At 41.4% G+C, this 72089-nt stretch overlaps 2 protein-coding genes across 2 annotated transcripts; one reads left to right on the top strand and one right to left on the bottom strand.

Annotated features, from left to right (window-relative positions):
* The first annotated feature begins 2934 nt into the window (after positions 1 to 2934).
* HGD (homogentisate 1,2-dioxygenase) lies at positions 2935 to 42833 on the top strand. Its single transcript, XM_036242861.1, has 14 exons — positions 2935 to 3105; positions 7582 to 7653; positions 8582 to 8670; positions 12498 to 12603; positions 23080 to 23139; positions 24555 to 24646; positions 26080 to 26114; positions 26895 to 26974; positions 27524 to 27623; positions 30075 to 30199; positions 32654 to 32758; positions 35023 to 35149; positions 39468 to 39649; positions 42478 to 42833. The coding sequence occupies exons 1-14, from the start codon at positions 3091 to 3093 to the stop codon at positions 42625 to 42627; spliced, it is 1338 nt and encodes a 445-aa protein (XP_036098754.1). The 5' UTR covers positions 2935 to 3090; the 3' UTR covers positions 42628 to 42833.
* Positions 42834 to 54950: 12117 nt separating this feature from the next.
* On the bottom strand, positions 54951 to 60952 carry NDUFB4 (NADH:ubiquinone oxidoreductase subunit B4). The gene is made up of 3 exons (XM_036243338.1): positions 60702 to 60952; positions 56532 to 56678; positions 54951 to 55066 (listed from the first exon to the last, which is right to left on the bottom strand). Exons 1-3 carry the CDS (start codon positions 60879 to 60881, stop codon positions 55004 to 55006), a joined length of 390 nt encoding a protein of 129 aa, XP_036099231.1. The 5' UTR covers positions 60882 to 60952; the 3' UTR covers positions 54951 to 55003.
* Positions 60953 to 72089: the final 11137 nt, after the last annotated feature.

Here is a 72089-nt window from a genome sequence, read left to right on the forward strand (position 1 = left end):
GTACCCCACATCTCACAGCGTCTGGCACCTCACAGGTCCTCAATAACTGTAAAATAAAGAAATGATTGTGTGATTACATCAGAAATGCAAAGCCAGCCCTGGCTGGTTTGGCTCAGCGGTTAGAGCGTCGGCCTGCAGTCCAGGGAGACCCGGGTTCGGTTCCCACTATGGGCGTGTACCTCGGTTGCAGTTTGTCACTGGCCCTGGTTGGGTCGGGCAGGTAGCAGCCACTCGATGTGTCCCTTTCATGTTGATGTTTCTCTCTCTCTCTCTCTCTCTCTCTCTCTCTCTCTCTCTCTCTCTCTCTCTCTTCCTCTCTCTCCCTTCCACTCTATCTGAACAGAAAATGGAAAAATGTCCTCAGGTGAAGATAAAAAAAAAAAAAATTAAAAAAAAAAGCAAAGCCAGTCAGAACTATCTGTCCTTGTTTTATTTATTCTTACTTCCCCTATGTGTATATAGCATGGTGCCTGGCACTAGCAGTTACAAAGTAAATACTTGTTTTAGTGAATCATTGCTATAAAAACGGGAAAAGACAAGAAATAGTTAACCCACTTTGGAGAAATCCCAAAGTTTGATGATAGGTTTATTCAACTTTAAGTGTTTTCAGGCTCCTCAAAGTAATTTTCATCCAGTCAAGGATCTGTTACCACTCTCTTTAGGAAATCTCTCACACCTTAGAAAGAGCTGAAACACCTCTTAAATCCGCCTTCAAAGCTAATTCAATGGAAAGAGCATAGGAAGTTTATGGGAAAATAAAGCAGTAAAGCTTTTTCCTTTGTCTTTTATTGGCTCCCATTTATTTATTTTATTTTTCTAACCACCAAAGACTAACTTTTAGGATCAATGGAGATTCAAGATCCAATAAACTCAGTTGCAAAAAATATTTTTCTTGAATTCATTTTTTATTTTTCTTTCATTTACTTTTGAATCTGCATACTACAGGAATTATAAAAACCCCGCTTAGTAAAGCTGGGTCTATACCGCCCCTTCCTCCCAGGTTTTTATGTAAATTCCAGGGAAGCTTATATAATACCACAGTGTCATCTGTCTGTGTGCTGAGATACCCTATAAGCTGCCTGGTCCACATTATCAATCCACACAGTTTGCTACCAACCTGTCACTTACGTCTATCAGCATGGCCCCTTTGGTCTGGCCTTCTCTGTACTAATACCTTATACACAGGCAAATCATTCTGCTGCTACCACAGTATGCTAGAGCCTGGGGACCTCCTCTGGAGGTTGCTTAGACCCATTCATTCCTCTAAAGCAGAGGGTTTAAACTGGCAGCCCTTAGCCATTTCAAACCTGCATGCATAGTTTTTGATATAATTGTATCAGTTATCTATCACTGCTTATCAAGCCACCCCAAAACTTAGTAGAGTAAAATATACCATTCTGTTCGTTCACATTTCTGTGGGTCAGCGATCTGAACTAGGTTTAGCTGGTGGTTCTCCTGCTGGTCTCACCTGGGACACTCATGTGACTGCAGTCATCTGGCAAACAGATTGCCTCATTCGCATGGCTGGGCTATTGCCTGAACTTCTCTCTCCTTGTGGTCTCTCATCAAGGAGGCTAGCCCAGCTTTGCATGCTGGTCTCAAGTAGGAAGAAATGGACAAATTCTAAGGCACAGCACTTTTCAAGCCTCTGCTTGTGTCATGTTTGCTAGTAGCCAAAGTAAGAGAGAGAAAGAAGACCCCATCTCCTGATGAGTGGAGCAGCAAAGTCACATTGCAAAGGAGCATGCACACAAGGATGGGAGGGAATTGGGGGCATTTCTGCAATCTCCCACAGTGGTTTCATTCATTCATTTGTTTAGTTCTCAGGAAACATCACTTAGTCTATTTAACCCATTTACATTTCCTGCCTGATCTACTGAGCTTGAGTTTGTAATAATAAAGCCTGGTTTACAAGATTGTTTTTCTGAAATTAAATGAAGTAATGTCTATGGAAAAATCTGGCAAGAGCACGCATTTGATCGATGTATGGTTTCTTCCTTCCTGGATACAATTAGCCACGAAGCTGATACCTGACCATGGCTAAGGAGAATAGCCAAGATGAAGGACAAGGGAGTCATCGAAAAAGTGGCTGGAAAGTAATCCCTTGGTCTGTTTTCAAAGAAATAAAGGCATTAGGAGACAAAATTCTTAAAGGATGTATAAGAATTTAAGGAATTGAGAGGAGCAATAATAGTAAACATCTTAGTCTGCTTTCAATGAGTGCTTCAAGCTCTGAACAGTTAGTTCTCCCAGCTCATCCTTGGGAAGCACCTGTGAAGAGCTGGCTAGACCCTGGCTCTGTCTCAGGCAGCCCTGTGCACATACCTGCGCCAGGGCACAGTTCATTTTCTCACTGCTCCCCAGAGAGTGAAGACTCTTCCCTGAGTGAGGGCTGAGTGGAGAAGTCTCTGCCACACCCGGCGGCGGGCGCTAACTACCACAGTTCCTTTCCTAGGGAACTTTAAATGCTCTGCCTTTAGGCCCTGGCTGGGTGGCTCAGTTGCTTGGAGCATTGTCTGCACCCCGAAAGGTCATAGGTTCAATTCCCAGTCAGGGCACGCATCCAGGCTGTGGGCTCGATTCCAGGTCGATGTGCGTGTGGACAACCTATGGATGTTTCACTCTCACATAGATGTTTCTCTCCCTATCTCTTTATAAAATCAATCTTTTAAAAAGTTAAAGCCCTTGAAATGGGCCAAATCTTAAACAAATAAATAAAAGCATATCTTTGGGTGAGAATTTTTTTTTTTTTTAATTCTCTGCCTTAGTAATAAGTCTTGTTTTTACTGGAACAAATAATTAGCCAATCTTTACCTGAAGTGAAGAGGAGACAGGCCTCTGAAGACTCTTCCAGAAACAGTCTGGGGTCAGTAAACAAAGGCAGTTGTGTAAGCAGTTCATTGAAAGTGAGCGTGCTGGACTTTCTCCCTGCTTTATCAGTTAGGCAATTCTTGTGGCTAGCGAGTCCAGTGGAGTGGTGGGAATACGGACATTCAGAGAGTGGTTTGAAGAAGAAACAGAAGCATTTTGGTTTCATACCCTCTCTGGGCTTGGGTTTCCTGAAGTCACCAGGCCAGCAGGGGAAGGAAAATGGCTACCCTGAAGGTAAGAAACTATCTGGCAATTTTGCTGTGACTTCTTCAGCCAGAACTGACAGAAGCTTCTGAGAATTCCATAGCGTCAGCATTAGAAAGGACTCCGGCCCCGGCCCAAGCTCCTGTCTTTAGAGGCTTCACTGTGGTGTCCGTAGGCATGCCTGGGGCTGGGGGCGAGGAAGGAGAGATGAGTTTCAAAAAGGAGAATTGAAGCTTTTTCTGTTCATCTCTTGCTTTTGTTCATTTCAAATAGTGTCTTGGGAATCAGTAGATATCAAAAGAGCTCCCTCCCACCACGGGCAAACACATTTCTCACTGTGTATTTTTCAGCCCCCGATTCCCCAACACCTTCCTGGTATTGCAGCTTGCTGGACTGCCTCTAGCTGACCAATTAGACATGTTTAATCTACTCGGTTATTTTGAGGCCCACAAGCAGCCCTTGGCCAGTAGAAGTCCTAGCACTTCCTCTAGGAAATCATCCCTTTTTATTGTTTAATGTGCAGTTGACAAATATGTGGGGGTTATGCACAAAGGCTCAGCGCATGCAGAGAGCCCTGCTTGTTTTGGGGTCCAAGAGTGTTTCAGCTACATTTGAGTTGCTGCAGGGACAGCCAAGTTGAAATCCCCAGAAGGTCTCAGGAGAGTGGGTGAGGCTAGGAGAATAAATATGGAAGATCATCATATCAAAGGTGTAGTTGAAGGCTTAGAAGAGGGAGAATGCATAAAAACTGTGTTTCCTGATGAAAATCCTGTGGGGGAGTTCAGCAGGGGTTGGAAACATCCATACCATTTATAAATAAATTATATTAAAAATCCTATCCTGCTGAAAATTTTAAGCAACTTATTATGCACAGAGCCAGCACACCAATGTAAATTACATGCTGGTCTTTGTTCTCAGTTTCAAAGGCATTCATCCCAGCCTGCTGTCTAAAGGTTAGCTCTAAAGATCAGAGATCCAAGCACAGAAAGCAAGATTGCATCATTCTAATCAATAAGCATTATATGTTAAAAAAAATATTTCTCAGCTTTTAGTTCATTTTAATGGATATGTCAACACAAAGCCTCAGATGAAATCATGTTTACATAAAAGCACAACTGGGGGGAAAAATTCAAAAGATAAAGTAGCAAAATTAAATTTAGACTAAACCACCCTATGCTCTTAAATTGCTTCACTTCTGCAAGTCTTGATTTCCTCATTTCTAAAATGAAGATCTCTTTAACATGCAGACTGTGGGCCCCACCAAGTATTTTGATTCACTAGGTCAGGGTCTGCATTTAACAAACTACTGGGGTGATTCTGACCATTAGCTGAAGATAGATCCCATTGGTCTACATAATTATTGTTCCTGCTGTAACAAATTACCATAAATTTAGTGGCTTAAAACTACACATTTATTCTTATACAGTTCTCCAGTCAAAACTCAGGAATGAGTTTCATTGGGCTAATATCAAGGTGTTGGCAAGGCTGCTTCCTTTTGGAGACTCTGTTCCCTGCCTTTTCCAGCTTCTCAAGGCTTCTTACATTCCTTAACTTGTGGCCTCTTTTTCCATCTTCAAAGTGCATCACTCCAATCTCTGCTTCTATCACATCACCTCTTCCTTTTCTGTAGTCAAATCTCCTTCTACCTCCTTCCAGTAAGGACACATGTGATTACATTTAGGGCACACCCCCAAAATCTAGGCTTTCCCCCCAATCTTAAGATCTTTGACTTAATCACATCTGCAATACAAGATCTGCAAAAGTTACATCACTTTTACTATATAAGGTAACACGAGTTCCAGGGATACTAAGGTATAAATATCTTTGAGGTTCATTTTCAGCCTACCGCAATTATCTATAAATTCCCCTAACAACCTATAGTCCAGTTTCCATACAAGGTGAGTTAGAAATTTCCTCTTTACAGAGGAAAAATGGTAGCTGTCACTTCATCTCTACCCTGACTTCTCTTGCTTTGCTTCGTGCCCAGTACATGGAAGGGAGGTGCACCATCTGCTCGTCCCATCAGGGTGTTACCCAGATCAGAGTCGGTAGAAAACACCTCATAAAACTACTCTTGACAAATAAATCATATCCTGGGAACCAGGTGAGAATTAAAAAACTGTATACTAGGGAGCTGGCAAAGAACTGATGCTACTGAAGTTACACAGATTTCAGTAATTTGTTCTTTAGTTTAGAAAGGATGCATATAACTCTCTTGGAAAGAAATGAAATCATATTTTCATGTTAGATGAAATTATTCAGAAATCTGGACTGAAGAAAACATATAAACACACTTGCTAAATGTTAGACTTTTTTTTGTATAAGGTGTATTTGTACACAGTCACTGAATCAGCTGGAGTTGAAGGCTTGGATTTTCACAGCAAATATAAGAGTTCAGATTCCGTTCTTGATCTCCAAGCCTTGGGAAAGCAGCTGCAGAAAACTGCTTTCTTAATGCAGATACCTTCAGCAGTGAGGGGCATGCAATTTTAAAGCCCTAAAACACTCATCTGTAATTTTTCTCTCAGAGGATTAGGAAAACCAACTGATCTGATAGTGACTCAGCAGTTTCCACGCTCCTCTTCAGCCAATGCACCACAGCTAAGGTTGAGAAAGTGACTCAGAACTCACACCTTCCTGGGAGCTGAGTGGCTCCCTTCCAAACCTAACTGTGCTTTCTGCTTTCTTTTCCATTTTTAAAAGCAGTCGGAAGCAAATGCTTCAGAACTCCATATACTAAGTCTCTTTTCCCTTGTTCTGAACATATGTAACCATGGACTCTGTTCTGAGGCCGGCAGTTAGTTGCAGTGCATGGGGAAGGCTCATGAGTAAACCTCCCATGCCGGCCGGATGGATAGATGGACTACATTCCTCAGCACTCACACCTTCCTGCCTGGCTTGTGGAGAGAAACAATAAGGCAGATGAACAAAGTGAAGGCACTGTGACATTCTGGCTTCAGTCACAGATTGGTCTAAAGTTTCATTTCACAGAATTTGGGGTCATTATGATTTCTCAGCTGCTCAAATTCCATCCTGTTGATGGTGAGCATGAGGTTCATTTACAGAGAAGAAAGCTCTGTTTGGTGGAGAGTCTGAATGCTGGATGGTCTCTGCCATTTCCCCAAAGAAATCATTCCAAACTGCATGCCGCTGCTGTTAACCAATCTGTATATAATGGAACTCGATGTTTTTCGTGCTGATAGATTTTCAAATATACCAAAAAAAAATGTGTCTGGAGGCAAAAAGAAAAATTTCACTTCCATTGCTTTCTAGGTCATAACATTTCACATTTGATATTCCTTTCCAAATATAGACAGCTGTTGGCCTGCTCATCGCTCACACATGCTAGCGCATTGCTTCAACTCATCCTTCTCCATGCTGCTGAGAACTCTGGAGGGCTTACCCTCCACCCACCTACATCCTTCTTATATTTCTTAAAGACATGTGCTCAGATGGTGGCATTTTACTCCCTGAGCAAGGCTGTACTTTCATCCTGGGCTAAAATTAAGTACATTTATTAGAAACAGCTATGGGGTAGGGAAGGGGGAATGGCCATTTGTTTTGATGTTTAAGTTAGGGGATTATAACCTCACAACAACATACATGTACTCGTATTAGGATAGGATCTAAGTGACATATAAATTAAACAATAGATATCTATTGAACACCTTCTATAAACCAGGCACAGGGCATATGGAGGTACACAGACTCCCATAATCTCAGACTTCATGGAGCTTATGAACTAACAGAGGAGTCAGACAGTGAACAAGAATTCATAGGTGTTCTGTGTTGTAACAATGAGTTTCATGGGCTTCACATACTTTACTTTGTTGAGAAACCCTCAACTTTATTTTCTCTGGGTGTAAACAAATGGCGATCAGAATAGACTCCATTTTGCCATGGTGGATAGATTCTGGTCTGGCCATTCTCCTGAAAGCCACCCATCTCTTAAAACTTCAGAGTGTGTGTGTGTGTGCGCGCACGCGCGCCAGATTATGTAGTCTTCTACCTGCAGTGAGGCTAATTTGGAGAGCTTTCTCTCAAGAGTTTTGCTGTCAGAATGGATTCAAACACCTCTTCACAGTTGTTTGTTTCAGAGTAAGGATGGGGAGCAGAGCTCTCCAAATCCAAGGAGGTTGTAATCTTAGCCCAGCAAGATCCTACTAATCTGTATGAGGTGATGTGTGAGCCATCTCCCCTGTCAGGAAATCCTTCATGGAACCACAATTACAGAACCTGTTCTTAGAGTAGGATAATTAAGAACAAGCCCATAAATTGACTAAGTATAGCAAAGGGTGAAGAGTCTATGTAATATCCAGCATTCTTCTCCCAACTAATTGGTAGTCTTTATTATCTTTCCTAACTGGTTCACATGCCAAGACATAGCAAAGATATTATGTATGGGAAAAAGTCCATATAGAAGCTCTTGCCTTTGTAGACTGTCAGTGTTGTGAAATGCTCTTTAAATCCCATTAACAGTGGTCTTTGTGTCTTTGTCACATACAGTACATTTCGGGATTCGGAAACGAATGTGCCTCAGAGGACCCTCGCTGCCCTGGTGCCTTGCCAGAAGGACAGGTATGAGTAAATAGAATATTAGCCTAGAGAGCTCTGAACTATAGGAATGAATAGCCAGCCTTCAGATGAAGTACCTCTACCAACCATAGCTTTTGTAATTTAGCCTGTTAAGTGTCTAGGAGTTTTATAAATCTTTAAAACAATTAAGGTGCAGAACAATGACAATATAAAGATTAAAGTTAGATGGTGATTATTTTATGGCAAAGCACCCAAATTAAAATAGTAAGACTAACTGCAGGACTTTCAGAAGGATCTTCTAGGTCCAAGGCTAAGGGAACTTTTTTGTAGTTCCCTTGAACAGCATAAGATATGACAATGACAAAATAATCAATCCTAAAAATGTATGCACAAAGATGTTCACACTAGTTTTGGTTACAATTGTAAAAATATGGCAAACATATTTTTTCAAAAAAATTTGAAGAATATTTTATGCCATGAGAAAATGCTCATGATATAGTGTTTCCTATTTTTAAAAGTCCTGATTATTACAGAACTGTACATATCATAAGGTCCTCATTTTGGAGGATAAGAATGGAAGGAGTCCTGTGGTGTGGCTCATCTAGTTGGTTGGGTGTCATCCTGTGCACTGAGGCAGCCAATCAATGTTGCTCTCACATCAATGTTTCTCTCTCTATCTCTCTGTCTCGCTCTCTCTCCCCCCTCTCCCTTCCTCTCTCTCTAAAAAAAAAAAAAAAAAAAAAAAAATATTCATTACTTTTCTAATCAGGGGGGAAAGTCACCTAAAAATCTGTTATAAGAAGTATACATGGGTTGGGGATGGTCATATGCAGTGGCCTAGAACATCCCCATTCAGAACAGAATTCTCTCACAAGTTGCTTGGTGGGAGGGTAGGATGCATTTCAGATTGGAGCGATGTTATTTATTGCCTCCTTGTTCTTCTTCTTCTTCTTTTTTTTTTTTTTTTTAGAACAATCCTCAAGTTTGTCCTTACAATCTGTATGCTGAGCAGCTCTCAGGATCAGCTTTTACTTGTCCACGGAGCACCAATAAGAGAAGGTACGAGGATTAGGTTATTTCTGACCTATAGATTGTGGGAGCTATGACTGCTATTTACAGCTGCCTCCTACACCTGGACCACAGCCTCACAAGCCTGCCCAAATTCCTACTTCTCACAGGCTATGCTCTGGATCATAGTCAGAGGAGGACAGGCCTTGTCTCCAGACAGAATCAAGTGAGCAGTGGATGAAGCTGAGAAGCAGCTACACAGAGTCTGAAAACACATCCAGTTCCATTTACAAATTCTCATTTGCACTCAGAAGAAAATGTTCTCAAAAGTTTGGCCTTCTCCAAGGATTGTCCAATTGAGTTTTGTATTTTTGTTTACTTGTTTGTTTATTTTTTATAATGATTAGCTTAAAATTATAGAAGAGTCCACACAATATCTTCCTCAGCTGATCGTTCTTTGCATGAAAAGGTTGGATAATCCAAGCTTGAGTAGTTGAAAGATCATATATTACAGCCCCTCATGGTTTGAATTAGTACGGTGTTTACTCTTTGGAATTTGCCTTTGCTGGAAACCAACACATTCATTAGCACAATGTGTCATATTCTATGTATGCTCTAATCCTACAAGCCAGGTCAATGAACTCACTCCCTTGATTAACTCCTACGGAGCAGGTGAATGCAATAGTTGTTGTGGTTTGAGGAAGCAATAAATGTTTTGATTTAAACATGTTGTGTTTAATTGTAGGAATTTCAGGCCAGGGCACCTGTGAGGTCTGCTACTGATACTGAAGATTTGGGGAGGTGGGCAGGTAGTCTTGTACTGCTTAGTGGAAGGGACTGGGTTTATCTCCACAAAGTCCTCCTGAGAAGCAAATATGATAGAATACAGCCCAGCTGGTGTGGCTCAGTGGTTGAGCGTCAACCCATGCACCAAAAGGATGCCAGTTTGATTCCCGGTCAGGGCACAAACCCAGGTTGTGGGACAAATCCCCAGTAGGGAGCATGCAGGAGGTGGCCAATTGATGTGCTCTCTCATAGATGTTTCTATCTCTCTCTCCCTCTCCTTTTCTCTCTAAAATCAATAAAGAAGAAAAACATTAAAAAAAAAAAAAAAAAAGACAGTGAGTAATCATGATGGACCACACAAATGATAGATTTTTAGATTTTTTCCCCTTAGTGGTTTATCATGCCTACTCTGGAGTCAGGCCCCCTGAGTTTCAATCCTGGCTCCTTCTCTTTCCAGCTAAGTGAACTTGGTCAAGTCATCTACCCTCCTAGAGCCTCAGGCTCCTCATTTGTCAAAAACATAATAGTAATACCTATTTCATAGTTGTCATGAGGATTAAAGGAAAGAATGTAAAGTGCTTAGCACATTTCCTGGCACATGACTGGTGCTCAATTAACATTAATTATGATAATCATCATTATTGCTACCGTAGCAGAGTTTCTTCCTCCAATACAGACTGTCAGAGAACTGAGTGTGAGATGTGGCAGGTGCTAGGTTGCCATGTCAATATCAATATGGCTTCTCTCTTGATAGATGTGTGCATCGAGGGAGGAAGAGATTGTTTCCCATACTTGTCAAAAATCAGGTGTTAATTCTATTGCTATTTAATTACCTCCTCTCTTTGAAAGCCCAAATAGTTAAGGTAAGGTAAACATAGACAATTCCTGTCCAATCTAATATATAACAACCTGGCTTCCATGACTATGTTTTTGACTTTATGTCCCATTCACTAATGGGACACCTGGACTCCAGATTCTGCTGCCTGCCCCCTTTATTCAGCAATGTCTTCAGCCAGCAGGAGCTAAGCTCTGATTCAGGAGACTGAAAATGAGCTGTTGGCATTTCATTAAGAAGCTGGCACCATTCCCTGAATCAGAAATAAATCTCTGTCCAGGGCAATGTAGTGCTGCCTGGGGATTTTTATAAACTCAGCTGAAAAAATAAGGGACACTAGGCATGGCTCACCCATCTGTTCAGAACTCTTCAAAGGTATCCACAGGAATTTTGTGGAAATGATCAAAATCCCCAGTGGGAAGATGGAATCAGTCCCATTCATATGTGAGCATGCCTAAAATTCTTACAGTTAGTCACTACTCATTTAAACCACAGAATGCAGAGCCCCCACAAAACTATCTGAGATTATATCTATTAAGTGTTGATTTTTAGCATATTAGTTAACTGACTCCTTAAGTCCTGAGAAAGTAAGAGTTGGGACAGGGAGTGTGGAAAAATTGGACCACCATAAAAACCCAGATGATTAGGGGTTGACAAGTGATTCTATATGAACCAGCACCTACACTGTGCCAGGCATTCCAGGTACATAAACTCTGCATCCTCACAATAATCCTAGGAGATAAGGATAAGAAACATAAGGTCAGAAAAGTTTTCTAACTTGTCTGCGATCACATAGTTGGTTCTAAGATACACTCACACTTTCAACTCCATAGACTGCTGGAAGCTGGAGAGGTTTAGTTTTTCGTGGCCTAAAGTCCAAGGTCTGAGGTCACATCATCTAGGGCTGGAGAAATCAAATGGAAACTGGAAAAATCTAGCCTTTTTATCTCTCAAATGGCTCAGTGTGCAGTCAGGCCAACTCCACCCCCTGAAGTGGACTGTATTGGGGCTTGAAGGGCCAGAGCCTGTTCAAGCTTCTCTGGTCTCTCCTTGTCAGAAGTAGTGCTCTTCTTCCTTCTGTATTCTGTCAGGGTAACAGCCTCTGAAAGGACTTGCGTCCATTTTAGTCAGTTTCAGTGTTCCTCTCAACTTCTGGAGGGTGGTCCTCCTGGTATCCTTCAAGCTTTCTTCATCAGGGTCTTCTTTTCCTCCTGAAACCTTAGATCTGGGTCCTGTCAGAAAGATTTTTGGCTCAGGTCTTGACATATACAGATAGTAAAAATTGAAAGAAGGTAGGAAGGAAAGAAGGAGGGAAGGAAAGATATACTATAAGAAAATAAGGGCAGATAGTCTTATAATTTTGGAGTACAGAAGTGTTAATTTCTTAAACCTCTTACAAATTAATATAAAAAAGACAAAAAACCCAATAGAAATATTGTCAATGACTTGTACAAGTAATTCATAGAAAATTACAAAGATCCGATAAACATGTAGACTCTCAACCTTACTGAATGAGTTTTGTTCAGTGAAATATTATTTTTAAGGTCAAAATTATTAATAATACGTATTTGTGAAGATGTGAATGATTAGGCACTTTCACATATATTTGTTGTGTTGTTGTTGGTAATTTTGCTCATATATTCATTGGACATATCTGAGAGAATATATAAGAAAAATGTTGAGCTCTGATTTCTCTGAGGATTGGCCCTGAAGAAACTGGAGGGGAAAGCCATTTACCTTTCAGGACTTTTTGAATTACTTGAATTATTATTACCACTGGCAGGTATTACTTTTATAATTTTAAAGAAGAAAAATGATTTATATTTCAAAAATAATAAAGAAACCACCTACATCTTCTAATCTATGAAGGATTCATTGTCCTCACTTTCCAGAGAAAGGATTGGTATTCAATGACATCTATAAGCTAATGTTTTTCTATGGATTTTCCTGCACAGTTATCCTTCAAGGTCTTTCCTTTTCTTTATAGTTGTCATTAGGAAAGACATTTCTTCATTTTTTGTCAGTGTGGGAATAACCAAACAGAGCCTTAACATGAAGAGTGATGGGTAGAGTGGAAAGGTGAGAAGAGGCCGGGGTTATGGGCAGCAGTGGCCTTTAAGAATTGATGCTGTGTCACTGCTTTTCACATTAAAGCCCACAGATCATTGTTGACCTGAGCATCTTCCTGATGGTACTTCCTGAGCCAGTCTGTATACCATAACATCCCCATAAGACATGTGTCCTTCTTTCATTCCAGTTGGCTGTATAGGATTCTACCTTCAGTTTCTCACAAGCCCTTTGAATCCATTGACCAAGGCCGTGTCACTCACAACTGGGATGAAGTTGATCCTGATCCTAACCAGGTAACTGGGTTCTGTGAATTGGAAAATACCATGTATCCAAAGCCTTGAATATAAATATTTATGTCAAGCCTGAGTCTTTGAGAAATTAGACAGCTTAAAAAAAATTAAAGTGTATCTGTAGTTTTGCTCAAACATGGGTAGGAATTTTGGATTTAGTTGATTGCATATGTGTGTGTGTAAGTTTGTGTTTTTCTAGCCTAATAACAACTACGTAGGCACAGAAATGGTTCTGACTCTCCAGGAGTGCCAAGATAAGTTGGATGAATGAAAATTATATAGCCTAGAGAAAATATTTACATGCCCAAAGGTTGGTTGGTTGGTTTTATTCTACACTTACCACAGAATATAGAGAATACATTAAATACTTATCTGAAATAAGGTATCTGATATAGGATGGAAGACTTGTTGACTGAGATGAATTCTATAAGTTCATTGTGGTGACAGATTGCTGTCACATTCTCTGCAACGCTAGAACTTTCATTTATTGCCTCAGTTTCTTTCTTTTGTTTGAGTGACCAGTGGGCTTTCCACCTGGGTATCAGTATTTATATACTCTGCTATCAGTAATGAGACAGATCTAATGCCATAATGGACTGAGCTCTATTATTTTTTTACCTTCTGAGAACGCCAGTGTATTCCCTTTGTCCCTGAGCCTAGATACATGTCACTGATAACAGGTGTATGGTGCAGGAAGAAAAACAGACCTGGGTTTGCTTCCCTGACCCTCTACTACCCGCTGTGTCTTTGAGCCATGGTATTTTACCTGTAAATTGGTATGAATATCTGCTGTGCAGCGCTGTTGTGAAGATTACATAACAGAACAGGTGTGAAAGTGCTTCAAACAGTGCTTGGCACACAGAAAGGAGGTGAGAACCATGACTCTGATACAGCCATTAGATAGATTCACTTAAAGGCAGTGGCAGTACATATAAATTGCAGAATTTTTATTCAGATAAATTTGTTTTTTGTTCATTTTATATTATTTTTTATTCTGAGTCTTTGTCTGCCAAACTGGCAGAAAACAATTTCATCTCTGTCTTAGCTGGGAACTGCTGCTCTTAAAGGATGCCAAAGTAAGAGTGGGGGTTGGGCCTTGCTGGTTGGTCCCTCTCACTGGGTAGTGTTGAGATGCCCATTGTTCTGCTGCTGTCATGCCAGGTTTGGGCATAAAATCATCTGCAAGGCTACTTCTGGTCCTGTTGTCTTGGAGATGCTACACAGCCATTCCCTCCTTCTGGGAGTTGCCAGGTCACAGTTTCAAGAACCCACCTTTGTATCCAAAGTCCATACAAAACAAACAGTGTCTCTCCCTCTCCCTTCCTCCTCCCCTTTTCAAAGCCCAAGAAAATCTGCTGCCTCTTCTTGGTTTACTGTGATAATTTTGTCTATACCTACAAATCCGCTTCCTCTAAATGCTTAGATTTTTTGGTAGAATCAGAATAATTCATAGTCACTTTTGGTTTCCTGCTCTGCTCCATCTCTTCCCTAATTATGGAAATCTCAGAGAGTTAGGACTGAATGCTACTCACTCCCTTCCAACAAGGACAGAAAAGAAGGCATTCAGAGTGGGTGAAAATGTGAGTTAACAACTTCAAATATTATCCACCTCATAGCCATTTTGAAACCAGGATATTTTGTATAAACTTCCACTTGTGTGAAGTTTAATGCATAAAACAGATACCCTTCCCAGTTTACCAGTAGCCTGTATATTGCCTTTGAGCATATTGAAAAAGTCAACCCTTGCTCCAACCCCCAACGACACAGACACAGTCCTCTTCCAAGACACAGGGCTGCACTTTCAACTCCTGCCCCTTTCCTTTTCTGCTGGTCAGGACCCTTGTGTGGGACATAGTTTGTACAACGAAGCTGGGGACCCTGTCTTCACTTCACCCTTGAGTCTCACCTGGGTTCCTAATCCAATAGTATCTTGTGGCCTTCTCTACCACACTCTGAGGTTAGGAATGCATCTGGAAGACCATCCTCATTTAACCATTTATCTCATTCCATTTAACCATTTACTTTATTCATTTAACCATTTACCTCATTCATTCAACCATTTACTTCTTCACTCATCTCATAAACCATTCTAGACAAAGTCACTGCTCATTCTCTGAGAATTTGGTTGACTCCTCAATGGATTACATCTCAAATTTTAGAACTTCTCTGTTAGTGTTACAATGGCCACATTTGTTCGTTTTTGATTAGTAAATAAACCCGACTGCTTGATATTGTGACTCCATCTTTCATTAGAAAATATAAAGGATGGATAACTGTACTTTGTAGAATTCCTGGTCTGGTAAAATATATTAAGCATTTATTGTAGGCTAGTTCAGGAAGGTTGAGAAGGTATTTGGACTACAATAAGGTTTTTATTTTTTTCTTCAGGCAGCATAGAGAATCCCCAATCGAGTTCTCTCTGATAGTTCTCTTGAGTAGAGCCAAATTGCATGTTATGCAAAGGAACAAGGGTTTTAAAATGAGCAAGTAAGACAAAAATTAAGTATAAACAAAATTATCACTGAAAAAAATTTCTTAAATTATCCATAAAGTATAGGATACATGATTTTGTGTGTGCCACCTTGAATGGTAATTCTTATGTGCGCTAAATTGGAGAACCATTGAGCTAGACTAAAGGAAGTATTACAGGAAGAGTCCATAAGCAGATATTTGGGAATTCAAGTCATGAGCCTTTTAAGATAACTATGTAAAAACTAGTGGTTATTTCATAACTAGGGATGGAGTGGGGGGTTTCATTGCCCCTGCCTGCTCATATCATCCATACCAGTCAGGCAAGCCTCTGTCACCTTAATGCATCTCTCAGATTTTATTGTGATTTTGTGGACAACAGTGGAGCCCGCTTATTTTAAATTTTATTAAGGTAAGGGTGTTAGATTTTAAATCTAGCCTTTAAGGAAAATGACACTCTGCTATGAGTGCGATAAGTAATATGTGGAATATTATCTTTTTATTATATATTTTTATTTCTATGACTACTATTGTTACATTTTATTTAACATAAATACCCTTTAGAATGATTATTTTGGAGTACAGGTGGCTTATCACTGGAAATTTACTTTATCCTGATAGAATTTTTCTGGTTTTGTCTTATAAATGTCATAGACACTTATAAAAACTCAAATGATGTAAAATTAACAAAATAGGAAATAGAAGTCTTTTGCAACAGGTGAGAGTCAAGTATGTCATGTGGGCATGTTGATGCATTATTTCATAAATTGCTAACATAAATCTTGAGAGGGACGTTTGAGGCAACTGCATTAAAAACATGGATTAATATGGAGGCATCCAAATAGCTGTAGCAAAGGTTTCTGCTTATTTTCTAGTATATCCTCAACACATATTTATTTCCTGCCCCCTACCCCTCATGTCCCATTTTAACCTTTCTTCGCATTTCTCCTTAAACTTGTTACCTTTCCCCATTTTAAATTCCTTCAAACACTTTCAATATGGTGGCCACCAGATTAATTTCTTCTCCAATATTTCCCCTGCTCATTTTTGACCTGCGCTTGCACACTTTGGGGTAGATGTTTCCCAGAACTCAAGAGTGCCTCTATGAACACCAGCCCCATGGAGGCAGTAGTTTATCATCTCCCTCCTCTGTGATCTAGCACCTGCCAGCCCACTTCCCTTGCCATGATGCATACTCCTGGCTGTTCTTGCCACATCTATGCTTTTGTCTTTTCATTTACATCTCTTGACAAGTGAACATCTCTTTCCAATTTGATGCTTCATTAGTAACCACAGCAATGGTTATTCATCTTTTTCTTTGTACATATATGTAAATAAATAAGGTCCAGGGTCCCATGCAGCCAGAGACCAAAAATAATGGAAAATAATTTCAATCTGCATTTGTTTCTCCTGAAAACATTCAAGAAGATCCAATATATGACCCACAACATTACTTTTTAAAATCCCCTTCCTCCCAAATATGTATTCCAGACTCTCACCAAGAAAGTCTGAGAAAAGTATGTTTAGGGACCTATCTGACAATCCTTCCTAGCTGAAGCCTGAATGGTAGGTATGTCTTCACCTGTCACAGGTCAAATCATTGATTCAGCTTCACCAGCTCCCCATGTTAGTCATCTCTGGGAATTTGAAGATCTGAGAACTGCCTAATGTTTCCTCCTTGAGAACATCATGGGATATTCTATCATCACTGTCATCTTTTTGATACCTTCCCAGGAAAATTGGGGACTATAGTCACAAAATGTTCATTTTCTGTTACTGTATATTTAATGAATCATCTAAAAAGTAATGCAAATTCTTTTTGAGTGTATTTAGTTTTAGCCTGTGGATATAACACGTTCATTCCATTAATATCTTACATAAGAAATATACCTAATTTTGTTCATCATTCACTTTCCGCTAACTTCTAGAATCTCAGAATTTAGTAAACAAGTCTGCATCCAATTTAATTGATTTTACAGATTTCAATTAGCATTCCTGAATCTGTAGTCCTCTTAAAGGTCACAGTTCTTTAAAGTTTATCTTTTTTATTACTACATCTCCAATATCTTGATTGCTGGAAAGTCAGACTCTTGACCCAGTTAAGCCTCGGCTGAGGCAATTACCTTTTAGTTCTTACTATAATTTGGACCAAGTGATAAACACCTCAAAGCTAATTAAAGCCTACATTATAAAGTTACCTCTGCCTCCAGGACATGCAAATTACCAAAAATGTTTCAAACAGTACACTTTTACAGAATGTTTGCTGTGTAATTTGTCAAATTATTCAGGTCTCACAATCCTAAAAGCCCCTTCCCTCCAAAAGTGTCTTGGGTTTTCCACCTCTTTAAGTTTTTAACCCTGTGTAGTTCAGCCTGCCCCAACCACTCTATTGAAACTATTCATACCTTCTTTAAACAACAATAATGCACCCTCACCATTAATACATGTTTTTATTTAAAACTTATATAAAAGTGTCAATGCTCAATAATCCCACCAATGCAGAATTAACTTCTAATGTTTTGATTTCTTCCTTTCCAGTCTTTTTCTTTGTACATATATGTAAATAAATAAGATCCAGGGTCCCATGCAGCCAGAGACCAAAAATAATGGAAAATAATTTCAATCTGCATTTGTTTCTCCTGAAAACATTCAAGAAGATCCAATATATGACCCACAACATTACTTTTTAAAATCCCCTTCCCCCAATTTTTCCCAGACTCCAACCCTCTCACCTGCCCCCATCATCTTTGTATGACGTGCGGTGTCCAGTATATGCCTTCTTTCAAATAGAATAATCACTAGTATTTGTTGACTATACTCCCTGATAGTTTGGATCCCATCCGCCTGTAAATGGACTAGATTTAATTTCCCTAAATGCACTCACTGGTGTTTGCCAACACTGCAGTGCACGTTGCCCTGTTCAGCCCTTTTTGACAGCTTGCTGGCTCTCTTTACAGTACATCTTCATCAACTTGTATTTTACTCCTCAGAAAGATGTTGGAGTTGTCTGCAAACCAGGTTATCTCATTGTGTCTGCCTCTTATGTTCCATGTGTAAGAATATTAAATAGGCCCTGTGTCAGGACTTATTCCTGAGGGATATTCCTATTTATGTTTATCTTCTAAAGTCATTTCTACTTATCCATTTCCTTGTTTTCCTATCAGAAAGAGTCCACACTCCCAGGGTCTTCTGTGATAGGTTTCTGAGGGCAGAGACTGTCATGTTCATCTCCAACACCTAACATAAAACATGTCACACAGAGAGGTTCAATAATTTATTTGAATGAATTAATATAAACAAAGATTGGACAAGAATGCTCACACTAAAGAACCTTAGCAGGATTCAGGTCCCAGGAGTCCGACTGGGACAGGGCAACTCAGCGCAGGAAGAGCAGTAAATAAGGTCAGATTGAAAGATCAAGCAGAAGACCATTAAAAGGAGGCAAAGCCTGTGTTCAGGAGCCAAAGAGAGGATCAGTAGTTTGGGAAGCATGTTAAGATAACCTAAGAGTAAAGGGATAAGAGTGTGAGTTACTAAGAGATTCTGGGATATTGACATCAGTTTTTAGTAGAAAAATATTACCTGCTCTAAACCATCTGTGTTCTCACTTTTAAAATAGAGATGATAATAATCATAGGAGTCATGGGGAGTTGTTGTGATAATTAAATTTCATCCAACAAATATTTATTGAGTGACTACGATTATTTCATGCTCTATGCTAGGTGCTGAGTAATGGACTTAATGCCCTTAGCTTTATAGTCAAGGGCAAGGCCAAATGAGAATCCAGGTAATTTTTATGAAAAAAAAATGTCATCCAAATCCATGAAAGCTCACCTCTTTTATAGCCTTATGAAAGACTTTTGAAAATCTAAATAAATTACGGTGATTTGAATTCTTCTTACCTGTGGTCTTGTCTGTTACCTCAAAGAACTCCAAGCCTGATTTTCCTTCCACATCAGTCATGTTGCCTTTTCCCTCAAACTGCTAGATTGCTGAGGCATTCAGTGAGTTGCCATTTTGTTGTATTCACTCCCCCACCTCCAGCCCGTCTGGACTGAAACTCACAGTACTAGATTGCCCTGGGCTTCTCCTAGCCATAGCTGGGCTAATAAATACTAACACCATGTAATCATTTCTATATCTACAAGTTACTTCCAAATTCTTGAGTAGATGATACCGACTTCTAACAATATGTCTACATCTAATCAGCGAATGGTGTAAAGAGTATCTAACTCACCTAATCTAGTGGAGTCTAGGGCAATTTTGTAGGGAATCACAGTAAATCAAAGAATCTCAGTGTTGAAAAGTATACTTGAATCATACAGTCCAACTCCTGATCTTCTGACTCTGAAAATAACTGAAGTCAATTCTCCTATTTCCTTTTTGTCCCTGGGCATGAATATCAAATCTTGATCATTAAATGTTGCCACTGGTTCCTGTCTTTTTCCTTTGGTAAACTTAAAGATTTTAAAATTCTAACTTTGGATTCCCTTGAAGGTACTTTTCAAATTATTTTTGACCACCTCATTTCTAGTAAGTAGAAGTTTATTTGCCAATAGAATTTGTAGACTACAGCTGCAAAATATGTGAAGCAATGATAGAATTGAAAGGAGAATTAGACGAATCCTGAATTATAGTTGGAGACATCAACACCTCTCTCCCAACAGTTGATAGAACAACTGGCAAAAAAAATGAGAAAGGATATGGAAGAATGGAAAGGTTTTCACATATATAAAGAACTCACATTTTAGAAATAATCTTTGGACTTTTAGAAACATTTTCAATTTACTATTGCCCGAATGACATTATGACTTCCAAAAAAATCTCACCAATTTGCTTTAGTCTTGTTCTTTGAGATATTAGCAATGTTCTCAGTACTTTCATTCAATCATTCAATACAAGTGTATTAAAATCCACTTGAGTCAAGACATTGCATTAGATACTACAATAGACTTCATTGTTTTTGAAATGTTCAATAATTAAATTCTGTGGGAGGCTATTTATCAAGAATATATAGTATGAATAAAATAAATGGTTAAAAAGTTATAGGGCTAAATCAGTTAACAAGTCCTCTTTATTACTTACAGAAGCTCTTCTCTGAAGGGAATTATGGAATTATAGTTTTCTCCAGTACCCCCTTGTTACATGTAAGATAAAACACAATCCAGGAAGAGAAAATTACTAGCCTGGGTTCACAGAGTAAATGGGAACAGAGGCAGTAGCAGAATTCAGGTCTCCTGGCTCAGCCCAATGCACAGCCCCCTTGTGCTGGCTTTGGATCAGAGGTAACTGCTCCACAGCATGCAATTAAGCTGAACATCTGGATTTAGCAGATGATTCTACCCTCACTCCCTAGACTCTTTCTGTTTATCCTTTCCCCAGATCTCCCTCCTTACATTCAGACACTATCATACCAAAGCTCCTAACCAGAATCTCTTGCTTGAAGATACAAAGCTTGTTTCTTTTGGGTACTGGGTTTGTCAGAACCACCTTGCAGTCTTTATCATCCTTCATGATATGCTGCATATGGGCCCTGTACAATCTGCTGCCATCAGATCCAGCAGATAAACTTCTTCTTTCCCTATACCATCTCTCTTATGTGAAGGGCATCACTTTTTGCATTAGGAAAGGTTCTTCAGGGCCACTGCCTCAACCAGGATGTGAGCCCTGTTGAAGGCATGCTCCCTACATCATCGTGTAGATGCCTTTCCACCTGTCAACGCAGGCTCTCTCTCTCCTCATGTCTTAAAGGCTGATGTGCTCCAGAAGACTTTGAAAAATTGGAAAAAACCTAATCAAACTAGCTCATCAGCCTCTCTGGTTCAGTCTTTCCTAGTCACAGAAGATAAACTTATTGTCTAGAGGCCAGGACTTTATTTCTACCCACAACAGGTATTTTAATTTCAGGAAGATCTACAAAGGAGTTGGGTCAGTGCAACAAACCAGGCAGGTTGTTCTATTACTGGGATGACACTGACTCTTTCTCCTTCTCCTCCTCCTCCTTTTCTTCCTCCTCCTCTTTCTCCTCCTCTTCTTCCTTCTGCTTCTTTTCCTCCTCCTCCTCTTTCTTCTACTTCTTCTTTTCTCTCTTTCTCTTTCTTTTCTTGCTCTTTTATTTTAGGTTGGTAATTGGCATGCTGCTGCCATATCTGGCCCAAGATACCACAATTTAATTGATTGATTGATTGTTTGTTTGATTGATTGGTTGGTTGGTTGACTGAGTGAACTTTTCTGAATATGGTCAGAAATACAAGAATCACAGAATCTCTGGGTTGGGTATGCTGATTCTTAAACTATAGGTGCACATTAGAAAAGCTTTTATAAAACACTGATGCCTGGGTGCCACCTTCACAGATTGTGATTTAATTTGGTCTTGGGTCTCAAAGATTGCTCAGGGGATTCCCATGGGTAAATAGGTTTCAGATCTATAAGACTGTTCAGACAACCCTGATCTGATACTTAAATCCCTTCCATTGGGGAATCTGGAATGTTACCCTTCCTAGAACCAAGATTATAGGTAGTACTATCTTCCAGACACTCTTACGGGCACACAGACGTGTGCTGCTGCTGGAGAGAGAAGTAGCAGGTAATGGTTAGTAATAGACCAGACCCTCCCCTCAAAACGCCAGCAGTGCTGAGCTGTGGCCCTTTCTGATGTCAGAGGTATGTCCTTTTAGGTCAGTGGTTCTCTACCAGGGGAATTTTGTCCCCCAGGTGACATTGACAATGGGAACATTTCGGGTTGTTACAACTTGAGAGAGTGCTACTGGAATCTGGTAGAAGTCAGGGACGCTGCTAAACCTTCCACAATGTGCAGGACAGCCCCCCCGCAGCAAAGAATTATTTGATGCAGAATGTCAATAGTGCCAAGGTTGAGAAACCCTTTTCTAGATTCTTGCTCTCTGGTTCCCTCTCCTTTCCCAGGAAATATCATCTTGAATGAATTAATCCTAAACCTTTTCCTTTTTCCTGAAGCATGATTTCAACGTTTTTCAAGTCAACATTTTACATTCCTTTTTAGTCCCAGAATGTGATAATCTGTGTTACTATTAAGAAATAAAGGCTGCTGTCTGACTGTACATCAGAGAGGCAGAATTATCCCAGCACTGCCCTTCTGTTTGCTGCTTGCTTTCCCCTCCCCCCACCCCACCTCCAGCTGCCTCTGAAACAAGGAATGAGCTGAGCCCCTACCTAGCCTGCCTCGAGCAGGCAGCCAGTGGAGCCATTCGTTGGGGTGTAGGTCACCCCATGAGATGTCCTAAGGCTGCCAGGTTTATCAGCTGCCAGCCTGGCTGGGTCAGGCCTGCTGCCAAGTTGATTAATAAGTACCGGCTGACTCTTTGAATAGGGCCTGGACCTGCTGATTTGTCTCCCCACTTCCTTAAATCATTTCATTATTAAATTAAAGATTGTCGTGATTTAAACAGAATCATCAGGCAGCCTGAGGACAAATGTGGGGTTTGGTGAAAAAAATTGAACCTGGTGCTGCATTTACCAAATTCAATCTCAGCTGGGTGCTTTTCCTTTCTCTTCAAGAAATAATGCAAAACTCCAAGGGCTGGAAGTAGAAGTGGAACCATCCCCTGCAGTGTCGGGGGCCCACACAGACAGGCTGGCATGTCAGCAAAGAGAGCTGATTATAAATAGCATTAAAAGCAGCATCAGTCAAAACTCACTGATGTGCCTGAGCAAAATGTTAAAAGAAATAAACAGTTTCTGAAATAAGAAGCAATAATCTTTTTTTAACTTTTGTAACTTAAGGCGAACAAAGACAATATATATGCATGTGAGTTACACACACACACACACACACACACACATAACCCGAATGAGCCCCTTTAAGGAAATGATGGGTAATCATTAAATTGAAAATAACAAAAATCACAAGTAGTCAGAGCCTCACAGGGAGCAGCTGTCCTTTTTCCGTGTAATTGATGCTTTTTATTTAGAAAGTCTATGATTTCTCCTTGTGAAATCATTTTCCTGTATGTGTACTTTTTTTTTTTCCAGCTTAGATGGAAACCATTTGAGATTCCAAAAGCATCTCAGAAGAAGGTGGACTTTGTGAGTGTAAGTCAATGCTCCCCACACCTTCCCACTGCTCCTTCTCCTCTCTTCCACGGGGAGTGATCCATTTGCAGGCGGAGTGCCAAGCAGACGCAGCCTCAGAGGCAGAGACAGCCCCATCTGCCTCTGCTTTCAGCGCTGCCCATTGATGTCTTCCAAGCACCATCTCACCCCTGACACTCGAGGGCTATTTACAACATCCCAATACGAATGGAAATTGAGCTTTTACCTTCCCAGCCGCCTTTGTTTTGGGAACAAAGACTCCTTTGGTAGTCTGGTGAAGCCTGTGTTCCTAAATGCACAAAACAAATCACATAAAATTACAAGAAGCCAATTATATTGAAATACAATGATGCAAATATTAAAATAAATTTGGTTTGGTTTATAGTCATATGTATGCCTCCTTATTAATGTACTAAATCACAAAATCTATGAGAAGATCTAATAACTCTGGTTATTAGAAGTATGAGCGTAAATGATATTTTGGGATATCTGTAGCAACTCTAATGTGATATAAAAATATCCGTGATTTCTATCAGTGTCAAGGTTACAGGCACCTCTAATACTGCTGTAGTTTGTTGCTTGTATTCACATTAATTGAAGGAAATGATTAATTTCAGTCAGAGATTAGTGAAAACAAATATATGATTTTTTTCCATCCAAATTCAGGAACTCTCCAAAATGGATCCTTGGGCTAGAATAGGATTGACTCAGGCCAGCACCTCTAGTTAGGACAAGGCTGATAAGAAATTCTGCTTGGTAGTGATAGGTGCTGAGAGTATAGGAACCCCTGTGCCCAGAGCAAGGTGCAATGTAGGGAAGGAGGAGCTACAAGGAGGTGGGGCTCAGAGAAGGGAGTAGAAGATTTTGCAGACCAACCTCAGTTCGTGGTTTACTTAGGGAGAGTCCAGGTGTCCAGCCATTGGCCAGATTGTTTGGATCATGTTGACCTCCTTATCCACATTAAGTGCTCCAACCCTGTATAGACCTATCTAAATAGACTCAAACTTGGAAATGGGGTTAAAATACAAGAAGAAGTACCCCCACCCTGTGTGCATTATGGATGTCTGGAGGAGCAAAGCTCTACTTTGGGGCTCTCAGTGTGCAGGTTTGGGGCTAAGGGCTATTTTAAATGGCCTGTGTGCTATGGTTTCTTGGACTGTGGATGATCAGCAGAGGATCACAACTGGTCAGAGTGCTTTCCATTGCCTTGTTCTGGAGAGATTAGGGCTGACCCTAGTCATAAGCAGAGGGCTGCCCACATAGTCTGGTGTATTTGAGGGGCCTTAACTGGTCCCTAATGCTGCAACCTCCCTCCCCAAGCCTCCTTGTCTCATGGCCCTCAGGGACCAGGAAGAGGGATGGCTTCTTAGGCACTATTCACGTTCACCCTTCCCTCTCCTGTGGGTCTTTCCCAGGGCCTGCACACCTTGTGTGGAGCTGGAGACATCAGGTCTAACAATGGGCTTGCTGTCCACATTTTCCTCTGCAACACCTCCATGGTGGACAGGTAAGTGGCTCAGTGCTGAGGCAGGACATCCCCATTCCCCAAAAGCTGCTGACCAGAGGATAAAACCCAGGTTGTTATTTTTGTTATTGTTTTTTCCCCCAGAGCAATGTTGGTATGCATTTATTAATAATGACCATAAATGAGTATTTCTATCTTGATCAACTCCTATGACATAAACAAGAATGTCATATAACAGTGCAAATAGAAAAGGATGTTGGACACTGGAAAGCAGGAGTAGTCCAAGAGGCATTTTTACTTAAACTAGATTTGGGTTAGAATATTCTTTATTTCTATGGTTCCAAAGACTATTTTTTTGTGGTTGTTGTTGTTGTTTTATCCTCACACGAGGACATTTTTGCATTTCTCTTCAGATAGAGTGGGAGGGAGAGAGGGAGGAAGAGAGAGAGTAACATTGATGTGAGAGAGACACATCAAGTGGTTGCCACCCACACGACCCCAACCGGGGCCAGGGACAAACTACAACCAAGGTACATGCCCTTAGTGGGAACCGAACCCAGGACTCTTCAGCCCGCAGGCCGACGCTCTAACCACTAAGCCAAACCAGCCAGGGCCCCAGGACTATTCTTGAGTCCAGAGTTGCACTACATGAACAGTCATTAGGACCACCTGTTGGTGGCAGGTCACATGGACAGACTATGGCTTCAGCTAAAAACTTTGTATAAGCTTAAAGTTCCTAAATAGAGGAGCTTCAATATTAGATATTTTTCAAAATCAGAAAATCATATGTGAATGGCATTCCTACCTTTTCTTTGGGAAGCAGAACATCAGGACAATTTTTGAACGGAACTGTTGTGTCCAAAGGCAATTCTACTCTTTCTGGCTGAGTGGCTTGGGCAAGTCTTTAACTTATCTGAGCCATGAATCAGGCCCAAGATCAGAGGCCTGTGACAAGGCATAGAAGATGTCCCTTTGGGTCCACCTCATATCAGGCACCTCCTATCTCCCCCACTTGAGCCACACTAGCCTTCATTCAGTTCTTTCAAACTGCCACATGTCCTCCTGCCTCAAAGTACTGGCACATGCTGTTCCTTCTGCCTGGAATATTCTCCTGCCTCCTTACGTGCTTGCCTAGATGATACCTTCAGATCACAGGTCAAATGTCCCTTTTTCAGGGAATTTTTTGCTGACTCTTCAAGCTAGACTATGTCCATTATTCTTTCATTCCCCTGGACTTGACTCTCATAGTGCCATTACAGTTTACGGTGATACAGTTCTGTAATTGTTTGATTGCTGTCTGACTTTCTACTAGACTCTATGTTTCATGAGGGCAGAGATTGGGTCATTTTGCACATCATTTTATACCCAGCACTAAGCCTGGCATAGAGTGGGTACTGAACAATAATATGTGCAGTACGTTAATTTGTCTCATCGGTATTAAAACTGAAAATCACAGGAATGATTCCATCTTTCAGATGCTTTTACAATTCAGATGGGGACTTCTTGATTGGTAAGTTTTGAAGATTTCAGACCCCTTCACTGTGAATTTAGCCCTAGTCATAAATTGCTTTTTAATTGTATACATATTATTTTCCTTCATCCTTCAATCTGTCTCATTTAGTGGAATCTACAATCTACGGTCTTAAGTCAACTGGTGATCTGGAAAAGATTTCTAGTGTACCTCAAAGCCCCTACTCTATATCCTGGTTTTGCCCATTTCTGTTGGGTTCTTCTAATATGGGCGATCTGGGCAGCTGAAAAGAAATAAAGAATATTACCAAGATGCAATTAACTTATTAAGATAACTCTATTTGCTTTCATACTCACCCAAGAAAAGACTATCATTGATATCTACAATTTAAATACAGATTTTCATGAGAGTCCCTGAAATAAAATGTCTATTAGAGTTTTCTCTGGTCTGTCCATTCTTTTTGATGGTTTTGGTACCAATATTTTGTAGTGAACACTTTGGTGTAGACATTAGACATGTAAATAACAGCCTTCTGCTGCAAGTATCAGAAATAGGTGATTTTCTATCGTATTTCAGCTGCCCTTTTGGATCAATCCACAGAATTGTGCATATACAAGCTCTAAATAGAGTCAATTTTTAAATTCACGTTCTTCTAGATAATAGGTAACCTCAGTGGTCATACATTTTTCCCTATGAGACTCCATACAGCGTTTTTCATTGGGAATGAAAAAGCAAATGCAGTCCTTAAGCCTTTTACTCTTCATGAAGTGGTTCTTACATGAAAAGAGATGCTTACTGCTTCCCTGTCTTTTCTGTTAGTTCCCCAGAAAGGGAAACTTCTCATTTACACCGAGTTTGGCAAGATGCTTGTGCAGCCCAATGAGATCTGCGTCATTCAGGTGAGTGATGTGTCCCCTTCTCCCTGCCTCTCTCTAATTTGGGAGCAATCAGATGTTGCAGCTGCTGCTATTTCCAACTCTAAAATTTCTCTGTCATGTCTGGGCAACGGGGAGGGAGTTTGAGTTATGTACAAGGCTCCTTGTGCAGAAGGGTGAGCAGGCTTGGGTGCCTGCTTTGTTTTAAAATAGCCCACAATCACAAAGCAAAGAGCACTGTCAGTTCACTTTTCTAAATATCTATACACACTGTGCATAAGGCCTTGGGTATGGGTGGAGGGCAATGAAGATGGATTTCCTAAAATGTTGGTTAAATCAGGACACTGTTATCTCTGAACCAAATAAGAGAGTAGATTACAGTTGGTTTGAGTCACATTTGTGATTAGAATTTAAATTTTTATTTCTGTCTCATCTTTGAGTTGGTTGTCTCTCAAATCTAGCTCAACAGACTATAGCTTTACTTGTACATGTGGGGTTGGCCATGGCTCTGGGACCTCTTGATAACTACAGGTATGATTTGGGAGGGCACGCCATGTCTGCTTCCCGTTCCAGAGAGGAATGCGGTTCAGCGTGGACGTCTTCGAGGAGACCAGGGGCTACATCCTGGAGGTCTACGGCGTCCACTTTGAGTTGCCAGACCTGGGACCAATTGGTAAATCTTCATTACAGGCCCCTAAGCCTGGCTTGACTCAAACTTTAACTTTTCTCTAGACAACTTCTTCTTTAGACCAAGTGTAGTTGGGAATTTCAGTAACCTATTAGAACTCCCTGAGCAATGCCCAACTTTCTTTCCAGACCTCTAATTTCAGGGGCTCCATGTAGCCAGGCTGACTCAACTGCTGAAATAAAATCTTCATTTATTAGCTCATCAGTGTATCTCGGCTCCCCTGTGTGCTGGGGGTAGTGACAGAAACCTCATCAAGGGTAACAAGCCTCTTCCCATGCATGCATAGCATACATAGCAGAAAATGACCCACTATCACCCATTATACAGTTCTCTCCATAACAGTATATTGACCATTGGAGAGCAGTGCACATCCTATAGGCTGTAGAAATTAGAGATACTGTGGGCCAAGTCACCAGAAACAGTTTCACAAAAGAGATGTGATTTGGCTAATTCTTTTTTTTATCCTCACCTAAGGACATTTTTCCATTTTCTGTTCTGATAGAGTGGGAGGGAGAGAGAGGAAAAGAGAGAGAGAGAGAAACATCGATGTGAGAGGGACACATCGAGTGGCTGACACCCGCACAACCAACCAGGGCCGGGGACAAACTGCAACTGAGGCACATGCCCTTAGCAGGAACCAAACCCGGGCCTCTCTGGACCGCAGGCCGACGCTCTAACCGCTGAGCCAAACCGGCCAGGGCATGATTTGGCTAATTCTTGATAAAAAGTTCAGGAAAAATAAAGAAGAAAGGGAACAGCTTAAGGGAAAAGCAATACAAGTCGGAATGAGCTTTGTGCATAGAAGGGATATAATTTTCTTAAGTTAATTGGTTGTGTAGACAATACAGTGGGGAAGCCATAAAAATGGCAGGTGCGCCCTGGCCGGTTTGGTTCAGCAGTTAGAGCATCAGCCCAAAGACCAGAGAGTCCCAGGTTCTGTTCCCGCTAAGGGCACGTACCTCGGTTGCAGTTTGTCCCTGGCCCCGGTTGGGGTCGTGTGGGTGGCAACAACTCTATGTGTCTCTCTCACATGGATGTTTCTCTCTCTTGCTCTATCTGAAAATAAATGTAAAAAAATGTCCTCAGGTGAGGATTAAAAAAAAAAAAGGCAGGCAGGGCTATATTCCTATGGAAATGGGAAACAGAGCGAGAGAAACATGGTCTATGACCCTCACATTCCTACTGAGCACACTCCACAAAATCTAAACACTTAACAGTCAAAAAAGGTATATCACTCAGTGCTGTGAAGAAGCTGGAAACCACAGCCTCCATGAGGCAGATGAAAACTTTCAAAAGTGAACTAAGATCCCCCCATTCCTGATTCTTCTGGTGAGCTGGAGGCAGGAGATTTGGGGGAGACTTGAATGTGGTAGGAGGGGTTGTTCTCAAAACATCTCTTGGGGTGATAAGAGTGGCTGGGAAAATTGGCCCTTGGTTTTGTCTTTGGCATGTTTGCTTAAGGCGATGGCCACACCTCCCAATTCTTCCCTTTCTTGCCAACAGCTTTTTTAGAGCAAAACAAGGACAAGCTAGCATATGTCTTCTGGTCACTCCCTTGGGAGGATCCAAATAGTCAGAGGAAGGTGGGAGGCAGCAGAGAGGCAGCTGGAGCCATGGTGGGCCGTCTGTCGTCCTGCTCACCACCCGCTCTTCCCACTTTGGTCTGCAGTCAGCATAGCTCCCCGGTTCCATAGAGCATGCCCCCTCTGGAAAATACATATAATTATCTAACCAGCTGGGGGCTTTTGTTTTTTAACCCCAGGAGCTGGAAATGATAAAACACTGCCCAGGTCTCTCCTCTCAGACTTAAATTATGTTCTTGCACTTAGGCTTTTCATTTTTAGTCTTTTGATTTATTTTCTTTCTCTGGAGGAAACACTCACACAACAAAGGTAAGTAGGCAAGTCCTGAATACTTTCTCCCTGACAGATTTGTCAGGCTGGAGAGCAGTTTTCCAGACTTGGATTGATTCTGAGGAGCAGAGGCACACCTGGGCCGACAGCATGTAACCCTTTCTCTCTCAGGTGCTATTGATCAGGGACTGTAGATGAGTTCTCGAGTCATCAGGGTTTTCTTGGAAAGAAAAAGGTCTAGTATTTCTATCCGATCTTCCCTCTTCCTCTTTTCCAGTCTCATCCGCCTCTCTCCTCTTCTCACCTACAGTGAGAGAATATGTATGTAAAGTGGTTTTATAGACCATATTCACCCTACAACTTTGGGAGAGGCTGCTGGCAATGATGATGATGACATTCATGATTTTTTTTTCTGCATCGAATTCTTTGGGTCCTCTTAAAAAGGTGCCATACTGAGAATCCAATGAGCCTTTGAACAATGAAAGCAAATTGTAGGGTGGCTCTTGACGTAGAACACACTTCTTTGTGCAACCATAAGTATCTTTCCTACGTGTCTAAGAGACTGTGGGTCATTGTATTCTAGGAGCCAATGGCTTGGCCAATCCTCGTGATTTCTTGATACCTGTGGCCTGGTATGAAGACCGCCAAGTGCCAGGTGGTTACACCGTGATCAATAAATACCAGGGAAAGCTGTTTGCTGCCAAACAGGTAAAGAGGGTTGGTAGGCAGGGGAGGGAATTAGTAGTTATAGAGTACCTACTGATTGCCAAGGCCAGTGTTAAATATTTTATACATATTTTTCATCTTTACTACACCAAAAGATACTACAAATAAAGCACTATTTGCCTTATTTGTAGCCATGAACACACGCCAGGTCGTGACAAATAATTTACCAAATATCACAGTAAATGGTAGAAGCACATCTGTTGGTCATGTTATTTCCACTCACCAAATAACAAAAATCCTGGGGATAAAAATTGTGGGGAAAACATAATATGTTCTGAAAAGAGAAATGAATTAACTGGCAGATCATCCAAGATTTATATATATTCATCAATGGCTACCATATTTCGAATACTAACAGTGACTATACAAAATAAATTGAGCTCACTTAATTAAGTTAATTTGGTTTATACCACCAGCCTGGTAAACTCACTCAGGAGATAAGCAAAGGCAGAAATAATATTAAAAATAATCATTGTTGATCAGTATATTTCTCTCACATCTATGTTTCTCTCTCTCTCTCATTCTTTCTGTCTCTAAACTCAATAATAATAATAGTAACATAATATGTAATCTATAATATATTACATACTAATATTAGTATATGTTTTATATACTACATAGTATATAATGAGTACATATTATATTATTTCTTAATATATTGAATATATAATTTATTAGCATAAAGTAAGCGTATAACAAACATAATTCAAAGATCTCTTCTTTACCTTTATTCTTTTGCTTTATTTTTGCCCATTTGACTTATTGCTTATATTTTGCCAAGGCATGTTATTGGACAGCATCTAGAAGGTAAGCTAACCAACAGAGGCCAACTAGTTTGGCACTTAAAATGAACGCCTGGAGGCTAATGGTCAACCTCATTGATACATTGTCACCCTTATATTCTCTGGGTCAGGATTTCTCAAAATGTGGCTCAGAGACCATTTGCATCAGAAATTATCATGGAGGTTTCTTTAAAATGCAGAACCTTAGATATACTCCTTTAGCCTGGCAAAAATGATAACTTCTGGGGATCGGGTGTGGAAATCTACATTAATTTTAAGCTTGTTCTCCATGTTATTGTTGACATACAGTTGATAGAGGACCATCATTCTAGAGGCAGCCAGCAGCCCCCGTAGTTTCCACTTTCCAAGTGAACCCTGTGCTGGTTATTCTCTGTGTGAGCTCCCACTGACCCCTTCTCCCTTATCTGCCATGATCTGTGCCCTGGGAGCTTGACCTACATGGACTGTATCACCAGACTTCCTAGCCAGTTGGTTCTTGTTTGGGTTCAGCTAGTAAGAGGTCCTCACAGGAAATTGGAGGGCAGGGGAAAGATAAGCTGGGGGTTTTCTCCCCCGGCTTCCTCCCTATTTGGGTCTGCATCCCTCCACAATCTCAGTTTGTGTTGAGTAACCCCAATGGCATGCTGGAGCCAGTTCTTATTGGTTTGGCATCTCTTTCCAGCTTTGTGCTTAGTGACATTACATCAGAAGCTCAAAAATAATCATGGTGAGAGTATTTATATCCCAGAAATCAGCAAATGCTATAAATCAGAGTTTTTAATTTTTTTTTCAAGATTGCTAGTTGTAAAATATTTACCAGCACACTACTGGAAAGCCCCTTCTTCAAGGTTCTTAGCGCTTGATGGAGCCCTGTAACATTTCTTTCCATAGCCCATAAGCCTCGGAGTGTCTTCCCTCTATTCCTAGGCTCAGACGCCACACCATCCATCTCTAGTCAGTTCACTTAACCCCAGTCAGAGATCTGTGAGTAGCCTTTACAGTAAAATCGTTAGAACATACTGAATCAGATGCTGTTTCTAGCACAGACCCATATTTGCCGTGGGGCAACCTTCCTATAACAGAACACCGATCCTTTCCTACCCCAGGACAGGCTCAAGAAGCATCACCTTAGGATTTCTCTAAAATCTCAAGTCTTTGGGGCTGGAGCTCCTGATACCATCTCACCCTCCTGCACTCACCACCCAGGCATTATGTCTGCTGGACGCTCCTCCAGGCAGCAGTTACCTGGAGAACAGTCACAGCAAGTGCTTGCCCTCTGCACAGGAAACCCAGAGGGTGGCCCAGATGGTCTGAGAATTGCTGGCATCCACAGATTCTCACAATTGCGTTAAAATTGTTGAAAAAGCATTACTTGGAGAATGTGCCGTGCTTCTGTTGCTGCCCATGTGATCAGAGGCAGCTGCAGCTTACGCACCAAAAAATAGGGTTAGTGGCTAAACGAGGGAGAGTTTGAGGGCGTGTGAAGCAACCACAGAATGATTCAGGGTTATACTTCTCCCAAAGGATGATATTATTCAATTTTGAGAACAAAATTAAATCCAAAAAGAGAGGATGATGCAACGTACAAACTGGGATCACAGCTACAAAAGTGTTAGGTGCTAAGATCACCCTCTTCTGCTTCTTTTGCAATCAGAATGTCTCTCCATTCAATGTCGTGGCCTGGCACGGGAACTATACCCCTTACAAGTACAACTTGGAGAACTTCATGGTCATCAATGCAGTGGCCTTTGACCACGCAGTAAGTCCGGTCCCTGGAGGGGCTTTGGAGATGGGGGCAACCCTTGGGAGAGGGATTTACAGTAGACCCCCCAACATTCACAGATTTAACCTTTTCCCACGTCACCCTTGTAAGCCTGAAATATAGTCATTTGTCACTGTGGTCACAGGAATTTGAATCATCCGCAGCGAGGCTTTAGTGAAGGAATAAACACAGGAAGCCAGGCTAGACACCCAACACAGCTCCATTCCCTACACAGAGTCATCACAGTAGTTGGCTAAAAACGTGTTTTCTTCATGGAAAGTTTATTCCCCAAAGAAAACCAACTGCTGGTGTTAGTGATGGAGTGATAAGAAAGGAACATTCCTGGATTTGGAAAGTTCTCCATCCTGCCCACAAATACCAACAGTCGACTTGCTCCGGCCGCCTACTCCAGGGTCCACTCCTGGCTGTTTCTAGCAGCGATGGAGCAGACAGCTCTTATAAAATTACTCACAATGTTCAGTGCTCAAATTTAAACCAAGGAAATTCTAGAGTATGAACTTGGTCATATTTTTCACTCAATGAAAGGGTCACAAATAGGTCTCTGGTCTACAGTGCAGGCCCTTGAAGCCCTACATTTTTGATTAAGTTCTAGCTCTGGGGTCCTGGGGAAAAAGTTCAGTTTGTAGCGTAGTTCATATTAGATTAATTATCCCACAAGCTGGAGGGATAATTAGAGCAGAAGGCAGAGAACCAAAGACAGAAATATTACTCTGAGCCAGTGCAGCTGATCTCTGGGAGGACAAAACTGCCTTTTTAAAGAGCACTCTGAATAAAACCAAAGGGGAAAGAAAATGGGGCACTAAGCCCAAAACAAGATGAAAAAGCGTCCTGAGACACTGACAGAGCTTGACTTGAGCCTCACTACATCTTCTTTAACAGTTTCAGGTCATTTCTCATGGCAGACAAAGAAGTTAACTCTTACAGCCATAAGAGTTGAGGTGTTTTTTTGTTGTTGTTGTTGTTTTTTACATTTACCCAGGTTCAGTCTCCTGTGTACTGCTGCTGTAATTACTTTCCTAAAATTCAGATCTGGTCTTTCTACCACTGCATTAGCAAACCTTTCAGGCTCCCTGTGGTTTAGGATTAAGTCTGAGCTCTGAGGCGTGGTATTTGATGCTTGGCCATGGGCTTGCTTTCCAGTGCCACCTCTTGCCCCTCTCCCTGCGACCCTGGCCTTTAGCTTTCTTACTTCTTAATAAAACCTGTGTGCATTTTGATGTCCTTTCTGTTTTCTGCGCTTAAAATACCTTTTCCTTCCTCTCCCTCTTTTCTCCTTTCTTTCCTCCCTTCCTCCTTCTTTCTTTCTTTCTTTCTCTTCTCATTCTTCGGCACCTATCTCAAATGTCTCCTCCTCTTTGAAGCCTTCCCTGATCCTCTCAGGTAGGAATGGGACTCCTTCCTCCACACTCCCTTGGATCTCTATGTATAAAGCTAGACTGCCGTTGGTGCCTCGCTGTTATTGGTTGTTTGTGCACCTGTGTTATTACTCCTTTCGTCCACCTCACTCACCCTCCACTAACAATACCAAAGGGGCAGGGAATAGATCTCAATCACCTGTAAATTCAGACCCTAGCATGGCATCTGAAAGCAAACATGATCATTGATTTCAATTAAATTGAAACTCAGTCTTTCCACGAAAGGACTGTAGAGTTCTTTTTAAAATTATAATAGTGTCTCCCAACCTACTCCTCTCTACACTACCACCACCCAAACGAGTGATACATGTGGTGTGTTTTAAATCTGAGAGTCAAATAAGGGTCAGAAAGCAATAAGGATAACCATCTGGACTCTCTGTGATCCCCCCAAAGAGAAGCAGATGTACGAAAGCTTGGGTATTTAATTTCTATCTCCACCTTACTCTGAGCATCCCGTCTGCCAAAAGCTCCCTGCAATACAGCCCGGCTCTGGTCACCGTGACTTCAGGTTGGGAGAGAGGCACCACAGGCCCTCAGGCCCACAGGGTGGTACTTACATGAAATGGGCTCAGCAGGGTGAAAAAGCAGCTCAGAATCCTCTTAGCTGGTGTTAATTCATTTTGCTTCAAGCACAGCAAGAGGGGAAAGTCAGATGAGTGATAACTGCATCTCGATGACAAGCCCAGACTTCTTAGCCTGGCCTGTGAGCTTTGATCAAAAATTAGAGCATCACTCGAAAACCCCTTCATGTGTGAGTGACATGTGTGTCATTGTCCAGTCACCTCACTTTCCTCGCATGCTCAGCCTCTCCTTGTGCTTTCACAGGACCCATCCATTTTCACAGTACTGACTGCCAAGTCTCTCCGCCCCGGCGTGGCCATCGCTGATTTTGTCATCTTCCCACCTCGTTGGGGGGTTGCTGATAAGACCTTCAGGCCTCCTTATTACCACAGTAAGTCTCTCTTTTGCCAAGCCACGTTTGGGAACCGAAGAGACAGCAAAGCAGTGAGCATTGCCCTTTGGGAATACTGCCGGAGGTGTTTCTGGATGCCCTGCCCTGGCTGGAGTCCAGGTCCTGCCTCCCGAGGCCTGGTGCTGTCCTGAGACTTCTAACTGCTTAACTAGCACAACTTCCCGGTGGGATGGCAGCAATGTGTTGACTCTGAGAAGGTCACACTTTGTAGAGCCTCAGCCCAGTTCCTCTGGCTCTGAAGAGAGAGGTTTCTTTACGTGTGAGATGCTCCTTTTGGGGGAGGGAGAAATGTTGGTTAATTTGTCATTTTAGGAAACCTCATTACTTAAGTGTGGTTCAAGAACCAGTAAAATGTGCTTCTCTAATTATTTCAGCAGGGAGAGCAGACTGCAGTCCACACTAGGGGATGGACCCTATTCTGCAAACAGTTTCTGCAAAGCATTTGTTACCTAAAAGAGAACTTAGGAAATCTATCATTTTTTATTTTATTTATATTATTATTACCAACAGCTAACAATTACTGACCGTTTTCTATGGCTCTAAGTTCTTTAAAAGTAGTAACTCATTTTCTCCTCATAACAGTTGTCAGAGATAGGTAGTATCATTACTGCCCCCCCGACCCCGTTTTTTTCCAGAGGATGGAACTGAGATAAGAAGGATTAGGTACTTGCTTGAGGCCTCACAGTTAGTTAAGTGATAGAGTCAGGATGGAATTGCAGGCAATCTGATGCCAGGGCAGACACCCACAACCGACCACTAACCAATGTGTCTAGCACAGGGCTGGTACGTGATATGCATCTGATACATATTTACTTAATAAGCAAATGCATCACCAAGAATAAGGTACTTCATGGCTGTATTTAATGAGGCTGGTGTTTTTAACTGTGCAGCAGCTAGCTGTAAATCCAACCTAAAGGTCCATTTATATTTCCACTTCCTGGAGAATAGATTTTTGTACATAGAGTTCTAGAAAAACTATGATCAGGAACATTCGAAAAAACAAACCCCTTTCCTTAGTTGAGCTCAGGGCTTTCTGTTTATATGAGGCTCCTCTCTATAGTACCAGCTCCCAAGATGCCAGGGCTCAACAGGATAGGAAGGGGAACTGAATGTGCAATTTGGGCATTAGCAGAGACCCTCAGGTGGAAGGCTACTTCAGGGTCAAATCCCAGCACCTTCTCAAGTGACACCATTATGATTGAGAAAAGGTTATAATTAGTTACCACTACAAAGACACCAGCTATTCTGTGAATAAAGTTTTAACAAGCTATGTCTTTTCTGAAGAGTGTCAAGCCCATCACAGACCTAACTGTTCTCCTGAAAATTAGTCCCCCAAAGCACATGCTGTCAAGGAAAGAAAACTGCTCCTGCTTAGAACCTGTACCTCTCATGCTAGGCCTTGGTAATTCACCATTTCACATCTCTTTTTTTAATTCTTTTTTTTTATTTTTAGAGAGGAAACGAGAGGGAGAGAGAGAAACATCGATGAGAGAGAACATCAATTGGCTGCCTCCTGCATGCCCCACACTGAGGGTTTGGCCACAACCTGGGCATTGAATCTGCAACCTCCTGGTGTATGGGTCGATGCTCAACCACTGAGCACACCAGCTGGGCTCGTATACTTCTCGTATTGAGATTGCTCTATGTGCCTGAGGTGATGGTTCTCAATGTTAGCACGTTGTCCGAGTCACCTGGAGGGCTTATGGAAACGCATGTTCCTGGGCCACCCTCAGACTTCTGTTTCAGTAGGTCCAGAGTAGGAAGCAACAATTTACATTTATAAAAAGTTCCCACGTGAAGCTGATGCTACTGTTCCAGGAACCACAGTTTGAGAACATTAGGGGATGTGAACATCCCTTAGAATGCCTTTTTTTGTATGTTTATTCCCAGGGCCCTCTCCCAGAGAGGTTAATTCGTTGGTTGTGAGGTGGAAACCGCAATGTGCATTGCGCACTAGCAAGCCAGGAGATTCTGATGCAGGCGGAGTACAGATCATGTGTTGAGAAAAGTTGCCTGGAGCTGTCTCCCCACCCAGGGTGGGGACCACGAAGCAGTCTGACTCAGACAAGTCCGCTACTGTGCCGCAGCTCTCAACCCACTCCTTGATTGCCTGAAACAAATGGCCCTGTGGAAGGCTTCTTATAGTTTTTAAAAAGACTCTCCAGTAAATTGGGCCCTGGATAGAGAGATCTCAAGAAAGGCATGGTTGCTCCAAGTTAGAAATTATGTTTTACTAGGGATATTTAAAATATTGCTTTAGCAATAATCAAAATCTTTGCTACTTTGATGTAACTTTATAGAAGGAGTAGAGAATTATTTGTGTAGAAATATTGCGTCCAGTCATCTTAATGCACCTTGTTCTGCTGGTTTCAGCATTAATCAGAAAGGCAAGGTCTGCCTCCCACTGTCCTTTGAAATATAGAAAACGATATGGAAATGTCATCACCAAACTCATTGCTACCTAAACTCATATTTAGATCAAAGCTAAATTCTGTCTTGATCTCTTCTTAAAAGTAGGCGACCCTGGGGACACATATTGGAGTGAGAAGTGTGACAGCATCTTCGAGCCATGATAGGACCTGTTTTTAAGAGAGAGACACTTTGTGCTTGCCGTCACGCCTTTTGCTCTGTTTCTGCTTCCTGGAGAAACAAGCAGAGCTCTGACCTGGGTTTACCTTTCCTGCAGGGTCACAGCAGCCTTCCGTTATCTGGGCAGGGAGGGGATGGCTGCTCAGACAATTACAGAATTGTTTTGGTACTTCGTTATACTTCACATGCAAGGAAGAGGGGTGGGGGCATTTCTAACGTCAAGTGATTGACTTTGCAAGGGTTGCCATGGCCATCTCTCCCTACTCTATTCATGGTTTGTACTCTTAGCACTTTCTTGGGACAGACTCTGAGTAATTTTAGATAGGCTATTTCTTATTCACCTCCATCAGTACTTAAAACAGTGTCCAATTATATATACTGGATGGATGGATAGACGGATGGATGGAGTGGGGAATGGACAGATGAATGAATGGGTGGATGGGTAGGTGGGTGGGTGAATGGAAAGGCACTTAAATTTACTCAGGTGTTATGTTTATTTCATTCTTGCTCTAAATTTGTTGCTATTCTAAAAAAACAAATAACTTTAATTCAATATAAACATACTTTGAAAGAATAGGAACATAGTGATTTTTGGTCAAATTTTGTAACTCCAGAAAACACAAGTAGGACCAATGTATTTATGTGAAAGCAAATTTCTATTTAATAGGAGAGAACTTGTGAACACTGAGCTTTGTTGAGAGCTAGGTAGCTTATTTGAGTAGAGAGCTTCTGTTCACAGGAGATGCTCTGTCAGGAATGATATAGAAAGTTCTTCTGTATTACGTATTACCTTCCCATTTTAAGATTTTAGAATTCTATGAGGATAATGTTAATAGAAATAGGAAAGAATGAATCTGACAGCCATTTTTTTAAACAATTTTTTTTTCCTTTACTGATTTTAGAGAGAGAAGAAAGGAAAGGGAGAGAGAGCTAGAAACATCGATGAGAGAGAACATCAATTGGCTGCCTCCTCCACGCCCCGCCCCCCGGGCATGTGCCCTGACCGGGAATTGGCATGGGCCGATGCTCAACCAATAAGCCACACTGGCCGGACATTCGTTTTGAATGAATAAGTTGATATTAGATTCAGATATAGAAGATAATATTTGTTAGAATACAGCATATTTGGACTGGGCTTTACAGACACTCAGATCCTTTCACACAGATTATCATTTGATACTGGACTGTAAGTCTAGGGTTCTTTCCATGACATCACCCATACACACACACACACACACACACACACACCACTTCAGTTTTCTATATTGGGAACCAGAAATATGGTGATACATGGACTACTGTGGGGTTATTTGGGAAGGAGCTGGGATCACAAAATAAGATAATTTTGATATGAGGCTTGTAAGCCTAAATGATGGCGTATACCCCCTCTTTATTATAATTTACATTTTAATTATTATTAAAATTTTTGTCTGGGCTCTGATTTTCTTTAGCCTAATTTCTTTCAGGCAGTGGAATGCAAGGCCTCTGCTAGTCCACATGTTCAGGAAGTGGAGATTTGTCTCCCAAGAACTCCACCCCAATGAATGTTTTGTGGTTGCTCCTAGGAATCTATACTATTTATTAATCTTATAAAATCTATCAGATTTCTCCAATTTTCTTGTTATTCTGTGGAAATAATGTTTGAAGGGTCTTAATGTTTATAGGTCTACCTTGGATAATAAAAATAATACTGCTTCAACCTTCCCAGGGAACTGCATGAGTGAATTCATGGGACTCATCAAAGGTCACTATGAGGCAAAGGAAGGTGGGTTCCTGCCAGGAGGAGGCAGCCTGCACAGTGCAATGACTCCCCACGGGCCTGATGCCGACTGCTTTGAGAAGGCCAGCAAAGCCAAGCTGGCCCCTGAGAGGATCGCTGATGGCACCATGGTAAGCAAGTTAAATGCCAGGCCCTGGTGGCCTCTGGGCTCCCCAGTCTTGTTGAGAGAAGTATCTACTTTTATTTCTCCAAAGTCACAGAGGAGGAGCCAGGAGAGGAGAGTGTGTGTCTATTCCCATGTACAGTATGCATGCACTCACCCCTGTGTACACACTAGTCTCCTAATGTAGGGAGGGTAGAAAGAGCTTTGGCCTTGGAGTCAGACCTGGGTTCAAATCCTCACTCTCTTAGTTCCTGTGTGACCTTGAATAAGATACTTAACTTCTCTACTTCATTTTCCCCATCTGTAGAATGGGTATGGTATCCAACCCAGCAGGTGGATGTAATTTAACCTTACAGACTGTCCAGCACTGTTCAAATGTAAGGGGGTATTATTAATACTATGGGAAAGGTCTTCCCTTATCTGCATGCAGCCCTGTGTATAAATGCTTTGTCTTAGTCATCGCCTGCTTTTGAAGGACTCTTCCAGGGCCATGATAGCAGAGGATGCAGGATGTCACCTTCAGCTGAGTTCTTAAGCCAGGAAGGGTCAGGACCGTGAGCAGCAGTTCTCTGCTGTTTTCTCATTTTCTTTTGCTCTCCTTTGGCATGGAACGAAAAAGATGGGATTTATACCCTGTTTTGTATTCCTCTTGTGTCAGGCTGTAAACATTGAGGCTGAACACAATTGCAGACGGCTGCGGTACTTGATTTTATTTTATTTTTGCATTCTTGGAGGTAGAGTTTATGAACCACAAGGAGTAATTTTATGCTAAATCGTATGCAAATTTGCATTACATTTTTAAACAAATGCCTTCAATGCTACCTGACTTTAAAATTAATAGCACAGACCTGCCTGATTCCATGACCAGTTGTAAACTGCCTAAGCAGGGAACACAATCTGTCCCTCTGTCCAGTGCAGTTGCTTTCAGTCCCAATCCCGGGGCCAGAGTTGGTGCAGCTGGCCTGCATGGGGAGGCTGAGAAGAGCCTTATCTGCTTGACCTCAGCTCTGTTGCCCCTTGCAAGGGCCTCTGTGGAGTTTTTGTAGATTCCTGCTACTCTATGAGACATGGTTTGAGAATCTCAGTTAAGCTATTGCCTCTGAAGGCTCCTGGAGGTGCACAGGCTACTCCAGAGTTGCCCCTCAATAATCTTTGGGGTCATCAGTGCTACCAGAGAGCAGTGTTCTGCAACAGTGAGGCACAGGACAGGGCTGTTTTCATGAGAGCAAGACTTTGGGTAATGTCTAGGGCTCAGAGCACTAATGAGGTGACCTCGGGGGCTGCAAGGCTCTGGGTCACCAGGATCCCAGCCTCTCTGGTGGGAGAAGGCCCAACACTTTGTCTAGACCTAACTGTGGGCCTCCCTCACCATTTCTCATTATATAATTTGGACCCAGGCCCATTTATATGCCTCATCTTTATTCCAGTTTGGAACAAGTTAACTTTGTGCAATACTGTCTTCATAGCTCAGCTGGGATAAAGTTCTGTTACTCCAGTGGGACAGCAAAGCTCTTGAGAATTAGTCAGCAAAGAGACAACAATAATAATGACCATGATAACAACCCTTACATCTGAATAGTGCTTTATGACGTGAAAGGTACTTCCACACGATCTCATCTGGTCCTCACATCAAACCTGTCGCGGGAAGTCGAGGAGGGACAATCATCTCCATTGTTTTAGGCAAAAAGAAGTTGATGTATATTGGACATCGAATCTTAATGTGAACTCTCTGGATTGTGGCACAGAGAATTTTTAGTTTTCTTTTGCCCATCCATATTTTTAAAATTTCTTACAATGTGAAAACATAAGAACTATAGGTTTTTATCATTATTTATTTTTATTTTTATTTTTTTATCCTCACCCGAGGACATTTTTCCATTTTTTGTTCAGATAGAGTGGGAGGGAGAGAGAGGAAGAGAGAGAAAGAGAGAAACATCGATATGAAAGGGACACATCAAGTGGCTGCCACCCACACAACCAACCAGGGTCGGGGACGAACCGCAACCAAGGTACATGCCCTTAGCGGGAACCGAACCCAGGTCTCTCCAGACCCCAGGCCGATGCTCTAACTGCTGAGCCAAACTGGCCAGGGCTTAAATTTTATTTTTAAAAGCCACAGAGAGCAGGAAAATTGGCAGCCAGTGAAGCTGGGATGTCTTACTGGCCTTACTGTTGCAGACAAAATCCTCCTGAACACAGCAGGACATCCATCATGCACTCCCTTCTGGGATAGAGTTTCTAAAAGTGCTATTGCCATTCCCGCCTCCCACCTTCCTTCTTCTCCTCCTCACTCTCTCTTTTCCTCCTTCCCCTTTTCCCAGCTCCTCTCTTGGTCAGAGTCTTGAAAAAGAAAGACTCAAATCCCAGCTCTGCCACTTCTTGTTACCATCACTTTAGACCAGTCATTTCCCAGCTTCGAGCCTTAGTTTGCACTTCTACAAAATGCGGAGTGTAGCCTCCCTCACAAGGACATAGCCACAGTAAGTGATGGCCCCTGAGAAGATGAACATTACTAAGACTCTTTCATCTCTGCCCTTGGATCTGGCAAATTTAGCTCCATAATGTTCCAAGGACAATGTGAGGCATACGTGCCCAATTTTATTTTATAGAATGGAACTTGAGGCTCTGAGAAGTTCAGGTTCTTGCATAAGGTATCACCCACTTATAAGTGGTAGGGTTAGAGCCAGAACCCAGGGCCTGGGCCTGCTCTCCTCACCATGCTAGCACACGTGATTTATTACTCAAAGGTTCTGCCTACTCACACCTTTTCTCTTGACATCTAATCAAATGTGTTTTGTTATCCACCTCCCCCTTCTTCCTCATTGTTTCCTACAGGCATTTATGTTTGAATCTTCTCTAAGTATGGCCGTCACCAAGTGGGGACTCAAGACCTCTAATTGTTTGGATGACAACTACTACAAGTGCTGGGAGCCTCTCAAGAGTCGCTTTACACCCAATTCCAGGGGCCCAGCGGGACATAACTGAGACTGGAGCACTGCTACCATAGTTGAGCGCGGATTTGTTTCCCTGAGCATCTCGTGACTTCAGGCAGTATTGGGAGAGGGGCTGGGTTAAAATGAGAACTCACTGTTTGATAGTCAAGTGACTGAGACATTTGTCAAAATGTATTTGGAAAGTTCTATGACTGTCAGCTTAATTACTCAATAAATACTCCCTGATGTTGTGTGGAAGTGGCCATTGGTCATGATCAGCACTTGATGGAGCAGACCTATAGCGGCCAGGGCTGGAGTCCATGCCACTGGACTGAGACCCTTTTGCATGTGCTTAGCCTGTGTGCCTTTATTCTAGAAGCACAAGTCCAGGGCATCTACCAGAGACCACAAGACCAAGTCACAAGGAAGTACAGGCCAACATAAGGACCACAAGTTCAGGGTGAAGCCAAGGCCAAGGCCCCAGGAGTCAGTTCAAGCATAGGGAAGCAAAGGGCCTCAAACACCTAGTGTCATCCTTAAGCAGATGGGCAGCCAGGTGAGCCGGCTGTCTAGGCTTGGTAGTCATGTAGCAGACAATACAGTGGTAATGGACAAGAAGCCCAGCCACGGAAACTGAGCATCATTCTCTGAGGGTACCAACTGCTCTGATGTTCGCACTGGAAGCCCACATCCCAGAAAACCCCTCAGTCTTGGTCTAAGCAGGACATTTAGTCACCCTACCATTCACTCACTTAGCAGTCCATTCAGTAACTGTGCTTTGAGTCCTTACTATTTACCAGCTACAGAGTGAGGTGCTGGGGATGAATAATTGAAAAGGAAGAAATCATCTATTCTCTTAGCGGGCTCACCGTCTGAGGATATCTGGGCCAAAGAAGATCACGGGCCCTGTACTCGGACCACAACAGACCAGGCAGTGCTGTGTAGGAAGCTACTCCAACAAGCTGCCTTCCCATGGCCAGCATCCTCCCAGACGACTGGGCTGCCCAGGACTTTAGGTGAGTTGAGGTCCTCCTGGAATGAGGAGACAGGCATATCAGAACAGAAAGGAATGGGAAGTGGTATTTAGTTCTGTACTTTTAGCACATCTCCCCCACTCTGTTGCCATAGTAGCAATTTTCATATGCTGCTACCAGATTTCTGTTCAACAATATGCAGTGAGAGCCAGCCATGTGTCAGGTTCCTAGGAACTAGGGTTACCAGATAAAATACAAGATGCCCAGTTAAATTTCAATGTCAAATAAACCATGAATAATTGAATAAATCCTTTAGACATACGTATACTAAAAAACTCATTCAGGATTTATTCTGACATTCACATTTAACTGGGAAGCCTGTGTGTTCAGTTGCTCAATCTGGCAACCCAGTGGAGGATACGGTGGTCAAGCAGACGTGTTCCCGACCCTTACTGAGGTCACAGTCTAGAGAGGGGAACAGATGGAATAAATAACATAATTACAAACTGTGAAACATGCCAAGAAGAGTACAAACAGAAACTGGGTTGGGAATAACAGGTGGATTGGGGAGATCTTTCTTCACAGAGGAAAAGTCTTCAGTGAAGAAGTGATATTTAGGATAGGAAGGATAGGAAGGAGCAAGTCATTGGAGGAAGGGGATTGGGCTGGAGTGGGAACAGGAGCATTATAAGAAAAAGCCTTTGGGTTCAAGAAACTGAAAGGAAAGTGGATGTGGGGTGCCCAGAAGGAGACCATTGCAATGGTCCAGGAAAAAGACAACATTGTCCTGGACTAAGGAAGCGGCAGCAGAGACCAAAGTGCATGAATTACCAAACATTTTGGAGTAGACCTGAAAGAGCTTGTTAGTGGACTGATGTAAGGGGTGACGGAAAGAGGAGTTGAGGACAAGACTGGGGTGACTGCTGGTTTTCTTACAGTATTTCATGATCTCAAACTATACGATGAAGGTATCTCTGTGGGTGACAGAGGTTGATATGCCTTCCTAATGCTCCTTAATATAAAGAAGTCTTGATTAAAAATTAAAGATGGTTAACTAGTAAAGCAGTTAACACCTTTAGATAAATTTTAAAATTGATCACTGTAGCAGGCATTGCCAGTGGCCCCCCACCTATATCCCATCAGCAATCACCATCCAGTGTCAGCTAAGTGCTTCCAGTGGCCAGTACCACACAGCCATCCTGCCTGCAGCCGAAACCAGAACCTGGCAAAAATGCTGAGGATTGAACAGGCCTGGACGCAGCCCTCCACCAATGATGGGTGGGAATTGTTGGGTAATAATGCCAGCTCTCCTGCCCCATACCTCAGAGGCTTGTGTTTGACCCTGGCTCCTTGCAACTTCCAGAGATGAAGCTCCCTGTGCCCACAGCAATCCTGCTAGTGCACCCCCTCCTAGCTTCCTTCCCCCTCACTCCCCCACTCTCCCTGGGCTCATCTGCCAAGTAACCTGAACTAAGACAACCACTGAAATATTTTATTCCCAAACCCAGCCAGTTCGTAATGTGCTCTATGTAATCCTCCCCTTATACACAGCTAGACTCTCACCGATTTCGGTTCATTTTATCATCAGTTTGGCCACAAAGCCATCCTAGAGCTAAGGCAACGTTCTGGGTTTACATCCCTTGAGCATCTGAGCCCATGCACTTTATCCCCACCACTGGCAGCACCTCGGCAGCTGGAGGCGACCTTTCACCCCAGCCAGGATGTACACGCTAATTAAAAAAAGATTGCCCTGGCCGGTTTGGCTCAGAGGTTGGAGGGTTGGCCTGCGGTCCCGAGAGACCCGGTTTCGGTTCCCGCTAAGAGTACTACCTCGGTTGTAGTTTGTCCCCGGCCCTAGTTGGGTTGTGCAGTAGTTTGTCCCCGGCCCTAGTTGGGTTGTGCAGGTGGCAGCTACTCGATGTGTCCCTTTTGCGTCGATGTTTCTCTCTCTCTCTCTCTCTCTCTCTCTCTCTCTCTCTCTCTCTCTCCCCCTCCCACTCTATCTGAACAAAATATCAAAAAATGTCCTCGGGTGAGGATAAAAAAAAAAAAAGATTGAGTTTTCTTCTGCTGTGCTTCAGATCAGCTAGAAAGATCTGTATCGCTTTCTTACTTCCTTAATCTCGAATATCATTTTGGTCAATGTTTTTCTTTTATTGTAATGTTGATGAGATGTCACAGGAACTTAACTCTTATTTATATCAATTAGCCTGTGGTAAAATTGGTTTCAGTATTTGTCGTTTCGCCTGGAGTCCTGGAACTTACTGACAACATTAAGTGAGGACTTACTGTGCCTTCCTCTACCAGGCTCCTCAAGAAAGACGACCTCCTTGCTAAGAAATAGAAAACCTCAAAAACACAAAAAAAAACAACAAAAAAAAACACCAACCACCACCACCACCAAAAAAAGGCACCCTGATTAGATTTCCTCCAATGACAGGACAGTTTTCAGCCAGGTCCCCTTGGCACCTTTCTATATTTTCCTGTTAGAGAGGGTGCAATAGAAGCTACCCTTCTCTTTTTTCTTTTTGTGAGACTCCCCTGGCAGCTCAGGCTACTAGTAACGGCTGTAGAACAATGGTTCTCAACGGGGAGGATTTTGCAACCCCTGACATCTCGCAAAGTCTAGGGACATTTTTGGTTGTCACAACTGTGGAGAATACTACTGGCATCTAATAAGTAAAGGCTAGGGCGGCAGGTAAACATTCTACGATGGAATGATCTAGAATAATTCATTCTACAACAAAGAATTGTCAGGGACTGAATGTCAACAGTGCCACAGTTGAGAAAACCAGCCCTGGTCTTCTGGCAGCATCTAACACTCCAAGTGCTTAGGTTATACCTCAGGTTAACTAAACAGGAAACCCTGGACATGGAACCCTAATGAGAATTATTTTGAGATTGCTCAGGTGATCCCAACTGCATAGGAAAGGCTGAAGACCACTCTTTTAAAAATTCAGTATCCCAAACACCCTCTGTTCTAACCTCAGGTCCTGGTCCAAACCAGGGCTTCTGCAGAAAGGAGGTGAAAAGAATCCCTGAAGCTCTCAACGTTCCAGTAAACATGGACCGGCTGGGCTGTGTGTGAGGGATTACCCAGCAGGAAGAGATGCCACAAGGCGGTGGGGAGGGGCACTGCCTTCCCCCGAGAAGCACCAGCTCTGCAAAGATGCCCAAGGTGGGTGCAGGGAGCGTGGGGAAAAGAAGAGGGAAGCTGGGAATCCTAAGGCCTAGATGTAACTAGAAGTTACAAGTTAATGTGCAGTTTCTGAGTTGTGATTTTCCAGAGCGATGACTGAGTTATCACTTCTGGCGTTTTGTCTCTCTGGGAAGGTATTTTAATACTAAAATGAAAATTAAAAAAGAAAAAAAGCTTGCGAACTGACATTTAAATGTCTTCTGTTTAGTAATCAGCTAGTCTTCAATTTGATATTATCAACTTCATATAATTGCATCACTGATGTGAGGTATGTCCACATTTGGTTTTGTGTGTATGAGGTAGTGTGAGGCATAGTTAAGAGCATAAATGCTAGAGCCACACTGCCTGGGTTCAAATCCAGGCTCTGTCCCTTCTTAGCTGTGGGACCCTGAGAAAGTACTTAATCTCTCTGAGCCTTGTTTCCTCAGCTGTAAAATGTGGGTAATGATAGTACTGGCCTCATACTGTTAGTGTGAGTATAAAATGAACCAATATAGATAAATTGTTTAGAAAAGTACCTGGCACATATGAACAGCAAGTAGCTATTATTCAGGGGTTTTTTGGGGGGAGGGTATTTTGATCTTGATATGTTTGTTTTTGTGTATAATTATTAGATACTTATTAATATAATAGCCATACACATGGATTTAATTTATTTGGAAGGATAGTAACTAAGGAATCCAGACTGTATTTTCATAGCTGAATGGGTTTGGGGGCAAGTGATTTGACCTCTCTAGGCTTGACTTCCCTTATTTGAAAGAAGAAATGATTTATTTTACAGGGATTTGGTGGGGGTTAAAGGAGTCCAGGCATTAAAGGCACCCACACTGCTTTGGTACAGTGAGCACAGGCAAATATTAGCTATTGTTATTGTTGCTATTATGACTCAGTGAATACTTATTAGTTTCTGTCTCACAGAGACTATTGTGCCACCTACTGTAGGAGACACTGGAATGAATAAGCCAAGGTCCTTGTCCCCAAATAAACTAGCATTGAGCTAACAATTAAGGCATGTACCTTTCTAAAGCATTAAGTAACAGATGTTCAAAGTATGGAAGATTTAGAAGTACAGTCTCCTTTTCATCATCTTTTAGGTCGTAAAACAAGAAAACCACATTGAAGTTCAATTTAAGATCTCAACAATGCATATTAATAGCTCAATTAAAGTGAAAGATAAGATAGAATCTAAAGTGGCTTTGATATAAGTACAGTAAGTCCTCCCTTAACTTTGTCAGTAAGTAGGTTCTTGGAAGCTGTGACTTAAAGTGAAATGACATATAAAGAACCATAAGCTAACTGTTTTACCATAAGGTAACTGATACAAATAATAGTAAAGTTCCTACAGCATATATCTGGTCACAAAAATATCACCAAACTTCTAAATAAATACCCAAAACACTTTTAATAGTAAACATTGAACTAAATGTGGGCTATACATGCATTTAATAAAGACTAATAAAAATAAGAAAGATCATTATTTTTCAGCTCAAGGTCTCCAGTGGCTGGAGCCTATGCAGGCAGCTCAGGGCGAAAGGCGGGACCCAGCCCTGGGTAGGACACCATTCCGTTTCAGTGTACAGATAAAGAGATTTCCACCAGTTTCCTGAAAAACATGGAGTTCTTCAAGAAGGAGAGAAAGGGGAGGTGCATATCAATGGTCAACAGCCAGTGCCCACCATGAATACCTTCTTGTTAGAATTTGACAAGAATAATATGGGAGAGTTGAATCTAACATCTTCCCTCTCACAACCCAAGAGACAAATCTGCTAATACCTACTTTACACAGAAAATCTCCAAACACCTGACTGATTTCTCTCCAAATCTATACCTGTTAAAATGACTTTTCAAGTCTCCTGCTTGTGTGAGGGAAAGAGATTGGCCGGCAATTGCCTCAGTTTTCTCAACAGTCTCATTTCTCGTCACAAACAGGTGACATGGACCATCAGAGCAGTAGTTCTTAATCACAATCTGCACTCCTAATCCTCAAATTGGCAGGGTTTCTTACAGAATTGGACACGTCATTTCTCCTGTCCAAACCTTTCCTGTAGAATTAGGCTGTGAGACTGGCAGTTTTTTAACGATCCTTCCAGCTCTAACATTCTATATACTTATGAATGTGCAGAAAATCTAAAAGTGTACATGGGAGTCCCTGCTCTTGAATGTTCTTTTTTTTTTTTTTTTTACAATTTGCATTTAACACTATTTTTGTATTAGTTTCAGGTGTACAGCAAAGTGGATAGACATTAGACATTTATATACTTTACAAAGTGTTCCCTCCAATAATTCAAGTGCCCACTTGGCACCATAGATAATTATTACGATACTGTTGTGACTATATTCCCTATGCTGTACTTTACATCCCTATGACTATTCTGTAACTGCCAAATAGTACTGTTAAGATGTTATCACTGCCCTGGCCGGTTTGGCTCAGCGGTTAGAGCGTCGGCCTGCGGTCCAGAGAGACCCGGGTTCGGTTCCCGCTAAGGGCGCGTTCCTCGGTTGCAGTTTGTCCCCGGCCCTGGTCGGTCATGCGGGTGGCAGCCACTCGATGTGTCCCTTTCACATCGATGTTTCTCTCTCTCTCTCTGTTCCTCTCTCTCCCTCCCACTCTACCTGAACAAAAAAAAACAAAAAAAAAAAGGGAAAATGTCCTCGGGTGAGGATAAAAAAAAAAAAAAAAAAGATGTTATCACTAAACTCTCCAGGTTGGGTTAGATGTTCTTTCTCAGTACTGGACTCCTCACAGCGTGGGTCTTTATCCCTTTCAAAGAATGGTTAAAGATATGCCCTCTCTCGGAGTCAGGCTGCCCAGATTTTAGTTCTATTTTGGCCCTTATTAGGTAGAGGACTCAATTATTTAACCTTTCTAAATCTCATCTGCGCAACGAGGATCTTCAGGTTATGTTGGGAGGAGGTGTGTAACGCTCTTACTTTAGCTTAGTGCCTGGAACACAAGTAAAAGAGTAATAAATGTTGACTGCTGTAAATTGTCTTTCATCATTATGAGTTCTTCCATGGACCTATATCTTCTTCATATTAGTATCCTCGGTGCTTAGTAAATGATCAGGGCTCAGTAAGTGTTTGATCAATGCAGAGGAAACCTAATGGCCAGTATTCTACTAGAATTCTGTAGGACACAGGCTCCTCCACCCCAGTGGCTCCAGGAAACCAACCATCCCCAGTACCTGCAGACCAACAGCAGCTTATTCTCCTTGCAACCTGCATTGGTGTCTCCTCCCCAATGCTCTGATGGGACCAAACCACTTCTGTGCCACTCCTTCTGCAGAGCATGATTTTGGAGGAGAAGCTGCCTATCCAACTTCTAATAGATGGCTTCAGGAAAACTGACCACCCCCATTTCCATTTACCCTCACTCAAGCCACTCCAAGTAAAACAAGAATACTCTTCAATGCTGTCTCCATCTTATATAAACTATGAATAAAACCCTCTGTAGAAAACATAGTGTTTTTAATTGATATGAAACATATGTTGTAAGTAGAAAACAATGTGCTTAATTGTGTAAATGTAGTTTCAAGAGAAGTCCCCTGCCACCCTCTCCTCCTACCCATGACAATTTCATATCATCTTGCAGCCCCTGAGTCCCTCAGCCTCAGCCAGTTGTCTCCCCACCCCCAAGATGGTTCCAGAGCTTAATTATTAAATAAGAGAGGAAATGATTTAAATGCAATTGGTGACAGAAGTAAAGAGTTGACTCAAAACTGGTAACGTAATAGTTCTTATGATTATGGGGGGAATGAACTTGAACTTTACTGGAGCCAGGTTTGCTCCAGCAATCTCATGTTTCACCAGCCATCCATCTCTAGGGACATTCAGAGGTCAGATGTCAGACTTTGAACTTGACTTTAATCCTTTAGATCCTGAAGCTTGGCAATGAGTTCGAAGCACACTGCGTTTTCTTGGGATGATGGTGTCCAGGTGGGTGTCACTACTCAGTGTCTCTCCAGGCTACAGTGGGCATCGGCAGAAGGAGCCTCTATCTCAGCTAGAGAAACGGCACCAAGTAAGGCAGCCAGAAGGGGAACCATTGGCAGTATCACAGTCACAGTTATAAGTACGGATGGACCCTTGACTAGAACACAGTAAAATTCTACTTGTTCACACAAAAGTAGAAAGTGACAGTGAAAGCTCTGAAAATTCAGTATCTTTGAAAATACTTATATTTTTATTAATTTTAAAGTGCTATCCATATTTTTAATTGTATATTTGATCAAGGCAGTTTCTTGTACAGATCTCTAATTTCTTCAAATACCCAATTAACGATCCTGAAGAATGTAGAAATGATCAGTACTCTGTTTCTCCCCCGAAGTTATTAGAAGACTGTGTCAGGTGCCACCAGAAATGAGAAAAACCAAACCAAACCAAACAAACAAACAAAAAACCAGGACTGAACATGATGGGATTTCGATTAGAGCATAAATATAATCTTTTTATCCAGGCAGGATCCATAATAAAGGGTAAAAAAAAAAAACCCTTGGTATTTAAACAAACCAGCCTGTTAGAGTTGCAGTTTTGTTTCAGAGAGGGGAAGGGATATCACACAAGGATAAGGACTTTTTAAGAAGACTGGCTCCTGGCGTGTGCATAAAGGGGAACTAACAGGATATGTATTTAGACTTCCATAAAGCTTTCAACAAGTTCACATCCCAGTGAGTCATCCTGGGATTGGCAGAGGTGGCTTTGTTCTACATGAAGGCTGTCTCAAAAACTGAAAATCATTTCTGGCCTAAAGTCTTCCACAGCTTGACTACTGGTCATCCTCCAGCCTCTCTTGCCCTAAGATCCTCCTTCAGGATTCAGAATGATCTTCCAGGAATGCAAAACCAATCAGGTTACTCCTGCTTACTACCTTCAATGGTTCCCATGGCCGCCAGGATTCAAGTCTACACTTCTTAACTGTGATAAGGGCCTTATGATCTGGTTCCTTCCTGGTTACCTTCTTTAGTACACACCTGTCACTTTGTTGGAGGCTCAGCATTTGAAGCACTTTCTTATGTTTGAGAAAAGTTCTTACCGCCTTATAATTTAGAGCTGAACATACCATGTGCTTGCCTTTTCAGCCTCCCGTGCAGCTAGGACTCAGGCACATGACCCAGGCTTGGCCCATCATATTCCCCTGAATTCCCGAGCAAGTGATGGGAAGATAACAGGAATCTTGAGGAACTCTTTCCAGTGGCTGTGATTGCAACAAGTTTGATGAGTTCTTGGACCAACAGAGGCAGAGTAACCAGTGTGGGATCCTGTGCCCAGTGCCCAGAGCTAGTGGCATCAGTCAGACACATGGCAGCATTTAATGCTAAGATGAGGTGTAATTGCTGTTCTCACCAGACCATTTCCAGGTGTGATATGGGGCAGTTTGTGATCATTAAAAAAGACTTAAAAAGTAAACTCTTACGAACCCATTGCTCAATAATTCTAAATGTTAAAAAAAAAGTTTTGAAAATTATGACTTTTAATAACTTATTAAATAATGAATAAGTGTAAATATTATTCATATAACATTTTAAAGAAAAGAAACAAAGACACAGAGAACTTAGATACCTTCCAGTTGAGCAGGGGTACAAAGGCTAGGCGAGAAGTGGGTGGGACTGAAAGTTCTAACCCTCTAACCACAGGGCTGGTTCTCCTGGCAACCAGCCCCCATCCTTAGGTAGGGTCCTAAATTCACCTCCTTAACATATCAATAGACACCTTTATCTCATCACTTGGGAAATCCCAAGGGTTTTAGAAGCTCTGTGCCAGAAACAGGGACAAAAACCAAATATGTATTTATAAAGTGAAATCTCAGGCTTTCACTATAATCTGAAGCTCTACTATCTCCTGATCATTTTGAGCTTCTTGTACCTGGGGAAAAGTAGATCAAAAAAAGAAAGAAAAAGTTTTCATACTGGCAGCATTTAAGTGACCTTATAAGGAACTCAAGCTGCTGCTACACAATGAGGGCAGGAAGGGCTATGTCTGGAACCCAGGGGATTCACTGGACCTTGATGCTTCCAGATCCAGTGATAACTATAAACAGGTAATGGCTTCAGCAGTGGCCTGATTACAGTTCTGGCCTTTGGAAATGAGGGTCCTGGTGACTCTATCAGGCAAGCAATCGAGACCTGCTAAAGTGAGGGTCAAAGGAAAGGAAATTCAGAAAGCATGGTGGGGGAAAATAAGTATCAGTTATAGCTCCGGACTAGTTTCAACAGTATAGATGGCAGCTTGCTCCACTAATTCTCCTGCACTGAGTCTGTACCTAACCACCACCCTGAATGACATGTTACAGACTGGATTTATTTGTGCATAGATCCAAGCTGTGTATGGAGTGGATGAGGAAATCCTATACCTCCTGTGCCTTCCTCTTCCTCTTGGCCCATCTTTTTACTCCAATTGCTGCTGCAGCTCTCAGCTGCCTGCAGATGTGACCAGACAATACTTCTCAGCTGAACAGCACATCACTTCCTTTCTGCCCTAAGTTTCCGTCCTCGTCCATGTGAGATGCCTGGAAGGACGCAGCCAGCCATTCTGAGGTATGCCCACACCTGGGAATGCAAGGGAACTAACTGCACATACCAACTGTTGACCAGCAGGGAGAAGAGCTGGTGGAGAAATACTCGCTTTCCAAGTCTGGAGGGAAAATTCCTTGTATATTCCACAGGGCTCCTCAGAAGGTCCCTAGTAGAATTACACACTTACTCCCAGAAACAACAGGCCATTCGCACATACTTGATGGGCTTCCCCTCTGCCTGTTTCACTCTTAGCAGTCTCCCTCTAATCCTTTCAGATCACTTCCTAACATAAACTATCTGCATACAAGCTTTCCACTCAGGCTCTGCATTTTGGGGTATCCCAGGCTCATATCAGGACCAAATGAGAGAACAGTTATAAATATGCCTTGGAAGTTGAAACTGATATACTAATGTAAATCAGTCCTACAGAATATGTTGTTCCTACTATACACTTCATTGTACTTTGCCTTCGTAGATGAAATTGTCACCCTACTGTTTTAAGACTGAACTACAAAGCATGGGGTAGCTTTATTTTTTTGAGCAATTCTGTTATTTCATTTTCATCTTCATGACCTTCTGAGGTAGTAGGCATTACTGTCTTCATTTTACAGTGGAGGCCTGGGATTCTAACTGCTAAGCTCAATTCTAGCCCAGCTCTGACCTCCAAAGCCCATTCTCTACATTAGCGCTTTTCAACCTTTTTCATCTCAAGCACACATAATATACTTACTAAAATTCTGCAGCACACCAAAAATATATATATTTTTTGCTGATCTGACAAAAAAAAGGAATAGTTTGATTCATTCACACCAGACAGCTATTGTTCTGTTGGCTACCGTAATTATTTTAGTTGATAACCTAAAGGGGTCAGTGCCCCTGACTAAACAGTCAGATATTACGTTTTAGAAATTCTTGTGGCACATTAAAAATCGCTGCTCTAAACCATTTTACTTCTGTTCCTCAGCATGGCCTCCATCTTCCCTGTCTTCTCATCCCAGTGGTTCCCAATGCAGCCACATCCAACACCTTGCCCTTTTATGCCCTGCCAATCTTATGAACTTCAGTACCTAGAAATGCCACCTCCCTAGACAGGGCTGCTCCCCCATCAGTTTGCCTACCACACTTTCCTGAATCTTCATTGTATTCTTCTTTTCTTTATTGATTTGAGAGAGAGGAAGAGAGAAACATCTATGAGAGAACATCGACTGGCTGCCTCCTGCTTGCCCCCTACTGGGTATTCGGCCCACAACCTGGGCATGAGCCCTGACCAGGAAGTGAACTGGCGACCTCTTGGTGCATGGGTCAATGCTCAACCACTGAGCCACACCAGTCTGGCAATATTTTTCACCACTCTACTGTGCTTGTTCTGCTGCATTTACCACTGGGGCAGGAGCCAGATAAGAGCTTAGGTATTAAGTAGTACCAGGCATATAATAAACACTCAAATAATAACTGTTGAATAAAAAGTTGTCAGAAAGTGTACTCCTTAAGCACAGAGCCTAAGTTTGTCTAACCGACTGTTGTATTCCCAGGACATAGCACAATGCATGGCTCATAGTAGGCATGCAGTTGTTGAATGAGTAAATGAATAAACATGCATCTGTTTCTTCATTAAACTATGAATGCTCACTAAGTAGAGATTCTACAACAAATGTATGTTGAATCAAGGTACATTAAGAAAGAGAAACTATTAATGATTAATAGATTTATTAAACAATAACACATATAGTGATCATGTCAGACTTAATAAGAGATGTTAAATTTTCGATCCAATTTTCCTTCCTGGATTTGTTTTTCTTTCCTATCCTGAGTAAACAGAAAAAACAAACAAACATTAAAAACAATGCATTCTGGTACAACCCATGATACAACTCTAAAAAACAGGAATGACACACTCCAAACCTAATTCCAACCCCCCTCCTTCTAAAAATCTATGGAGCATGAGTGAGGAAGTAGTAGTCTGAAAAAATAAAGGAACAATAAGAAACTACTGCTATTGAAAAATATCTTACCCACATTATAGTAAGTAAAATTGTATTACCCCATTAAAAAGCATATTATTACAAGCAAAATGCTAATACTTTCTGGGTGTGGCCTACCCTTCTGTTAAGCAATATTCATAAGATAATCCAAGTATATATGCTCTAACAGGAGAGTGGACTGGCTGTTTTAAGGCAGAACTAGATAGGGGGCTCCAGTCTAGATGGCACTATGGAGCCTGGAAGCTGGGGCAGGAGTTCGCGCATCGGAGTGGTCTAGTGTCAAAGATAAGCTTAGCTTTCTCTGCAATCATATACCCAGGCCTCTGATGGCAGTGATTCCCAACACAGGCTGCCTTTGCTTTTCTGTTGTTAGGGTATTAATAAGTTTTAACATTAACTTGTAAAAGGTAACCAATAGAATGCCCACAAATAGGGAACACACTAAATGATTTATGTATTTTGCTAATACTTAACTCTAATGAATATCTCTTTTTAAAATAAATGAATTAAGAAAACTAAATGCAAAAATTTACAAAGATAGTATCTAAAGATTTATCAGAGTAAGTTTTCTTTCTGTACATCTTCTAATGAGAAAAAAGAAATTAACTTCTTAAAAGTTATTTTTGTATTCTCTTACATAACATTCACAGTATAATTTCCTTCCATCATCTAAAATATACCAGAAAAACTCTTTCATGAGCTAAGTTCAAGCCTTTGAAATTTAAATTGACCAACTTATTACTTTAAATTCTAGAGCAACCATTAAACTTGAAAGACCCACAGATTATAGTGATTTTTTTTTTTATCCTCACCCGAGGACATTTTTCCATTTTTTGTTCAGAGAGAGTGGGAGGGAGAGAGAGGAAGAGAGAGAGAGAAACAGTGACGTGAAAGGGACACATCGAGTGGCTGCCACCCACACGACCAACCAGGGCCAGGACAAACTGCAACCAAGGTACGCGCCCTCAGCGGGAACCGAATACAGGTCTCTCTGGACCACAGGCCGACGCTCTAACCGCTGAACCAAACTGGCCAGGGCAGATTACAGTGATTTTTAACAGAGCGTATTTCTATGAGGTGAAATGATAAAGAAATAAAACCAAACATGTAATTCAAATTATGTTTTATCTCTTGCTGGAAAGGAATAAAGATAAAAGAAGAGAGGGAGTGAAGGAAAAGTAGAAAGCCAAGATGGGAGGTGCACTGGTAGCAATCATCAAGACAAAGAGTAGTAGCCAGCTCAAGGTGAACCTATCACATAAAACTAACCCTCAGGTCCAAATACTTACTCTGTCAGTTTTAAAAACGTAATACCAGAAGACGAGGGGCCCAACTCCAATCACAGTTCCTAAGAGTGAGTTCTTGGGAGTGGGTCTGAAATTGGGATAGACATTTGCCGATCTTGCGTAGGTCCAACGAGCCAAAGCAGGATCTTCCTAGAATTAATAACAAAAAGTTACAGGAACTTAAGCAGGGTCACGCTAAGTCATCAGCACTTTTGTGGAGGAGCACAGGAGAGTCCTCCCTTTTGTTCTCTACTAGTTAAGGGTCTACTCTGAATATTCCTAAATAGCTTCAGGGAGGATCTTTTATTTCTACTATCTACTGAATAATTCTCTGATGATCCTGTTCAAATCCTTCAGAATTTAAAAGCATTTTTATAACACTCTTCAACTTTCTATTTATTTAAGATTTAAAAATCCTAATCTTTTTAAAGCTGTCAAAGAACCCACTTTTTCTCTTTGATCTTTTTTACCTATCCTTTTCTGGATTGTTTTTAGTTTCATCATCTTTCTTAAAGTGCAACCATTAGAACCACATAGTATTCCCGATGACAACAAATAGATTTCATATGTTCTATCATGCTTTGTACATTGTTTCCAGGTCCTTTATAATGTTACCCCAAAATTGGTCTTTCCAGGCTACAAATAAGCTGCAGAAAGGTGAAGACTGAGGTAGGCTAACGATAAACTTTTAAGTTTTTTAAGCTGACTTGGCTGATATTTTAAGAGCAAAATATTACATTTCACACTATTAAAATAGTTTTGTAGAAAGGACAAGGCTGTTGTTAAAGAAAAATAATCATTGTCTTAGTTAAGAAAAAAACTAATTGTTCACTTCAATATGTTTATACTAGAATAACTATGTAAGAATAACAAAGATACCTCAAACACATAATTAAATTTAATTAGCTAAATCCCCAAATGATTTTACAAAATTATTCACTCTGATTAACTTATAGATAAAAATAAGCAAATAAAATCATCTTTAAAATCTTAATACTAAGCTGTAAGGAGAATATTCAGGGTCCTAACCAATACCAAGAAGCCATGATTGGTAGGACTAACTTACTTAAACAGGATCTTTCACAGTAACATTTTAAACCAAACTTGTTTGCAGAAACAGCAAAGGTGAAGACACAAGATACAGATTCAAGGGATGTTTGAGTTCAATACATCCATTCTTTTACCTATCCCTTCTGCTATTAATGTATTTGAATGACTCTCGTGAATTCTCAAACTGCCAGTCACCTCTCTACACTTAGATATGTGACAGATCAGTCTTCTAGAACACATTTCATTTCAGAAAAATATCAATAGCCCTATGACCATAGTTCATTGAGCCCAGTACTGTTGTTAAGAGAGGTTCCAATACACACATGCCATGGAGGATAGTTCTTTGACACCACAAGTCTCAACTACTGGCAGCATGTGACATGGTGAACACTCCTTCCTGAAATCATGGCTTCCAGGAAACACACTGGCTTGGTCTTCCTCCTCTCTGGCCATTCCTTCTTAGTCTCTTTTGCTCTCTTCCTCCTTAATATTGGACTTCGGACTTTGTTAGTCATTCCTAACCACATTCACTCTCTTGGTGATCTCCTCCAGTGACATGGCTTTAAATATACATCTATAGCTTGATAACTCCCAAAATTATACCTGTAGCCCTAGACCTCTACCCTAAACTCCAGACATAATATCCAACTACTTGCTCAACAGTGACATGTTATCTAACAGACATGTCAAATGTGATATATCCCACACTGATTTCCCTATATTCCACTCTACCTCCATCCCTGATCCTCTCACTCTTCTCTGTCTTAGCAAAAAGCAAGTTCATTTTTCTGATCGCTTAGGTCAAAAACCTTGGGGTCATCACTGACCCCTCGCCTTCTCTTACACTTCACGTCCAATTTGCCAATGACTTACAAGGCCTGGTGTGATCTATCTTTCTGACCTCATCTCTTCCTACTCTGCACTCACCTTTCTCCATGTTAGCCATGATGCTGTCTTCAGTATTTCTGCAATTAAGTAGGACCACTCCTATCTAAGGACCTTGCTTGCACTTGCTGTCCCCTCTGCCTAAAATACTACTTTCCCTGTTCCCTCACCTCACTTCTTTCGGATCTTTACACAAATGCCACCTTCTAAGCAAGGCCTTCCCTGGGCCTATCTAAAATTGCAGTTGTTCTCCTTTCCTACTATATATACCAACTCTGAATCCCTTTCCTTACTTTATTTTTCTCATCATGCATCACTATCTCACAGGCTAAATGATTAATTTTTTTTAACCTACTACTTGTCTCCCCCATTGGAAAGAAAGCTCTATGAGGACAGGGGTCTCTGCCTATTTTATTCTCCACTGTTACCCACAACATCTAAAACAGAGCCTGGACTATAATTATTTATTCACTGACTCAATCATTCTCAAATATTAGACAAGTAATTTCCATGTACTGATCAATATATGATTAAGTGTGAGACACTCATTTAATGAACAGAACAACCAGGCAGGTATCACTATCTCTGTTCTACATGACAAAATTGAAATTGCCCTAAGTCACAGAACTGGAAGAGAAACTCTGGAGTTTAAACCTCAACTCTATCTGGCTCAAGGCCTTATTCTTTTCTTACTGCATCATACTATCCGGCACATCGAATCTAATTGTGTGAGTAATGCATATAATAAATGTCTCTCCCTGCACCTTCTTCCCAAATAAACAAGGTTCTGGCTGGAAATGATACAGCCAACTGGTTAAGCAGATGCTTTGGGTTACTTAAACCAAGGTTCAAATTCTGCTCTATCACTTGCTAACAGAGTATCACTCTATAAACTACTTGTCCTTCCCATGTTGTCTTCTCATCTGTAAAACAAGGATAGTAATAGAGCTTTAACTCTCTACATAGTTGTGATATCTGAATAATATTCAGGAAAGTTCAGATAGTGCCTGAGGAGTTGTAAATGTCCTTCAATTCTCACAATTTCCAAAAATTCCTACAGAATACCAATGCAACTGTTGGGAAAAGTTTTTTAAAAATAATATTTGATACCATATTTAAACAGCTCTTGTACAGAAAATTATCAAAAAGCACACCAGTTAAATAATAACAATGTTTGATGGGCATATATTATTTGCCAGGAATTTTACACAAGCTACCTCATTTAACTTTACATTGATTATATGAAGAAGATAATACCATTTCCATATATGAAGATCAGAAAACAAAGGTTCGGAGGGGTCAGGCAAATTGCCCAAGGACATATACAGGATGGGGGAAAAAGTAGTTTTCAGTTGTTCCTATAGAAAATAATACAATAATTAATAAATAGGCCCTGGCCAAGCAGCTCAGTTGGTAAGAGTGTCTTCTCAATACACCAAGGTTGTGGGTTCGGTCCTCTGTTAGGGCACATATAAGAATCAACCAATGAATGCATAAATAAGTGGAACAACATATTAATGTTCCTCCCTCTCTGAAAGTCAATAAATAAAAGTTAAGAAATAATTAATGCAAGAATAAACTTGTGTTTCCCGTACTCACAACTGTAAACCTACTTTTGCCCCATCCTGTAGTTTGCTAGTGTGTAGCACCTTGGAATCTGACTCTACAACCCAGTTTCAAAAAACTGCAGGGTCTTTAAAAATACAAAGTGAAGAATCACTATATTCCTGTCAGAAAACAGCAGCATGGCTATGAACTGTGAACTGTAAGGTGGAAAATGGCTTAAAAAAAAAAAAAATACACCCCACCCCCCCAAAACACACACATTTTCGAACACATTACAATCCTAGCACTGTACTGGCCGGTCACGTGCTTTAACTCATTTAATACTCATAAGACAGTAAGTAGTACTATATTACCCCCATTTTTCTGATAGGAAAACTGAGCGTAAGCCCAGGGGTTGAATCACTTTCTCAAGACCATCCAGGCGGGAAGTGATCAATCCAGGACTCAAACCCAGCCAGGAGTGTGAACCCAGAACCCATTCTTTTGACCAACAAACTCTCCCCAAGGTTAAAGGGCTGGTGAGTTGGCCTGCTCTCTGGGCCTGGACGAGGGCCAATGTCTAAGGCACGGGTCGGGAACTGTGGCCGCCCCGCTGCGAGGCCCCCTTGGCGGGTCAGGGCTGCCCGGCCTGAGCGGACCGCCCGAGCTCCCGCCCTGCCGACCCCCACTCACGATGAGCACCCGGCGGCTGGGGTCGTTGTACTGAAGCTGATACTCCCTTTTCAGCCGGGCCCTTATGGCCAACCGCTCGGCTTGTGCCTTCCGGGTTTCCGGAGATATGTCGTATTCAGCTGGGTCGAGGGTAGGGGGCAAGGTGGCCAGGCGCGACGGCTTATACTTAGGGAACGACATCTTGGGAACCTGGCCCGCAACTGCGCCTGCGCGGCCCCTGTCTCTTCTGACCTTAATCCTGAGAAAAAGTGCGCTTGCGCGTTAGGCGGAGGTTGGAGAAGAGTTTAGCTTCCTGCCTGACGGTCCTGGCCCTCTGATAGCGATCTGCGCGTGCGCAGAGGGCTTTCCTAGCCTAAGTGTCCCCATCCACTTCCCTCCTCTACCCCACTGCCCCTTCAATCTGTCGCTTGTTTCTTTCTAGCAGCCTTCTCTACTGACGTGACAGAATTTATGAGGTGAAATTGAGCTGTGTGGGACTTGCAGAAACAGGACATGGAACTGGTTGTGAAGCCCTGTGTCAGTGTGGATCCATCCAAGCACGCTGTGTGATCTTGGAAAAGTCACTTAAAGGCCCTGAGTTCCCCGGTCTATATCCGGAAGCTGATGACTCCTAGTCTGTCCACCTAGCAAAGGTGTTGTGAGGATTCAATAATACAACGAATAGATGCCAAAGTGCTTTACAAAATTTAACTCCCTAGCCAAGAAAAAGAGATAAAGCTTTATGTTGCCACATTAGATCCATGTAACATGAGTAGAAGAGTATTCACCATACGCGTGTAATAATGTTTAGTTGGAGAATGATGCTATAGTAGGTCTGACAAAAATTAAATAAAACCTGTGAGGAAACATGCTGGTTAAAATACTAAAATCTCTTACCACTCTTCAGATGCTAAGAATAGAAAACAACCTTAAAGATATGAAAATATGCAAAGGGACATTGTATTTTACTGTGAAAGATGATTTAGAGAGAAAAGGAAAGTAATTCAAAAGGAAACCATCTCCATTTCTATTGTCTTTCGCCCTCTTCTACTACAAGAGAAAAGAGCAACTCCAAGTTACCTGGCAGGGTCTTTGGGTACCAATCAGATACTCCTCAAGGGAAAACATGTAAACAGTATTTCCTTAACTCAGGCAAGGAAGCTGGATCAAAAGAGAGCTTCAGCTTGGATGAACTGTCTAGGGACATGGAGGTATGTGGGAAAATGGTTGCTAGGCAGAGAAGGGACCTAGACAATGTCGGCAATTGAAGTGATGAGGAGCAGCACTGCTGTCAAATTTATCCACATTTTAATACTGTTTTAAAATATTTATTAATCTCCCACAGCATGAAGTATACTACACACTAGTCAGTCAATCTTCTAGGCTCAGTGGGGGAAATACAGAAGTGAAGGATGTGATGTCTGTCTTCCAGGAGCTGACAGGCAGTACAGAAAGAACAGACAGAATATGATAATATTTGCAAGGCAGTTTAATGTCCAAATGAATAGAGAGCAAAATGGGCTCCTGAGAATGCAGGTCTGAGGGAACGAAGAAAAAAAGGAATTTGAGACAAATCACCTCCACTCAATTTTAAAGGGGAAAAAAAGAAATTCTGTTTTTTTCTAAGTTGTTTTAAAATATTAAGAAAATAAAACAAAATGAAAAGCATGAACAGGTTGTAAATTCTAAAAATTCTAAAGACTACATTGATAAAGTTTCAAAAAACATCTGTTTATAGATTAGGCACTGATCTAGGAAAGAGGGCATGTTAAAAGAATGAAAGAAAAAAGAAAGGAGTGCAATGAGTATAAGCCAGCTGGCAAAGTTAAAAAGGACTTTTAAAGTTGAGAGAGAGAGAATATAAACATCTTTTTGCTTTAAGTTAAAATGGTTATTCCTATACTCGCTTAATTATCATAAAGATCCCTTAAAATAGTTGTTAAAAATATGGAGTCCTGGGTTATTTTTTACTCTTGGAGATTCAGAATTAGTCTGGTAGGGGAACCCAGGAGTCTGTATATTTTAGAATTCTCCAAGGGAATTCTTACAGTATTGCATGTTTGGGAAACATAGAGATGGGTGCAAGGGTCTTCTTTTCCTCTTCTTTTTCCCAGAAAAGGCCCTCTTAGAGTGAATCTATTGAAGGTGGAGACCTAGATTCTAGAATGAAAGAAAAAGACTTGATTGGGAATTTTTCTTGAAATAATGCAATAAAAAAAATTATGAAAATGAATTTATCTTATATTTAACACATTTTAGGTTACAATGACAACTATATGCTAATTCTGATAACTCAAGGGTTAATTTGTAGGGATTTTATTTACATATAGCTCCTTATTCTTTACTTTGCATTTGATTTTTGCTGTAGGCTCATATTTCCATAAGTTTTTAGGGGCTTTATCCAGTTTTCCCAAGGCCCTCTCTTAATCCTTTAAAACTAAATTATCATTATTTATTTTGTTTTTTATTTGTTACCTTGTCCAACTCTGTGAGGTCCTCCTTTATTAGTGATTTTACATGTGGATCCAGCAGTTCACCATTACTTTCATCAATTTCATGAACTTACGTGTCTTTTGCAAATTTTCTATATACTTCAATGGTATTTGAGGGCTGGATATTTCCAAATGGATGACCGACACTTTGATAGGGGTGGGGTGGGGACTAAGGTTTGGAGATGAAGCAGTTTAAGTGGGCAGCAATTTCACAATTGGTCATTACATCAATGAATATTTCAAGTTTTGAGGGCTCTTTCTTCTCTAAGAAATCTCCTAAGAGAATTTGCCAGAATTTATTGGGACATGGGTTACAAAGACTAAGTATATTTACCTGTGTTAGGCTGGAGACGGGGATGTATTGGAGGAGAGAAGGGCAGATGTGCAGGTGTGGTCAAGTTCTGTGAGTGGGGCAGAGTTTCAGGGAATAAAAGATGGACAGGTGAATATAGAAATTCTAAGAAGCAGGTAAGTTTCATCTTACAACAATATGAAGAGCATTTCTTCTCTTACTTGGGTAGGATCATAGGTAAATTTGTGAATAAACTTCTAACTTTGGGTTGAGAATATGTAAATTACCAAAATTGGTAGAAGCCTTTTATCAGATTAAGAAAATTCCCTTATATTCCCTGCCAAAAGGTTTTTTTAAAAAAATCATGAGTGCATGATAATTGATCAAATACTGTTTCTACACTTTTTATCTATTTTAATATTCTTTTTCTCTGCTAATATGATAAAACAAAAAAGATGAAAAACCTTGATAAGTTGTTCTGATGTGGAGTCATTTTGCATTCTGGAATTAACCCTACTTCATGGCTATGGTATGTACTGATAAATTAAATTTATTAGCATTTTTTAAAAAAAATTAGTTTATGTTCATAGATAAATAGTCTCTATACTTTTTTTTTTTTTTTTCCTCACCCGAGGACATTTTTTTATTTTTTGTTCAGATAGAGTGGTAGGGAGAGAGAGGAACAGAGAGAGAGAGAGAAACATCGATGTGAAAGGAACACATCGAGTGGTTGCCACCCAGGGGACAAACTGCAACCAAGGTACGTGCCCTTAGCGGGAACCGAACCCGGGTCTCTCAGGACCGCAGGCCGACGCTCTAACCGCTGAGCCAAACCGGCCAGGGCTCTATACTTTTTTTAAAAAATTTTTGTTCTTGTATAGTTTGGGTAATATATTTACATGAAATGAGTAGGTTAGATTTTCTTCTTCTTTTTTTTAAACTCTTCAAAACAGTTCATAGAAGACAGGGACTATAATCCATGAAGGCTTGGTAAATTATCTTATAAAACTCTCTAGGTCTTCCATCTTTTTTTCAGGGGAAACTTTGGGCTATCAATTCAATTTCTGTGATGGTTATTGGTTTGTTCAGGTTTTCTATTTCTCCTGGGATCATTCTGGTAATTTACATTTTCCAAAATACCTTGTTTTAAACTTATTGACATAGAATTTCCAATCTCATGATATTATCTATCTCCACTGTCGTTGTAATGATGGTCCTCTTTTTTGTTTCTAATATTGTTTATTTATTGCCTCATTTTTTCTTCATTCTGCTAGAGTTTTATCTACTTTGTTTTTTTTAGAGAATGTTTTTGTTTTGTTAATCATCTCTAATCAATCATTTTTCCTCTTATATTTATTACTTCTATTTTTCTTGAGAGTAATGTTCTTTTTTGAGCTTCTTAAGAAGATTGCTTATCTCATCCATTTTTGTTTTATAATTTTTATGGATATAATTCTGCACATTTCATATTAGCTACATCTCCACAAGTTTTTATTAGTATCATTGTCATGTAGTTCTGAGTATTTCATAATTTTCATTGTTTTCTCCTTAACGCATGAGTTTAGAAATGCATTTTTCACTTTCCAAGAGATTTTGTTTTGTCTATCTTTTTAGTGTTAATATCTAATTTAATATTGTCAGAGAACTTTATATAATATTAGTCCTTTGAAATTCTCTGAGACTCTCTTTGGGGCTTCACTGTGGTCAGTTTCTGTTTTTAACAAACTTCAAAAAATATTTTAACATAAATATAGAAAAGTGCACAAATCATACATATGCAGTTCAATGAGTTATTACAAAGTGAACACAGCCTTGTACTCATACATAGTCATTTACAAAAATTTTTTTTCTTTATTGATTTTAGAGAGAGAGGAAGGAAGAGGGAGAGAGAGATAGAAACATTGATAAGAGAGAACATCGATTGGCTGCCTCTTGTATGTCCCCTGCTGGGGATGTGGCCTGCACCCTGGACATGTGTCTGACCAGGAATCGAACTGGTGACCTCTTGGTGCATGGGTCAGTGCTGAGCCACACTGGCTGGGTGTACATGGTCATTTTTATAATAGTTCCATGTGAGCTAAAAAATAATGTACATCTGGTCATTCAGTGGAAGCTTAAATCAAGCTTGTTAATCGTGTGGTTTGGATCTCTTACATCTTTATTCATCTTTGTCTACTTGATCTATTTCCAATATAGAGGTGTATTATAATTTCCCAATGCCATTGTGGGTTGTTAATTTCTTCTTGAGCAAGATTAAATACACAGAATGAATTGACAGTGACATGGAAACATTTTAATGCCCGTGCCTCTGTGAATTGCTTTTAACATGAAGACAAAGCAACTCATATATAACGGTTGGTTCATTCCATCCATTTAGTGTGCTGTATACAAACCAACCAAGCCAAAAAAAAAAAAAAAATTGCTGCTTAAAATACACAGTACACTTAGAAACACATCTGTCATGTAGACAGATCCAAAAGCTTATGAATATTACATTTTGCATTCCTCTTCTTCAAAGACAGTTTTTTGTCTTAGTCTTAGTCTTAGAGTAGGGCTGTTCTTATTAGTAAAGTCACTTACATAAGCACATATTTGTACTTTAAAGGAAAAATAAGTTTCTCACAAAGTGTGAGGTGACATTTTATTGCAAATTGACAATTTAACATAAAATTAATCCTCTTAGCTGAGGCTATGTCATGCTTTTTGGGGGGCGGGGATAAAGTACTGCCTTGTCATCATCTTTTACTTGGGGAAAGCAGTACCATCCTAGTTGGGTTTCTTTCAGATATTCACACTTCTCATACTCCCATTTCTTTTACATTCAGCAGCCAGAGTGACCTTTTTAAACATACATTTTCCTAGCACTCCTACTTAAACCCGTACATGACTTCAAGACACGGTAAGGTCTGCTCCCTGCCTCTTCTGCTACCCTTGGCTCCATGTTCCCCATCACTGTCTGTACTGCAAGCACACTGGCCTCTCTTCAGTTCCTTCCTTCAACAGGGCATTGCATTTACTCTTTGCTCTGCCTTAAACATTACACACTGTATTCCTATTGATCCTTCAGAATTCACTCAGTTCTATAGCCCCTTCACTAGCCAACAAGGTCAAATCCCCCTGTGAACTTTCATAGCACTGTAGACCTCTTCTTCAAACTACTAATTACAATGCTAATTTTACATTTTTTATATTTAGTCAATCCCTACCATCTCCCCTGCCACACACACACACACACACACACGCACGCACGCACACATACACACTCGAATGTAGACTCTTTGAAGACCAGGAAAACATTAATTTTGGCTCACCCAGCATCCCAACACTAGCACAGAGCCTGGCACATCATAGCCGGGGTGAATGAATAAATGACCAGTTGCCTTTCTTCACTTCAAAGTGAGCATATTAACCAAATATGACTACACCCCTCTTGCTCCTCTGCTTTCAACCCATGCTCACTTCCAGGCCATACTTCACACTCAGCATCCCTCCCTCTTCCACCTCCTAAACCCAAAATTAAACATTCAACTCCAAAAACATTGCCCAGTAATATAGATTTTTACTGAAGATTTTGTGTAGTTACAGAAGACAGGGTATATCACAAAACAAAATGCCTTAACAATTCCCTTTTAACATTTCTGCTTCTTCTCCTAGTCCTATCTCTACAATAGCAGGGGCTTGCTCATCCCTCTTCTTTTGTCCCCAAAGTAAGTCTGATCTGGGAACATCCCCAGCCAATCTGCCTCTTTCTCCACCTGCCTCCAAGTCTATACTCAACAAAACAAATCGCAGCCATAAGCCATGCCATGATGCCTATGGTCCTTAGTTCATAGGTCCACTTGTATTTTCTTTAAATATTAGAACAGAAAATGTAGTCATTTTTTCCTTTGTTTGATGATATTCTTCCCTCCATCAACACCATCCTATGCTCTCCCTGCTGTCTGTGGGACAACTGAAATCTTCTGTTCATTAAGGTGCACTTAAATGCCTCATCATCTGGAAACCTTTCAATAAAACCCTTAAGTAGAGGTGATTTTTTTGCTTCCTTAAATATGCCAACTACTTCTTTTCTTCTACTTAGTATTACAATCAATGTTATGGTTGATGTTTCTCTCTCTCTCTCATTTAAGAGCAAGTTCTGTTTCTTGCTCTACATATCCCCTGATGAGTCTGGCTTGTCACCTTCAGCTTTTGGCACCCCTTGTCGATCCCATGAAGTTCTGAAGGTAAACAGGCTCCATGCTCCGTTGACACTCCTTACTTGGTCTATGAACTCTTCTCACCCTATCATTCCTGCCCAAGAGGGCATACTCTTAATTTCTCTTGGTATAAACTTGTCCTGAGCAGAAGCAAGTCAATTCCCCAAAGAGTCAATTCAGTGACCTCTTTGTGAGTGACCTCTTTTCTGAATGGCAGGCTGATACAGGGCCAGCCACTGAGGTGAACAAGTATGAAGACTGTGCAACATAGTGGACTTTGGAGCCAGTCACATGGAGCTTCAGACCCAGGTCCCTCTCCCAATGCTCCTGTTTACCAATCTGTAGTCTTTAGGCAGAAGACCTGACATCTCTAGCCTCAGTTTTCTCATCTGTGAAATGGATCCCTAGAAAAAGTTTTGAAGATATAATGAGATCATGTATACAGAGTACCTGATGTAGGACCATCCTGGAAAGGCATGGTCAAAAGTCGTTAGACATCTTCCTCTCTGGAGAATAGAGGTAAGGATTAAGCAGTTGGCAAAATGTATAATATTCTACATTTGAATCCTAGTTTCTTCTCTCTTTTCATATCCAGTTTCTAACATGTCTGTTTCTTAAAAGGACCAGCCTTCCTTTTCTTATAAATGTTCTAAAAATATAAAACCCAACCAAAGTTTTAAAACACATTTTTGTGGTTGTTTTTCCACAAGTGTTAAAGATAGTTGAATATGATATCCTCTCAGGAGCATTTTAAAAATATTAGACTAACTTCTGTTTTTTATTATGGAAAATTTCAACTACACAGAAAAGTAGACCAAATGATATAATGGACCTCACATACACATCCCTGAGTTTTTACAATTTTAAACATTTTGCCAATGTGTCATGTTATCTATTCCCCCTACATATACATTTTACTTTTCTTTTTTGCTGGATTATTTTAAAGCAATACCTGATAGTGTTTCATTTCACCCATAAATGCTTCAACATGGATTTCTAACAGTTAAGGAATTTTTTTTCCTACATAACCACAATGCTATTATCACACATAACAAAATTATCAATAATCTCAGGAGTATTGTAAAAACAGAATTCTGGGAAAAGCAAGCCAAAGAAGTGAGTAATATAGAATATCAAGCACTGCGGTAAGCAGTTTGAGAAGATGCTTTTGGCAAGGGTGGTACTTTCACTTTTGCAAATGACACCATAGAACCAGATGTCACTTTCTCCTACTTGTATGAAATTGAATTTATGTTCTTACCCCCTAAACCTATTCCCTGGTTCAGTTCAAGGCATCAGCTCCCCACCCAGGAGTTCAAGCTCAAGACCCAGAATCCTTGTAGAGTCTTTTGCCCTCTCACTTCTCTCTGTCACGCCACTTAACCAGTTTTGAAGTCCCGAATCTCAGGGTAAATACTGTTCATATCACCCCCCCCCCATTCCCACTTCCAGTCACTTCATCAAGGCCCCCATTCTCTATCTGTACACTGAGGAATTAAATGGTGTTCATTTGAGTTCCCCCAGAAACAGAGTCTGAGACAAAGATTTGGGTAGAAATAAATCATGTGAGAGGCAATCCCAGGACACCTGGCAGCTGAGCTGAGGAGTGAGACAGGGAGGCGAAAGAAGCCGGTGCAGCGTGTGCCATCAAGCCTTGCAGGATGCTGGACTGCCACCCCACTGGGAAGTTCCGGAAGACCGTACAGAACACACCTCAGAGTTATCTATCAACTCTCCACCCATCATTGCTCATGGCTGCTCTCAGGGACATGAGCTCACCAGCCAGAACACAGAGGGTCATAGGCCTTCCGTGTGTCGTTGTGAACACTGAGGGTACATGGGCAGGACGCAAACAGCGCCCGCTGCACTGCTTCTCTTCTTGCTCTCCCCCCCACGAAGGCCAGGGATAACTTCTCAAAGTGTAAATGTAATTCGGGCGCTCTTCTAGTCAATGAAAAAGGCATGTGGATGGTGCTGAAGAGCAACCTTGCTTACGTCTCCTGACAGAGGTGACTGTCTTGAGTGGAACTGAATCATCTGATTCTGGCCCCTTTGGCATACCTTCTGTAGGAGGCCAAAGGTTGGAATGGACTTTGAGTAACTACTTGTGAACTCAATGGCTAGATAGCTTTATTCATGTTTATAATTACAACCATGTTTATTTACTGAACAAGTTGGGAGGGGAAAGGACAGATGACAATCTCATATAGATCTCAACAGTTTTGCGGGACTCTCTCCACTGGTGCCACTGCACCAAAGCTATTGCGGCAATACTTTGTTCTTTTATTTTTAATTTTTATATATTTTTTATTGATTTGAGAGAGGGAGAGGGAGAGAGAGAGAGAAAGAGAGAGAGAGAAATATCGATGTGCGAGAGAAACATCCATCAGTGGCCTCCCCTATGCACCCTGACCCTGATGGAGCCAGAAACCTGGGTGTGTACCCTGACCCGGAATGGAACCAGCAACCTTTTGGTGCCGGGACGCAGCTCAACCAACTCAGCCACACGGGCTGGAGCTGCTTTGTACTCCTTTATGCAGTCACATTATCTGGGCATCTCAGTGTGATTTACAAGCTTACATAACTTCCCGAATGAGTCAGCATGCTCATGAAGGCGGCAGCATGGTGGAGTGGAAAGAACATGGCATTTGGTGCCAGACAGAACAAGTTCAATTCCTGCATCTGCATCTGCCACTTCGTAGCTGTGTGTTCGGAGCCTGTTTCCTCCTCTAACCAGACAGGGGTCAGAATACTACCTGGGATGGAAGGAGGTTAAGAACCCTCAGTGCGACACTGGAGAAGGCCCGACTCTGTTCGCCTTCTTCCTGCATCCTGGTTTCACACATCGAGCAGCAAGCTCCTGAGCCTACTGACCTGCAGTGAGGAGAGAATGCTGATTTATCGCTGTCTGCTTTTAGCACTAGTGAACTCTGGCTGAAAGTCCAGATCCATCCTTTGTCAAGGAAGACTGCTGTGGCTCCGCTCTGGGCAAAGCAGCCACACTGTGTAGGAAATAAATCCAGACCAGAGAGGGCCAGGCGCTGTAGAAAGCGCTGGCTGGCACAGTCTGGCTCAGCGGCAACTGCAGCGGCAGCCAAAGATCACGGGCATTCGGGGCGGCTTTGCAGGCCCAGACAGCCGGAAAAACAAAATGTGCAGGAGAGGATGTAAGATCCATCCGCAGAGCTGCTTCCCGCGGTGGGGAGCCGTTAAGGACAGTAGGGTTGCAGAATGCCCTTCCCTAGACAAAGCGGCAGCATACCAATGAGGGTGCCGCTGTGCCAGCCAGGGCTGGGGATGATTCTGGAACTGCTTTTGCAAAGTGGTTGGAACAAACGCCTGCAAGTTAAAAATAAATAAATAAAATCCCTGGTCAGCAGATGAGCACTGCTGCAAATGTTCTTCCCTGCCGGTGGCAACGCTATTAGGGGAGGATTACCAGACAAGCTCATTTCCAGGATCTTTATAGCTAGCATAATACATAGTTAGCAGTCAGTTAAGGTCAGCAGAGAAGATATTTGTAATTAAGGGGTGATCGGTGGGCGTGTCCAGAAGAACAAAGACACCTCTAAAAGAAAAATCAGGAGCCAGTCTATGAACTTAGAAATTATAGAATGTTAGAATAAGAAGGTTTCTTTCAGATCATGTGGATGTTCTGGTGGTTTTTAAATGTACCCCCCAAAACAAACAAACAAAAACAGCAGAACCTTTCTTTCAAATAAAATCTTGTGCAGACTCTTCCCCTGCTGTGAGTAGGGGAGGAGAGGAGGACCAGCCTCCACTAGATCTCCAGATGTGACCTGAAAATCCTGAAGCCCCACTGACCACAGTGTGAAACCTGGAGTCTAGTCCACTCTGCACATTGTGCAAATGAGGAATTTGGGCTCAAAGAAGAGAGGTGACTAGCCTAAGGCCACCTAGAAGAATCATGACTAGAGTCTAAACTTTTTGATTTTAAGTTCCTTGCTCTCTGCTAAAATCCATCTCCCCTTAAAAAAAAAAAAAAAAAAAAAAAAACTTTAAAGAGAAAGTTACGGCATGAAACAGCTTGTTAAAGTAAATGAGAAAGCCAGAGACACCCCAGTGCAAATACTGGCTGTGGAAAGGATCCCCAGTTCTATCTTCTTGTCTGCTGGACCCAAGCACAGCTTCCTATCACATCTATTTGTAAGACTTTTAGCATGGCAGCCACAAATCCTAGGCAACTTGCTAAGTGAATGCTCTCTCAAGCCAGGATAAGTCTAACCAGTTTATGCCTCCTAGAAAACAACAATGTAAAACAACTACAACTTAGTATCTTGCAAACATTTTTAAACATGTTAGCCCAATAAGAAAACAATCTAAAATGCATGGCAGGTGGAGGTGGCCAAACCATAGCTCTCACTCCATGGAGCACAGTGCATTTCAGACTCCTGACTACTTCCCA

The sequence above is a fragment of the Molossus molossus genome, unplaced genomic scaffold, assembly GCF_014108415.1.
Source record: "Molossus molossus isolate mMolMol1 unplaced genomic scaffold, mMolMol1.p scaffold_m16_p_5, whole genome shotgun sequence".
Lineage (NCBI taxonomy): Eukaryota > Metazoa > Chordata > Mammalia > Chiroptera > Molossidae > Molossus > Molossus molossus.

What these genes read in the sequence shown, in the direction of transcription:
- HGD (XM_036242861.1), top strand. An exon ending in AGATGGGGACTTCTTGATTG is followed by an intron (nt 26,115 to 26,894) that starts GTAAGTTTTGAA and finishes CTTTTCTGTTAG; the next exon opens with TTCCCCAGAAAGGGAAACTT. An exon ending in ATGAGATCTGCGTCATTCAG is followed by an intron (nt 26,975 to 27,523) that starts GTGAGTGATGTG and finishes TTCCCGTTCCAG; the next exon opens with AGAGGAATGCGGTTCAGCGT.
- NDUFB4 (XM_036243338.1), bottom strand. Translation starts at nt 60,881, where the DNA reads ATGTCGTTCCCTAAGTATAAGCCGTCGCGCCTGGCCACCTTGCCCCCT. An exon ending in CCAGCCGCCGGGTGCTCATC is followed by an intron (nt 56,679 to 60,701) that starts GTGAGTGGGGGT and finishes TATTAATTCTAG; the next exon opens with GAAGATCCTGCTTTGGCTCG. An exon ending in ACGTTTTTAAAACTGACAGA is followed by an intron (nt 55,067 to 56,531) that starts GTAAGTATTTGG and finishes CTGTTTACTCAG; the next exon opens with GATAGGAAAGAAAAACAAAT.